This window comes from Lathyrus oleraceus, chromosome 3 (assembly GCF_024323335.1).
Source record: "Lathyrus oleraceus cultivar Zhongwan6 chromosome 3, CAAS_Psat_ZW6_1.0, whole genome shotgun sequence".
NCBI classification, from domain to species: domain Eukaryota; kingdom Viridiplantae; phylum Streptophyta; class Magnoliopsida; order Fabales; family Fabaceae; genus Lathyrus; species Lathyrus oleraceus.
This window is the reverse complement of record NC_066581.1, coordinates 283,154,689-283,226,777: the sequence shown is the minus strand read 5'-3', so window position 1 is coordinate 283,226,777 and position 72,089 is coordinate 283,154,689. Positions and strand designations below refer to the sequence as shown.

At 37.9% G+C, this 72,089-nt stretch overlaps 3 protein-coding genes, 1 long non-coding RNA gene and 1 pseudogene across 4 annotated transcripts; 4 read left to right on the top strand and 1 right to left on the bottom strand.

Moving 5' to 3' along the window:
- The first annotated feature begins 19,990 nt into the window (after positions 1 to 19,990).
- LOC127130866 (uncharacterized) lies at positions 19,991 to 20,734 on the top strand. The gene has a single exon (XM_051059826.1). It carries the CDS (start codon positions 19,991 to 19,993, stop codon positions 20,732 to 20,734), a length of 744 nt encoding a protein of 247 aa, XP_050915783.1.
- A 480-nt stretch (positions 20,735 to 21,214) lies between these two features.
- LOC127130865 (uncharacterized) lies at positions 21,215 to 22,949 on the top strand. Its single transcript, XM_051059825.1, has 2 exons — positions 21,215 to 22,633; positions 22,917 to 22,949. Exons 1-2 carry the CDS (start codon positions 21,215 to 21,217, stop codon positions 22,947 to 22,949), a joined length of 1,452 nt encoding a protein of 483 aa, XP_050915782.1.
- A 7,547-nt stretch (positions 22,950 to 30,496) lies between these two features.
- Positions 30,497 to 31,591, bottom strand: LOC127127045 (uncharacterized). The gene is made up of 2 exons (XR_007805204.1): positions 31,407 to 31,591; positions 30,497 to 31,290 (listed from the first exon to the last, which is right to left on the bottom strand). It is a non-coding gene; the product is annotated as an uncharacterized LOC127127045 (long non-coding RNA).
- Positions 31,592 to 31,618: 27 nt separating this feature from the next.
- Positions 31,619 to 32,249, top strand: LOC127130864 (E3 ubiquitin-protein ligase At3g02290-like; annotated as a pseudogene).
- Positions 32,250 to 40,115: 7,866 nt separating this feature from the next.
- Positions 40,116 to 46,018, top strand: LOC127130863 (beta-glucosidase 13). Its single transcript, XM_051059824.1, has 15 exons — positions 40,116 to 40,188; positions 40,734 to 40,783; positions 40,903 to 41,028; positions 41,148 to 41,217; positions 41,651 to 41,697; positions 42,026 to 42,101; positions 43,051 to 43,128; positions 43,253 to 43,340; positions 43,475 to 43,715; positions 44,044 to 44,159; positions 44,306 to 44,520; positions 44,722 to 44,756; positions 44,856 to 44,958; positions 45,069 to 45,162; positions 45,838 to 46,018. Exons 1-15 carry the CDS (start codon positions 40,119 to 40,121, stop codon positions 46,016 to 46,018), a joined length of 1,590 nt encoding a protein of 529 aa, XP_050915781.1. The 5' UTR covers positions 40,116 to 40,118.
- The last annotated feature ends 26,071 nt before the right edge of the window (positions 46,019 to 72,089 follow it).

The window sequence follows — 72,089 nt, the reverse complement described above, 5'->3', positions numbered from 1 at the left end:
TTGACTTCTGTTGACTTCTATGGGCCTCAGATGATTTGCACATGCACTGATGAGTTCTAAGCCTTCAACACTTGGCCAAATTGCTTCCAAATGATCCTTGGGTCATGTAAGCTCAATGGAACCACGCTAGGGCTTTGGTCTCATGCAAAATGCTCTTGTTGCCTTGCACAGTTGAATCTCCTGACCAGTCTTGTCTGATGAGATGCAATGGACTATGCAATATGAATGCAATGTTAATGACCTAAAAATGAAATGTATACACAAATGGGAGGTGCAAATTTGAGGTGCTACAGCAGGAGACAATAATCAAAAGATATATGGCAAAAGATGCAAAATGAATATCTGAATGATATGATTATGCGTGTATATGCATGGTTTATGTATGATGAATGCTGATAAAACAGACAGTTCTAACACAAACAAGTTCCAGGAATCAACCACCCGGTACTACCCCTCAAAAGGGAAAGCCAGGATCGCCGGAGAACATCCAATCTGCAGGGATCAAAGACAACAAAATCATCTGCGAGGATGGATCATCAGTCTCAACTGGGAAAGAGAGCTCGCTGCACAGGCAAGAACTGCCAAGAAAACCACTCCAAACAACTTCACTGGGGAAGACCCATCTGAGGGAGAAAAGATCACACAAGTAGATCCTGCCATACAAGCAACTCTACTGGGGATCAGAAGTATCAGGAAATCACCAAATCTCTGTAGGGGAGAAAGACCACAAGAGGTTTCCGGAGGGATCGTCAGTCACAACCGGAGAAAAAGAGTTCAATGCACAGGCAGAAACGCCACAACAGCAACTCACGCTAGGGATCTGAGATGCCAGGAAGCAACTAGATCTCTGATGGGGATAGATAGCATAGATGAAGTTCATCATGCGAACAACTTCGCTAGGGATCTATCCGAGGAAATGACGAAGTACTGGGATGTCAACCCACTAAATGCCGAATTTTCCAAAGAAAAGCACCCAATGTCGGGGAGAGAATAATGCTGGAGAGGAAAGTTGAAGTCTTCAACAAACACTCTGCTCGGGACTGACCCACAAAAGTGTTCAAGCAGCACTCTACTGGGGATGAAAACCACAATAGGGCTAATAGAGCCTTGGAGGAAGAATGATGTACTGTCGGGGAAATGAAGCTGAACAACTTCAACCAACACAGCACTGAGCAACCTCGCTGAGGAGAAACCATAAAAGGTTCTACAGGAAAAAGATACAGTTATCTCGAGATATGAACAAATGTCTTACCCTGTTGGGAATCAAACCACCCTTGGGAGAGCACTACAGATCTCCTAAGTATCTTTGATCATCGTGAATGTTCACTTTGTTTAAGAATAATTTGTGAAAGATTTGTTTATTTTGAAAACAATGATATTTTATCAATTAAAACATGCAAAACATTTGTTGAGTAGAAACAAATAAGAGTGCAAATAATTGGCTAAAAGCTCAAATTTATTTGATGGAATGGTAGTCTGCAAATGGCAAGACTCCATAGATCTGTACAAGTTTGAAATTGGTGATATATATTGGAAAGGGCTACATTGAACATAATGACCATTTCTCCACCAATTCCGAATTCGATGTATTCGAAGCTTCAATTGACGACGAATCGAGAATTTCTGGCAGATGACAGATGTAGAACACAGTCTTGTCAGGATGCAGTTACTTGCCAAATCCCTAAATTTTGCCTAGATTTCCCCAGGGTAAGGTACTCAATCTAGCGGGATGCACCTACTTGTTTTTTCATGTCTCTAATTTTTGCCTGGATCGCCCTTTCGGGTTTTCAATCCACCGAGACGCTCATTTTTGCCTAAGCCGCCCTTTCGGGTTTTCAACTTAGCGAGCTATTCTGTTTTTTTTAGGCAAAGTATTTCTTGACTGCATCTGAATTCACAGGACGAGTGAAATCCTCCCCATCCATTGTTGTAAGCATCAAAGTACCGCCTGAAAAGGCTCTCTTGACAACATATGGACCTTCATAGTTTAGAGCCCACTTGCCCCTGGAATCGGGCGCGAAAGACAAGACTTTCTTGAGCACCAGGTCACCTTATCGGAACATACGAGGCTTGACCTTCTTATCGAATGCTTTCTTCATTCTCTGCTGATATAACTGACCATGGCACATGGCAGTCAATCGCTTCTCTTCAATCGGATTCAACTGGTCGTAACGACTCTAGATCCATTCAGCATCAGTCAACTTGGGGTTTGAGGGTGCTATTTTTTCTTTCTTTCTTTTTTCTTTTTCTTTTGATTTTTCCTTTTGATCTTGATTTTGATTTTGATTTTGATTTTGTTTTTCACCCCTCTTTTTTTTACTGCCCCAGTTTGACTGTTTTGCTGATTCTCGAGATATAGTTGAATGATCTTCTTTTCATGCTCAAGAAGTCGGGAAATCTCGTCAGGAATCCCTTCAACATCATCTTCCTCTGCTTCGAATACAGGGAACTCAAAATTGGGAGATGGCGTTGGATCATTATGTTCAATGGGTTTTAGAATCAACCTGCATAATGATTTTGAATATGAAAAGCTTTTTAGAAACCATACAAGGCAACCATTATGAAGATGAAAAGATTGCTTTTATTCTTGTTTTTAAGGTTTTTTGTGATCACCAATTTCATGCAAAAAGCGAAAAGGGAAAACAATTTGGAAAAACAAACGTTTAACATGCATTTATTGAATGAAATATCATTGTATAAATGTTGCCAACAATGTCATCACTTCTCCTTTTGGCATGGGAGAAGGGTTTTCAAACAAAGCAAACATATTACGCTGACTTATGAATGACCGTAGGAACATCCACAGCGACCCAATTGTGGCAGATCCCACCAGGGATGACAAAGTTGTCAGAGTCCTCTGCATCTTCTTCCAAGATAGCAGCAGCTTCCTCATCTTGACCGGTGTGGATGAAACCTCCACTCTTGAACAGCCCTTTGTCGTTGAAGACCCCAGAAGAATAGCCAATGCCATCCCGGGACTTATTGTCTTCAAGCTCGATCATTTTTCCTAAACCAGCAATTGCACCACATTCAATGGCCAATTTCGCATCACGATAGGAAGCAAATGAAGGAGTTCTCTTCTCAACCGGCTCAGCTATAGATAAAGCTTGGAAAGGAGTTCCAACTTCATCATCAGCATCAATGTATGAGAAAGAAGACAAGTGGCTAACCAGGAGAGCCTTTTCTCCCCCTACCACAACCAATTTCTTGTTCTTAACAAATTTCAGCTTCTGGTGTAGGGTGGAAGTCACGGCGCCAGCCTCGTGAATCCATGGTCTGCCTAAGAGACAGCTATAAGATGGGTGGATATCCATAACCTGAAAGGTGACTTGGAAATCACTTGGTCCAATCTTGATTGGGAGATCAACTTCCCCAATCACAGTCTTACGCGACCCATCAAAAGCTTTCACAACGACTCCACTTTGCCTCATGGGAGGCCCTTGATATGACAATTTGGAGAGAGTGGATTTCGGCAATACATTCAAAGATGACCCAGTGTCCACCAGCACGTTGGACATGGCGTCGTTCTTGCAATTCATGGATATATGTAAAGCCATGTTGTGGTCTCTTCCCTCCTCAGGGAGATCAGAGTCACAGAAACTCAAAGTGTTACAAGCAGTAATGTTTGCAACAATGTTGTTGAACTGTTCTATAGTGACATCATGATCAACATAAGCCAAGTCCAAAACTTTCTGCAGAGCCTCCCTATGGGGTTCTAAATTCAGAAGCAAAGATAACACGGAGATTTTGGACGGCGTTTGTAGAAGCTGATCTACAACGTTGTACTCACTCTTCTTGATGAGCTTCAGCATCTCATCACAGTCTTATTTCGCAATGCCATTAGGGCCAACAGAAGAAGTAGGAGTCTTTTGTACAGAGGAGGGTTTAACAACAGGTGCTGGGTTCGGAGAATTAACCGCATTCCCAACCGGACGCTCAACAAAGTCAGCCTTAGCCTGAGGCTTCGGAGGTGCTGAAAACACGCGACCACTACGGGTCAATCCGCTCACATCAGCTATATTCACAACAGATGGAGAAGGCAAGGGCACTTCTTTCCCATCTTCCACAGCAACAACATTATAGCAGAATGGAATTGCTTTGTCAGAAGAATACGGCACAGGGCCGGCAGGTTTGATAACCAGAGCAGGAGAAACCTTCTGCTTGCTACCATCATATCGAATGACAACAGGCTCAGGGATCCTGAACACAGGAGAAATCACATTAACCTCTGGTTCATCTTCATCAACATTTCTGTTTTGAAGGATCTCGATGGTCCCATCGTCCAGCAATTCTTGCAGATCTTTCCGCACTTGGCGACAACCCAAACGATTGATAGAGCAGATACGGCATTTGTCATGGTCGTGCTCCAGATGACTGTAATCACACAGCAGACGGTGCAACTCAACAAGAGACTGTCGAATATGGCTAACATATTTGACCTTGTATTTGCCAGGGCAGCCCTGGACCATGTTAACTGACTTCCCATGCTCGGGCAATGGGTTCTTTTTAACATTGGGACATGCGTCCTCAAAGCTCAGAATACCGTATCTCATAAGGTCTTGAACCTTAGTCTTCAGCTGAAAGCAGTTCTCTACATCGTGGCCCGGAGCACCCGAATGATAGACACAATGCAAATCAGGCTTATACCACCACTACGGGTTAACAGGTATAGCTGGCGGGTCTCTCGGAGTAATCAGTTTCCTCTCTATCAAAGAGGGATACAGCTCTACGTATGACACCGGAATCAGATCGAAAGTGATCTTCTTCCTCTCATAACTCGTACTAGCTGGATTACTGTTGCGAGGCTGGTAAGCCTGCTGTTGAGGACGATGCTGTTGTTGATACTGTTGATGTGGTTGTTGATTATTGTTGTGCTGATGATGATATTGCTGGTTGTCTATGAAGACAGGTGCTATGTGAGCCACCTGGTGCTGGTTGCTGGCTGAACGCACAGACTTCCTCCTCACGGAGGGTCTTCTGGGTTTGATATGGGATTGCACAGCATGTGCCTCTCCATCTTTCTTCTTCGCAAACGCCCCATATCGCTTGCTAGAAGAGCCTTCATCTTTGGTCAGACGTCCTTCACGGACTCCTTCCTCTAGTCGCATCCCCATGTTCACCATTTCAGTGAAGTCCGAAGGAGCACTAGCAATCATCCGCTCGTAATAAAATGAACTCAAGGTCTTCAGAAAGATCTTGGTCATTTCCTTCTCTTCCAGCGGAGGCACAATCTGAGCTGCCAACTCTCGTCACCTCTGGGCGTACTCTTTGAATGTCTCTTTGTCCTTCTGGGACATGGCCCTGAGCTGATCCCGATCGGGAGCCATATCCACGTTGTATTTATATTGTTTGACGAAGGCTTCGCCAAGATCGTTGAAGGAACGGATGTTTGCACTGTCCAAACTCATATACCATCGCAGTGCAACACCGGACAGACTGTCCTGGAAATAATGAATGAGCAGCTGATCATTATCCGTTTGAGTAGACATTTTCCTGGCATACATGACCAGGTGGCTGAGAGGGCAGGTGTTCCCCTTGTATTTCTCAAAGTCTGGGACCTTGAATTTGACAGGAATTTTCACACCGGGAACCAAACACAACTCGGCAGCAGACTTGCCGAACAAATCCTTTCCTTGAAGGGTCTTCAATTCCTTGCGGAGTTCAAGAAATTGGTCATTCATCGCGTCCATCTTCTCATGAACATCTGGGCCCTCTGACGGCTCAGAATGATAGATGGTGTCGTCTACCCTGGGAACGGTATGCACGACAGGTGGAGGCATAGCAAGGACCGGGCTAGATGCCGACGTAGAAGCGAAAGTCGGAGCAGGAATGTCAGGCATAAAGCCGGGAGGCATCCCCAACGGAAACCCGGACGGCATGGCTGTTGGCACAAAGTGGGCGCTGGAAGCGGGCACTGTAGAGGAGACAATCTCAGAAATGACTGTCCTCTGGGGAGGAGTTGCAGGTGTTGGAGACGACTGATTCTGAGCAGCCAGGAAAGACTCCATCAAAGCACTCAGTTTGGAGACTTCCTCTTTGAGCTCGCGGTTCTCTTGCTCTAGGTGATCCATCAATCTAGAAGAGTTGGCTCTGGTGTAGTACCGGTGAGTCAGTTTGTCTTCAAAATAAATGAAGAGCACAGAGTTAGACCACAAGACAGGAGACCGGAATAAAACCTGCTTATGCATATGATGCATGCAATGCTCGTGCACATGATTTGTTTTTATTTTCGAAGGAACTTTTAGGGTATTATTTGCAAATTTTTGAATATTAAGCATTTGATCGCATATGGAAAATATCTCATCAAATATATTTGAGAAAAGGAAGTACAGAATTGTCAATCATGTTACAAGAGAAAAGGAAAATAAACATCCTATGGATCCCTAGAAGCTCGGGATGCCGGAAGATAAGCTGCACGAAGCCTCTTAACCTCTCTCTCATATGCTGCTTCCATATCCTCCTTCTCTTTGGCTAGTCTGTCATACCTCCTTTTCCAGAACTTAGAAGACTGAGGAAGTAGAGAAGTCCATGCATCATCAGGATCGTCAATGACCTGATGCTCGAGGAACTCGATCAGAGCATCCTTCTTCTTAAGCTGTTGAAGCAACTCTTCTCTTTCACGGATCCAGGCACGTGAAAGGTCTTCGTCTCTCAACTCCTCCACGCCCTGGTTAGGGAGGGTTGAAGGCCCAGTCCCAACCAAAGGTGTAGGTCTCGGATAATCATAAGGCATGAGATACTCAGATGCTCTTTTCTTCACCCAAGTAGTATACGGCTCCAAAGCTATGCAGTTCTTCGGACCCAACTCACTTCTACCCTTCTTGTGAATCTTGCGCCACGCGCGGACCATTCTGGCTTTCAGGCCTTGGGGATCTTTACCCTCCTGAAAGAACACACCTTCTAACAGAATGTTATTAGGTTTATCCTTTAGGGGGAACCCAAGCTGACGACGTGCTAACACGGGGTTGTAGCTAATCCCACCACATGTACCAAGAAGAGGCACATTGGAGAATTCACCACAAGAGTCAATGATCTGCACAGTGTCATATACGCGATCATACCAAGAGATATCGTCATTAGTGAGAGACATAAGTCTCGTAGACCACCGTAGACATCCCTTGTTCTCCTTGAAAGAGACCGTCTGCGGTAAGTGAGAAATAAACCACTTATACAACAGAGGAAAACAGCACACAATAGCGCCACCACCCTTTGCATTCCTCAGATGCAAAGAGAAATAAGTATCACCCAACAGAGTCGGAACGGGATTAAGAACAGAGAAGATCCTAATAGCGTTCACATCCACAAATTTGTCGATGTTGGGGAACAATACCAATCCATAGATGAGAAGCACAAATATGGCTTCAAAGGCATCCTCACTCATGGCATTCCCATAAACGGTAGCTTGAGCGATGAGGAACTCAGAAGGGAGACCTTGAATTCCACATTTGGTAGTCATATGAGCTTTAACCAAGGATTCATCTATGTGCAACATGTCAGCTATCTCTTGAGAAGTAGGAATACTCTCCAAGCCACTGAACGGCAACTGGTCCAGAATAGGAATACCCACAAGATGAGCATACTCCTCAAGGGTAGGCAATAGCTGAAAGTCGGGAAAAGAGAAGCAGTGATACAGAGGATCATAGAACTGCACCAAAGTACCCATCAACCCTTCGTCAACCTGAGTAGTCAGAAGAGCAGAAGCTTCCCAAAACGAGCTTTGAAACCCAAGGGATCTAATACATAAGATGTCAGATTCCTTAACTCTTTCAGATAGGGTTGTCTGAAGTTGTACTTCTTTGTATGCCTTTTTTGTCTTTCCATATCTAAAATTTTTGCAAATAAACCCCTTAAGTTCCTTGAAAATTTTCTTTTTATCTGATGATATGGATGCAGATGAATGCATGAATGCATGAATGCAACAATCACACTCAAGGATCAAGTAAAGCACACCAGACAAAGGTCATGGGATGGCTCATATTATCCTTAATATCAATCATCCATTTTGGTGGATTATGGTTTTCACCTTATCGACACCCAAGTTCCATTGATATTAACGATACATGAACGGTTCAAACCTCCTTAATATCAATCATCCGTTTTGGTGGATTATGGTTTACACCTTATCGACACCCAGGTTCCATTGATATTAAGGGTGTCTGAACGGATCAACCATGAATCAAGGGTTTGTTGTGAGTCACGAGCATGGAGTCTCAGTTAAGAACCACCCAAAGGGAGTGTACTAGGGTTTAAACCTGCCAAGCATGTTCTACCAGAGATTCCCATAGTCATCATCCCATCTTTCGAATATTATCGGAGGAACGAATACTCGTATTCCAAAAATATTCTCAAGAGAGACTCTTATGAGTGTAGTATCGCGTAACAATCGCATCAGATATTACATCTGAACGACCTCCGCACTACGTCCTAAAAATAGGCCAAGATGGGCTTGGTAAACTAAGGTCCTTGGCTTCTAAGGCACATATTGAAAGAATAATGCCTAACCACAAATGACTTGTGTGACATTATTAATCCAACATGACCTCCACCAAGTGAATGGACTCGCAAGTCAACTTGCTAAGGAATAACTCCACACAAGTCGACGAGACTATGCCATTCTCCTAACATAAGGTGCACTCGAGTTCGGGTATAGAACTCATCTCACAGAGATCACCAAAGCATGCAAGCAATTGATATATCAAGCAATTCAATCATTACAAACAATACAGTAATCCCAAATTGCACAAAAATATGTCATAAACAATAGACAATATAATACAACAAAGTGTGAAAAGTTGGCAAACCCACTAGGGATGTTCATTTCCCCAGCAGAGTCGCCACTTTTCTGTAGCGGTGTAATCGTCACCATTGGAAATATTAACTAGATCCAAGGTAAATCATACAAGGTTAGAGTCGCCACCGCACTTCTATTTATCCAAAGGAATGGCTAGAAAGCGAACAAAAGCCCAAGAAGTTTTGCAAAGAAAACTAATAAAAGGTCAGAGATCTGGGTAAGGGGGTAATTATGTTGTGGGAAGGTGTTAGGCACCCACAACATCCTAGGTACTCCTAGGGAAGCCTTTTCACAACTTGTTGCAAAAAGTTATTGTTTACGAAATATTTATTGTGCAAACATGAAGGAAGAGGTGAGAAAAGAATGTACAAGTTTATTATTTTTGTGTTTGGATGGATGAACCCATTGCCTACGTACCTTTTCATGAAAGATAAGGATCAAAACGCCGTAGTTCGGCTAAAAGATTTCCAAAAAGTGAGTGGATTGATTTTAAACAAAAGCCTTAAGGTCTTTCATTATCAAAGGGAGAACACTCGACCTATACAACCACAAGTCCACCATGTGAGAACAGCTTCGACATGCTAGTGAGGGATTATGCCCTATAATAAGCATGAAAGTCTTACCATTCAATCACTAAGGACAAAAGGTGAGATTCACATCAACTACTAAGATAATTCAGATCTACGGCTAATGTGTGAAAACTTGATTAAGAAGTGGACAAGGCCACAAAAGCAATTGAGTGAGTGAAATTAACCAATTAGAAGTATTCACAAACAAGTCAAAGTTGATTTAAAGTTCAATTCAGAAGTAGTGTTATGAAAAATGAAGTTTGAAAAAATCAAAGGCCTAAGGCCTAGGTTTCTAGTTTTGAAAACAAGTGAAAATGTTTGCACAAAAGTTTTCTGGTTTTTTGGGTTAAGGATGAAAACATGGGTAAAGGTTAAGCAAAAAGGTGGGAGGATGAGGAACAAAACTTCATTAGGAGTTCCTTTCTTGAGATCATATGTAGATGATCCAAGTGGTTCCTTTGGAATAGGCAACAAAAAGCAGTAAGCAAAAGCAAATAAGCAATGGTCTCATAAGAGAGCAACAAAACTGGAAATGGAGTGCCAATCAATGGTCTTATATCCAACTCCAAAACAAATGGGAAACAGATAGCCAATCAATGGTCTTACATCTAACTCCACAAAACAAATGGGAAACAGATAGCCAATCAATGGTCTTACATCTGACTCCACAAAAGAAACAAAACAGGAAATGGAGTGCCAATCAATGGTCTTATATCTAGCTCCCCAAAAGGAACAGGAAACAGATAGCCACTCAATGGTCTTACATCTGACTCCTCAATTAAAGCAAATAACAAATGCAAAAGCAATATGCAAACAATATGCAAAAGCAACACAAGCAAACACATCAATCAATTAGCACACTCTATACACAATCAAGAGGCTCAAACAAAGTTGGGCTTTAGTCAAGGGGTCATATCAACCTTGACAAACAAGCCAATATTGTTATGGGTGATAAGGCTCTTAACCACTAACATTGACCGTCAGGGTGAGCAGATGAAATGGGAGATGAGGATTAGACCTCATAGCTCTCAACCCTGGCCTGGGTGAGCTTGAATCAAAGAAGGTGTGTGAGTCCAGAATGAGGAACTCTATTCCACATGACTGACTCTATACAAGATCTTGGGTGTTTATTCAAATGCATCAGCACGTAGTGCGAGCATAATGAAAGACTCAACTGAATAGCAGGGGATTGATTGCAAATCCCTTCTATCTGCCAATTGCCTCTTCACTTAGGAGGACTTAAGTCACATGCCTCGACAATGAGGTCTTTAGCACAAAATTAAACAATCAAAGACATTGCCTCTTAAGGAGGACTTCAGCCAAATGCCTGCCAAAAGAAACGACAGGGCTTCCAGACTACATGGAGTTAGAGAGGTTACCTAAGTGGTATACCAACCACAAGCAAAGCAAAGCTCAAGTAATGAGCTTAAAGCGACTAATGTACCTATGTGAAAAACCAAACAATCAGTATAGTGTTCAGACAAACAACCAACAGACAACAACAGTGGTTTCCAATATGCACAACAAAGCAAGTCCTAAAAGGCAATCACTCAAGTGAGTCCACCACCAAAGGACCTATAACACAACAAAGGTTAGTTAAACAAAGTGAATTGCATCTCAAGCAAGGAGATCACGTCATCCATTAGGACTAATTGCTTGAACCTGAAATGCAAAGCTCAAAAGGTGAGTACAAACCACTAGTGCAAAGACTAGGGTCAAAGGCAAAGCAAAAAGTCAAAACAGAAGTGGATATTCAACATGAAGCATATTTAATCACATGAGAACATGTCCTAAAAAGGACCAAGTCTAAAGCATAAAGCAAGGTCATCACAAGAGCAAGATATGACAATGGCAATTACAATGCACACAATTGGACATCAAGCATGAAAATTCCATATTAAAACAGAAATGAATCAAACAATCATGAAAATTTTTATGTGCATACAACATGTTAGACACAAGCATCATGCAAAAAATTGGAATCAGAAAAGCTCAATTGACATGGCAATGAAAATGAACAAGATCAACATCAAAATGTGTGACACACATTGTCACACCCAAAGTTTATGTGTCTAAAACAGAAATGGAAAATGCTAAAAATGCCAAACCAAATCTCACAAATCATGCAACATGTTGGGAATCAGCATATTAAATTTCATGGCAATTGGACAATTATTGAGCATTCCACAAAAGATTGAATGAAGCATGGTACATTTGCATACATGTTCAAACATCAGTTCACAATCAAAAATCCAGAACCATTCAAATCACACAAATGACATCTAAAAATAAAGGACATCAATACCAACAAGTGAAAAAAAATTGGAAGCAATTTGGATTAATTTCCTATTTTTATGATTTTTTTGAATTGGAAGAAAATATATGAATTAAAATGTGAAACACATGTTAAAATGTTAATTGAATTGAAATTGGAAAATGCATGGAGTCTGATTCGAACACAGGACATGAAGTCAAAACAAGCGCTGGAAAATAAATGAAATAATCCAGAATAACCACATCATAAGCAAGGATCGAACAGGCGAGCCTTAGGTCATAGCGCGTCCATCAAAACGCCATCGTTTTGGATTAGTGAAGGAAGCATGTGAAAAATAATTGCTAGCGCATGGACTCGAACAGAGGAAGCGAAAGTGAAAGGCGCTTGCACAGTAAAATTGAAGCGCTGAACCAGAAAAAACCCTAGGCCGGTGGTTAGCGGTGGTTTCCACTGTCTTCTTCGTGGAGACGGTGGCGCTACAGTACCTCATCAAATTTTTTTTCCAGAAACGCGTAAAAACTATACCAATCGAAAGCTTATTCAATGCACAATCCAAATCCAGGCTCAATTCACAATAATTCTTCCTAACCAATGCAAATCAAAGAGAAACATTTTGATCTACAAAACTTCTTGTAACACCTCAACATTTGCCCTCCTCTCTTGGGACTAGTATAACATATTGCATATCATTTTTAGGTCATTAGGCATTGCATATTGCATATCATGTGGTTACATTGTGCAAACCATTCTCCCAAGTCTTGATCAGAAGATGAGGGAGTCAAAGTGTAAGCTAGGGTTTCATTGGACTGGTTATTGATCATCTGAGGATGTGCAAGTTCAAATTAGGGTTTTATGATTCTCAAAAGATATTGGTCTTCATCTTGATTGAAGTGATACATCATCATCATCATGGTTTGATTTCATCAAGTGTTGAAGCTTATTCCTTGAGATTAGGGTTTTGACCATTGGTCAACCCTAATCAGTTGCATTGGGCCAATCAGGGCATGATCAGGAGATGGGGTCTATGATGTATGTGGGGATCATCCCATGGTTTTATTGAGATTATTGAGGCTAGGGTTTCACCCTTGAGCCATTTCATCAGGAGATTGGAGCTCAGATTGATCTATGCATTGCCAAATTCATCTATCAGTTGAAAAGTCAACTGTGGTCAACTGTGCATGATCTAATGGATTTGGAGGTGGAGATGAGTTGGATACACTTCATTCATGTTGGAACAAGTGTTATTTGACATTTCAAAGCTCAAGAATGAAGAAAATAAAGTCAGGACAAAAATTGCCAAAAATAGAAAGTGACTTGTAATGGAAGTTTCCAAAAATGGAAAGTTTTTGACCTCAAAATTACATGTCCAAGGAAGCTTCAAATGAAAATTTGTTCAACATGAAAGTTGTAGATCTTGGTCTCACCTTTCCAAAAAGTCCAAGAACTTGAAAATCCCATGTATGGTTGGCAAGTTATGGTCCATTCAATTTCAAAAATGACCCATAATCAGAGGAGCATAACTTCCACATGGAGTGTCCAAATTGAGTGATCTTTTTATGCACAAACTCCATTTGACATGTACTTTCATGGTGCATAATTGGATTTCATCAAAAAAGGTCAATGCAAAAAGTCAAATTTCAAGTGTACAGTTAAAGATCCAGGGGCAAAATTGTCCAACTTGAGAAATAATGGGAATTTTTGAATGGGGATTTTTGCAACACCTCACAAATGACATTTGAAAATGGTTGGAATCATCATAACATGCCAAGGCCTCATGGTTTGAGATTTCACTTTTGAAATGAACTTGAAAAATGAACAAAGTGCCATCACATAGTGAAATTCTAAAATACACATCCAATCAACATGAGACAAGTTGCAACAGCTCACACATGTCATTTTGAGAGTGTGTGAGCTGTCAATGAGCTGTCATTGGCTGGCATATGAAAGTACTATTTTGCCCTTGGTGTGAAAATGACATTTTTGTTAAACACATTCCATTTGGTTAATTAGAGTGATTAAGTGTGGATTAAGCTGAGATATATATTCCTAATCATAACAAACTCTAACAGAAATCACAATTCCCAAAAAATCACAATCTTTTCCCTCCAATTTCTGAAAATTCTTCAAGAACACATAAGAGGAAAATTTCATCAATCTCTTCCAATTCTTCATCAAACTCGAAAATTCCTTTTGTTGCCATCTCTATTCAACTTCTTCTTGGACTGTTTGTGGAGATCATCATCAAATTCATCACCAAATGCAACTGTCCTATATGATGCATCAATGGTGAATTGAGGAATTCGTGCACTAGAAGCAATTGCAATCGAATCTGAGCACTCCAGGCACCTCACATATCATCATCCTTCATCTGTTTTGGAATTAGAAGCGCAAACATCACACGATTCATCACTGCCATTTCCAGGTACTTGAAAATCGAATCTCACCATTGCCTTAATGATTATATGCGTTGTGAAGAGTGATTAACATAGAATCCAGTGGTGCAATTGGTTTGTAAAATAGTGAAACAAAACTCGAGTTATGTTGATTCAAAGTTAGGATGTGAAACCCTAAGTTGTTCGATTCGTGAAATTTAGGGACAATTAGGATAAATCATGGTGATATTCGTACTCCACGTGATTAGACCGTTCCAATGACTATTCGTTTGTGGATTTTGGTGGAGGTTTGTTGTTCTTCATGTTCTTGAATTTCTAGGAAGGAGACGATGAATTCTGGGCACGCAAGGTCGTTTGATCCGTTTCTTCATTTGTTTTTTCAAACTCGCTGTTTACCGCGCCAGGATAGAGTTATTTACAAAACTGCCATTAAAAAACTTAATTAATTAATAATAATTCAAATAATTATTAAAAATCACACAAACATTAAAAAATTCATAAAAAATATTTTAATGATCAGAAAAATATGAGGTTTTTTTTGGTAGTTTCCAAATTCCCTGTAGAATTTTATGGACATAATTTTAGAAATTGTGCTTGGTGAAAAATTGGTTTGACCTAGGGTTGTTTGACTTGTGGTATATTTGTGCACATTTGGCCATTTTTGATGTGAAATTCTCATGCCTTAAAATAAATTCTTGAAATTTTTTGTGGTGATTCTAGACATGTTGCTGGTGATTTACATATAAAGTTTGTGAATTTTGGATACCTGTGGAGTGAGATATGATTTTTTGAACTTAGGTGTGACAATTTGTGTCACACCTAACTAGGGCAACTTCATGAAATTATTTGCCTAGCCTATGCTTGTTGAAATGAATTGAAATTTTGTATGAATGTTTATGGATATGTTGAGATGCTATGTGAATTTTTCTGGATTTTTATGTGGCATTTTCAATTTGATTGATATTTTTCATCTCTGTTGGCTCATTATGCAAGTTCACATGACACATGTTTGTAAATTTAATGTGGAATCCTCATATGGTATTGGATGAATGTGAAATTTGGTGTGCTGGTTATAGACACATTGTAGGACATCCCTGTTTTGGTCCCATTCATTTCTTAATTGTTTTCATTGACTTATGAATTTTTGAAGTGAATGCATGTGTTGATGCTATGGTTTGGCTTGGATAATTGTGTCTGGATTTCTTGATTTTCATTGACCTAGTTCCTTTTGTCCAATTGAGCTGAAAATTGACATGCTATACCTTGAATATGCCCTGTTTAGGTGTGATTTATTTGAGGATTATTGGAATTGGTTTGGTATGCTTTTGATTGAAATAATTCTGTTTGGTCATTTGGTGTTGTGCTTGACCTAGTTTGACTTGTTTTGATCATGAAATGAATATGATGAATGATATGAGTATGGGATCAATTGCATTGGCTTTCTATTTGTGTGAATTTGATTTTGGTTGTAGATTGCTTTCTGTTTAGGATTTTTTCTCACTTTTGGACCCTAGGCTTGGCCTAGTGGTCTTGTGTCTCACATTTGCTTGATTTTTCAGGATAAAATGCAAAGAGCTTAAGGAGAATGAACCAAGTCAATAAAATTGAGATTGTTGAATGTTTTGAACTAACATAACTTTGTTTTGTAGGTTGTGAAGCTTGAGCTTGAGCTTATAGCTTGCCTTTGTGTGCATTAATCTGTATAGTCTGACTGATTAACATTTGCTGTTTATTGTTGTTTGTCTGAGTACTGATGATACTTGATTGTTTTCAGGTACGTTTAGTTGCTTACAGTTCTTTAAGAACTTGCTTGCTGCTGCTTGGTTTTTAAACCACTTGAGGTAGGACTTCTATTCTTCATGTAGTCTGGAGACCCGGTCTGTTACTTGGCCGGGCAAATAACTGTCTGAAGTCCTCCTTAAGAGGCGATGTTTGTGCTTGTTTACTTTTTGTGCCTAAGCAGGTAAAGACCTTGATTAAGGCAATTGGTGGAAGCCAAGGGATATGCAATCTATCCCCCACTATTCTGTTGAGTCGTCCCTCTGCTCACACGGCTGTGTGTTGATGCATTGGGACACAAACCCAAGATCTTGTACTTTGTACAGTCGAGTCAGAGTCTTTGAGCGTAGAAGGGTCCCTCCATTCTGGACCCACGCTCCTTTGTCAGAAGCTCTCCCTGGTCAGGGATAAGAGCTGTGAGGTCTCATCCTCACCTCTCCTTTTCATCTGCTTCACCTTAGCCTCGTAATGGCAAGGTTAAGAGCGAATAATACCCATGTACAGATGACTTACTTCGGCAGTCAAACCCATTGTTTGAGCCCACTTGATTGGTTATAGTGTGTGCTTTGTGAATATTTGTTTGACATGGTTGTTTGAAATGCTTGATGATTGAATGCTTGTATGCTTGCTTGCTTCCTGGATAGGATTAGCTTGCAGTTGCGCAAGTAGGTAGAAACCTGAACGTAGGGTAATGATGCATGACAACACTAGGCTCGAGTCCCGCTCCCTGGTAGTGTGTCTTCCCTTGGTTTCTGGCTAGATTTTCTTTCCCTTGAGGGGGAACTACATCGCCCTGATCCTTGTTCCAGACGAGGTATGTAGGCAGGTGGTCGTGCGAGACCACTCCGGGCAACCTTTTTCTTTTTTGTGTGTGTTTACTTGTTATCTGATTGTGTGTTTGGTTCGGATGCCGACGTAAGTCCAGTGATTGGCAGTCGGGCTCCACGTTTGCCATTTTGTATTGTTTGGTTCGGATGCTGACGTAATTCCATCGAGTGGTTGTCGGGCTCCATGTTTGCCATCTGTTTGTGCGTTTTGTGTTGTTTGGCGTGCGTAAGCCGAACTACAGTGGCTCTGATTCTCGTTCCCGACGAGATATGTAGGCATAGGATGCGATGTCCTATCGAGCTCCCTTCTCTTAACCCCACCTGCGTTGTCTTCGGTGTGTGTGTGTGTGTGTGATGTTTTAGCAACCTATCCTTTTCTTAGAACGTGGATCTCGTCGAGTACGACGGACGTGAGGGGTGCTAATACCTTCCCCTTGCGTAACCGACTCCCTTACCCTTTCTCTTTGGTCGCGAGACCATTTCCTTTCCAGGTTTCTCTGAGCGTTTCCTTTCCCTATCTTGGGATAAATAACGTGCAGTGGCGGCTCTGTGTTGTGTTTTGTTTTAGCCCGCCGGTTGTTTTTTCGCGGATGCGACACTTCTACTAAGCATAACTCATGCAATACTTCACCAAATCAGAATCTAAAAGCATCAGTGTGATCAGCATGAAAAGCTCTACCTAAACATAGCAATAGAATGAAGAATCATGAGATTCGAAATCAAACCTTCTTGAAGAGCAGTCAATGGAAACTGTAGATTCAAGGCCTTGCAATGTCCAGATCTCCTCTATCACTTGTATATTGAAGCTTTAGGCACGAATTGAAGCTTGAAATGGCTTGGATCTTGATCAGATTTCAACTTCCATCTTCGTGTTCTTGAGCTTGATGTGCTTGATCTTGGCTCGAATTCTTCAAATCAAGGCTTGATCCTTCATCAACCACACTCAATAAACCAGAATATGCAAGAAAATTGCTATGCTATGTGGAGAATTTTGAAGTTTCAATTTGGAGAAAATTTGGAGGGAAAGAAAAATTTGAGATCTAGAATGTGTTATTCTGAAAATTCTGTTATGATTAAGGCTTTATATTATCTCCTGATCACTCTGAAATTGTAATTAGGCCAAGGTTAATGGAAATTAGCAAGATATAAGGTGTAGTGTACAAATGGTAAAATGCACCCTATGCATGGTGGATGAACGTGAACAGTACCATGTGCATGCTCAAAATCACTTAAAATCATCTCATGCACATGTTGGAATTGGAATTTTGTTCATATGATGCACCAAATTTGAATTTCCAACTTTCCCTCCAAAATGTTCATGCATGGACATTTGATCATGTGAGATAATTTCATGCAATGCAATGATGTATTTGAAAAATATGAGTCATAAGGAGCATAATGCAAAAAGAGGCACTCAAATTGGAGCTTTGGATCAAAAGTTATGGCTCTTGGAAGTTCCATGCACACATTGCAATCATTTGATCATAACTCCTCAACCATTCATCAGATGCTCATGATCTTGGACTTTTTGGAAATGGGAGAGAAAGATCTTCAATTTTCATGTTGGACAAAAGTTAATTTGAAGCTTCTTTGATGTTGGAAAGTCAAGTTGAATTTGGTCCAAAAACTTGCCATTTTTGGAAACTTGAAATTATAGGTCACTTTCCATTTTTGGAAACTTTTGCACTGGCTTCAAATTCTTCAATATAGATGTTTGACATGATGAATAAGCCTTGTTTGAACATGAATGGGATGAAGAAGTTCAATTCCCACACTCAAAGCCTTCAGCTGACTTTCAGTTGACTTGCATTGGTCCTTAGATGACCTGAAAATATTCTGATGAACTTGGGCCTTTGCCACTTGATGAATTTGCTTCAAAATGAAACCATAGCTCATATAAGCCCAATATAATGATCAAATGATCCATATCTTAATGAAAATCTCATCTCTTACACAAAGGATTCACTTGATGTGCCTTGACCTGTTGACTGCTTAAGCTGTAAGTAACAAAGGTTAATGACATATTTTTGTACATTTTGGTTAGTGATTAAAAGAAAAGCAATGATATACAAATGCAAGCATGCTTGGTGATCAAGAATCACTCTCAGGAAAGATCCCACCCACAGGGAAGGAAGCAAGGTGTCCAATGATCCTTGAGGCTTATGCAATGCAATGCTATGATGCCATGAGGGATCTTAGGGTCAAAAATTGGGTCTTACACACACAACTAACCTAATGGTTCCCGTTGAATACAACGAACATGAGGGATGCTAATACCTTCCCCTTGCGTAACCGACTCCCGAACCCTGATATTGGTTGCGATGACCGTATCTTATCCTTTCTTTTAGGGGTTTTATCGATATTTTCCCTTTCCCATTTTTGGGAATAAATAAAGTTTGGTGGCGACTCTGTTCAGTCCATCATTGCGAGCGCGCGATCGCGCTTCGCTTTGTAGTCGTATCCCCATTTTTTTGAGGTGCGACAGATGGCGACTCTGCTGGGGACAACACATCCCTAAGTGAGTCAAGCCTAGTTAGGTCGTTTGTGTGCCTTTGTTTGTTTACCTAAGTGGCTTTTCTTTATTGTTTTTACTATCTCTATTGTCTTATTGATATGAATCTGTTGTATTGGTTCGATTATGGTTTGGTACTTGGATACTCTGATTGCAAACCTTGTGGGAAAGACTTTTTACCCGAGTCTCGAGTAAAAACGTAAGATAGGACGAGGTTGAGTAGTGCGGGTCCGCGGGATGTATTTCTCGTTGGGTCGGTACGAGAACCTCACTTAGAGTAGATTCTTGAGAGGATGTTGTCGCTCGGCAAGTAAGTTGCCGTAAGCTTCAATATTTTCTTTAGGATCCATGACTCTGAGAACCATTTGTAGAACCTTAGTTCTTTGTCCAACTAGGAAAGATGGTTGCGTAGTGTGGGTCTGCGAGATGTATTTCTCGTTGGATCGATGCGAGAACCTCACTTAGAGTAGATTCTTTAGATGGAGTTGATGCCCGGCAAGTAAGTTGCCGTAGGTAGCAAACAGTCTAATGGATCCATGACTCTAGGAACTCTTTTAAAAAACTTAGACCATACCCGGTGAGAACCCCTGTTTTGGAAAGCAATCAAATTTATCCATACCTCGGACCTTTGAACCTATCCAAAAAAAACATTGCATCCATCCATTCATTGCATACGCATAAAAAGTAAAACTCTTAGTTTGAACCAAGAGTTTTGCAAACAAATGCATCCATACATGCATTCATACATTTTCAAAAAAAAAAGTCTCACTCCGCCCTTTCTTCCACCAGTTTCACGCTGAATTTTCAACACCAGTATAATACTCGCGCCAGAGCAAGACAGAGAATGGCTGAACAAGAACAAGAGAGCGCCCGAGTTAGAGCTGAACTAGACGAAATCAAAGGAGGCATGTCCCAGATGCGAGAGATGTTGCAAGCTTTAACCTTCAGGTTTGAGATTCCGCAAGCGACTGTGATTTCAGAGACCACGGGCCCAACAGTGGAAGTCCCACCTCAAAGGACATTACCCTCAACCCTTCCTCCGTATGGGCTACCTTATGACTTCGTCCCCCGAGCAGAGGTGGTGCACGAAATGGGGCAATCTGTCCAACAAGCTGTGCCATTACCAGTTTACACTGACGCACGTCCAGTCATCCACACTGTGGTTCCACCAGTTGCCTATGCTAGGCATATTCCTCATTATGAAGATCAAAACCACATGTATCAGACTGTTGACTCAACAGTTGTTGGTGACGAAGTAAGGTTTGAGGATTTCAGAGAGGTAAAGGAGAACATGCAGCTCCTTGAGAAGAAATTCCGAGATCTAGAAGGAGACCACGTCTTTGGATCTGCTGCCAAAGAAATGTGCCTTGTATCCGGGTTGGTGATTCCAGCAAAATTCAAAACTCCGGACTTCGACAAATACAAGGGGCATACTTGTCCAAAAAGCCATCTCATCATGTATTACCGCAAAATGGCAGCACACGTGGAGGACGACAAGCTAATGATCCACTATTTTCAGGACAGCTTAAGTGGGGCTCCTTCCAAATGGTATCTAAGTCTGGATCAAAACAGGATCAGGTGTTTCTAAGACCTGTCAGACGCGTTCATAAAACACTACAAATACAATATGGACATGGCGCCTGACAGAAGACAGTTGCAGAGCATGTTCCAGCATGATAAGGAATCCTTCAAGGAGTATGCTCAAAGATGGAGGGAATCGGCTTCTCAGGTTGACCCACCTCTTGCTGAGAAAGAATTGGCCGAACTGTTCATCGACACGGTCCAACCCCAATTCTATGAGAAGATGGTTGAGAGCGCTTCCCTGGGATTCTCGGAGCTAGTGGCTATAGGAGCTCGTGTTGAATATGGTGTAAGGAATGGCAAACTGGCGGCTGTAGCTGGAACTTCAAATGCCAATCAAAAGAAGTTCTCTGGAGGGTTTCCTAGAAAGAAGGAAGGGGAAACAAATGATGTGATTGCTGGTCAAGGAAGAGTTCCTCCAAGAAGGAGGCCACAATAATACTCACCTCAGCAATATGTTCAACAACCAATTCCCTATCAACCACCCATGTATCCCGTCCAGTATGCTCCACAACCGTACGTGGCTGCTGTGATGCCTGCGTTCAATCAACAGCCTGCTCAGGCTTATCAAGCGCCTCCAGTCTATCGACCAGCTCCAATTCAACAATGTGCTACGGCTCCGCCAGCTTATCAACAAGCACCAACAGCTCCTGTTTATCAACAACCGAGAGCTCAAGTTCCAAGGCAAAATGCTCAGAACCAGAATAGGAGGCAAGGGGAGAGGGCGACCTTCAATCCAATCCCAATGTCATACACTGAGCTTTATCCCTCCTTGTTGCAAAAGGGTTTGATGGTTCCCAGACCTATGGGACCTCCACCTGATCGTCTGCCTCCGTCGTACAACCCTAATGCACACTGCCCTTTTCATGAAGGTGCCCCCGGGCATGACTTAGAGGGTTGTTACGCTCTGAAGCATAGGGTTCGGGAATTGATTGAGAGCAAGATCTTGTCTTTTAAAGACATGGGACCGAATGTGAAGAACAATCCCCTTCCTCCCCATGAAAATCCTGGAGTCAATGCCATTGAAGACGCTTCTGTTGGTGTTACGGTTGATAAGGTGGAGGATGTTAAGACTCCTTTGGCAGCATTCCATGCCCGATTGGTGGAAGCTGGCCTGGTTAATGTTGATCATGACAACTGTGAAGAGTGTGCCACACACCCAAGAGGATGTCAGGTGGTACGAGACAATATCCAAAACTTGATGGATGAAGGAGTGCTTCAAATATCAAGTGTTGTGAAGAACGAGGATGTGTTGGTGATTGAACCTTGTTTCAATTTACCTGAACCAGTTGAAATCCCATATTATAGTGGCGGAGTGGTCCCGGTGAACAGTAAGCCGTCGCCTGTCGAGATATGTATGCCCACGCCATTTCCATACGAGAGCACCAAGGCTGTACCTTGGAAATATGAGATTACCATTGTAGACAAGGTAGTTGATGGAAGTTCAGACGCTGAAGTGACAGAAGCTGTAAGTGAAGACGTCACCAATATTGCAGGAATGAGCAAAATGACCCGTAGTGGTCGAATCTATACGCCCGAATTCAACGTGACTCCTCAAGGGCCGACCAAGGAATCAACAGTTGTAGCTCCCACTAAAGAACCCGAAGTGGTTCAATCCGAAGATGCTGTTGAATTCTTGAAGTTGATCAAGAAAAGTGACTACAAGGTTGTGGACCAGTTGCATCAAACACCATCTAAGATCTCTATTCTGTCTTTGCTACTGAACTCCCAAGCCCATAGGGAGGCTTTGTTGAAGGTGCTTGCTCAAGCTCATGTAACACAAAGCATAACAGTTGACCAATTTGATGGAGTTGTGGCAAATATCACAGCTTGCAATACTTTGAGCTTCAGTGGAGAGGAATTACCTGAGGATGGACAAAATCATAATCGTGCCCTCCATATCTCGGTAAAATGCAAAGATGATGCTTTGGCAAGAGTGTTGGTTGATACTGGATCTTCTCTGAATGTTATGCCAAAGAGAACACTCGCCAAATTATCTTATCAAGGACCAGCTATGAAGCCTAGTGCCTTGGTAGTGAAAGCTTTTGATGGTTCCAGGAGAACCGTGATTGGAGAGGTGGAACTGCCCATATTGATTGGCCCTCATGTATTCCCGATTAATTTCCAAGTCATGGATATTAATCCAGCGTATAGCTGTTTGCTGGGACGTCCTTGGATTCATGCTGCAGGGGCAGTTACCTCCACCTTACATCAAAAAATGAAGTTTGTAGTGGACAATCAATTAATCATCATTTCTGGAGAGGAAGACTTTGTGGTCAGTCACCTTTCATCCTTCAGATATATCGAGGCTGATGAGGACGCTTTGGAAACTTCTTTCCAAGCTCTTGAAATAGCCAATGCCACTTTTGTGGAGATGAAGGACCTTGTTGGGAAACCTTGTTCATCTTTCGCTTCTCTGAAGAGCGCAAAGTCTAGCCTCGAAGGAGGAAACCTTGAAGGTTAGGGTCAACTTATTGATATTCGTGAGAAGCATGATCGCTTTGGTCTGGGATATGTGCCTTCCGCTGCGAAAGGAGCCCGAGTCCCTATAAAGGACAACACCCAAAGCATCCAGGAAGTATTCCTTAGCACAGGATTCATCCATGGAGATCAGGTCAATGCAATTGAAGATGGCACCGAAAGTGAAGATGAGCCATGTTTGGTTTACCGGTGTGAGACAACTTTGAACAACTGGAAGGCGGTTGAGATCCCCGAAATTTTTCCTTTGTCAAAGTAATAATTGTTGTTTTTTCCTTTCAAATCCTTAGCTCTGCCCAAGGCTAATGGATCATGTTGTAGGGCCCTTTTTCATTTTCAAATAATCATTATCAGTGAATAAAAGACATTTTGTTAAATTCTAATTCATTTACTCAGCTTTCTCTTAAGAAAATGGCAATCTTTTCAAAAACAAAATTTTTCATTTATGCATCTTTTATTTTTACTTTGTCTAAAAGAAATCAATCATTCAAACATGCAGAATAAATGATAACCCCGTTGAATCCAATGACTTTACTACCTCTCATAACTTTGACTCCCCTATCTACCAAGCGGAAGAAGAGGGTGAAGAAGATTGTTACATCCCCGACGAATTGGCAAGGCTGCTCGAGCACGAGTCCAAAGCCCTTCAGCCACATGAAGAACCGGTGAAAACAATCAACCTTGGCACAGAGGAAGAGAAGAAAGAAGTCAAAATCGGCACCACGCTTGAAGCAAGCATCAGAGAGAGATTGGTCAAGCTGCTACAAGAATATGTGGATGTATTTGCATGGTCATACCAGGATATGCCAGGTCTAGACACCGACATCGTTGAGCACAAGCTCCCACTTCAGCCAAAATGCCCGCCAATAAAACAAAAACTTCGAAGAACAAGACCGGATATGGCTCTGAAGATTCGTGAAGAAGTCAAACGACAATTTGACGTTGGGTTTCTCGCAGTGGCGAAGTACCCACAATGGGTAGCTAATATTGTACCGGTGCCCAAAAAGGATGGAAAGGTGAGGATGTGTGTTGACTATAGGGATCTGAACAGAGCTAGCCCAAAGGACGATTTCCCTCTACCACACATTGATACTTTAGTAGACAACACTGCAAGTTTTGTTGTATTCTCCTTTATGGATGTTTTTCTGGATACAATCAAATCAAGATGGCCCCAAATGACCTGGAGAAGACCACTTTTATCACCCCTTGGGGCACTTTTTGCTATAAGGTAATGCCTTTCGGTCTCAAAAATGCTGGGGCAACTTACCAAAGAGCTATGGTCACTCTCTTCCATGATATGATGCACAAGGAGATAGAGGTCTATGTTGACGACATGATTGCTAAATCTCAGAATGAAGAAGATCATATGAGCCATCTGAAGAAGCTGTTTGAACGCCTCAGAAAGTTTAGATTACGATTAAACCCTGCAAAATGCACATTTGGTGTCCGTTCAGGGAAGTTGCTTGGTTTCATTGTTAGTCAACGAGGTAGACCCTGACAAGGTCCGAGCTATACAAGAAATTCCTGCTCCACGCACCGAGCGAGAAGTCAGAGGTTTCCTTGGACGTTTGAATTACATCTCAAGGTTTATCTCACACATGACGGCCACGTGTGAGCCTATCTTCAAATTGCTTCGAAAAGACCAAGCTGTTGAATGGAATTCTGATTGTCAAAATGCTTTTGAGAAGATCCGTCAATACTTGCAAGAGCCTCCTATTTTGATTCCACCTGTCCCGGGAAAGCCATTAATCATGTATATGACTGTGCTTGAAGGATCAATGGGATGCGTGCTGGGGCAACATGACGAAACTGGTCGGAAAGAACATGCTATTTACTATCTGAGTAAAAAGTTTACCGATTGTGAAAGTCGATATTCACTTTTGGAGAAAACTTGTTGTGCGCTAGCATGGGCCGCTCGTTGTTTGAGGCAGTACATGATTTGCCATACTACTTTGTTGATCTCGAAGATGGATCCAATAAAGTATATCTTTGAGAAACCTGCCTTAACGGGAAGACTTGCCCGTTGGCAGATGCTTTTGTCAGAGTATGACATCTAGTACGTAACCCAGAAGGCAATTAAGGGAAGTGTGTTAGCAGAGTATCTTGCTCATCAACCAATAGAAGACTATCAGCCATTAAAGTTTGATTTCCCCGATGAGGATATAATGGTGATAAAGGATTGTGAGACCCCAGGCCCAGATGAACGACCAGAACCAGGATCTCGATGGAAGCTCGCGTTCGATGGTTCCTCCAATTACAGTGGTCATGGTGTGGGAGTTGTTTTGATGAATCCAAATGGTGGCTTTACCCCTTTCACAGCAAGGTTGTGCTTTGATTGTACGAATAATGTCGCTGAATATGAAGCTTGTATCCTTGGTCTTGAAGCCGCAATTTATCTCTGAATCAAGATCTTTGAGGTGTATGGAGATTCAGCCTTGGTGATCTATCAGGTCAAAGGTGAATGGGAAACTCGGGATGCGAAGCTGATCCCGTATCGTGCTCATGTTGTGAAGATGATAGAATACTTTGATGATATCACTTTCCATCACATCCCAAGAGTAGAAAATCAAGTGGCGGACGCTTTGGCAACATTAGCATCAATGTACCAAGTCAGATTCCATAATGAAGCTCCACTTATTCGAATCGAGCGAAGAGATGAGCCTGCCTACTGTCACCTGATTGAAGAAGAAACTAATGGTAAACCATGGTTTCATGACATCAAGCGATATCTTCTAAGTCAAGAGTATCCAGAAGATGCTACATTGTTGGATAAGAAAACTCTGAGGAGGTTATCATCCAAATTCTTTTTTAGCAATGATGTGCTTTACAAGAGAAACCATGACATGGTTCTGCTCAGATGCGTGGATAGACACGAAGCAGACATGTTAATCAAGGAGATTCATGAAGGATCTTTTGGAACCCATGCTAATGGACATGCCATGGCCAAGAAGATTTTGAGAGCTGGCTATTATTGGTTGACCATGGAGTCCGATTGTTTCAGCTATGCAAGAAAATGTCATAAATGCCAAATTTATGCTGATAAGGTGCATGTACCGCCAACACTGTTGAATGTTTTGACATCACCTTGGCCTTTTTCAATATGGGGCATTGACATGATTGGTGCTATAGAACCTAAGGCTTCCAACGGTCACCACTTCATCCTGGTTGCCATTGATTACTTTACTAAATGGGTAGAGGCTGCTTCCTACACCAATGTGACGAGACATGTGGTTGCTCGCTTTATCAAGAAGGAGATTATCTGCCGCTATGGAATCCCAAGCAAGATCATCACCGACAACGATTCAAACTTGAACAACAAGACAATGACAGAATTATGTGAGAGTTTCAAGATTGACCACCATAATTCTTCTCCATACCGTCCAAAGATGAACGGTGATGTTGAAGCTGCCAACAAAATATCAAGATCCTGCAAAAGATGGTGAAAACTTATAAGGATTGGCACGAGATGTTACCCTTTGCTTTGCATGGATACCGGACCTCAGTCCGCACTTCAACAGGGGCAACCCCATTCTCCTTAGTGTATGGGATGGACGCAGTTCTCCCAATCGAAGTAGAGATACCTTCCACGAGAATATTGATGGAAGCCAAGCTAGATGAAGCTGAATGGATCCAGAATAACTATGATCAACTTAATCTCATTGATGAGAAGCGGATGACCGCTCTGTGCCATGGACAATTGTACCAGCAATGAATCAAGAAGGCATTTGACAAGAAGGTCCGTCCTCGAGAGTTCAAGGAAGGAGATCTCGTGCTCAAGAAGATCTTGCCAGTACACAAAGATTCACGTGGGAAATGGACTCCCAACTATGAAGTCCCATACGTTGTAAAGAGAGCATACTCCGGAGGTGCTCTATTTCTCACAACTATGGATGGCGAAGAGCTCATTCACCCTGTGAACTCTGATGCAATCAAAAGATACTATGCCTGACAAATCTCGGTGGACTGAAAACCCGAAAGGGCGGTCCAGGCAAAAGTTAGGGATAAAAAAAATGGTAGCTCGCTAAGTTGAAAACCTGAAAGGGCGACTTAGGCAAAAAGGAGCGTCCCGGTGGATTGAAAACCCGAAAGGGCGATCCAGGAAAAAATTAGGGACCAAAAGGCATAGACTGCATCGGTTCGTCATTGATCAATATAGAAGAGCTAAAAATGGAAGATCAATCTAGTTACTCCCTTCAGAAGTGAGGTCTCGTGGAGTCATTGTTATTAGGGATAGTAGTAGTCATTGTGATTCAATGTAAACCTTTCCCTATTGCCATTTTCAAATTTGTAACATTCCATGGAGCTACGCCATTTGTGTGCTACCATTCTTGAATAAATACAAGTTTACCTATCAAATTCTATCATTTGCTATTTTTCTCTAGTTTTCTTTGTTATGCAAAATGTCATTTATTAGTTAATAATGAATTTTGAACTCAAAAAGAATTTTTCAACGTATGGAAAAACACAATTTTGCTTTGACATATGGAAATATTAAAAGGAAATCTTTCGTCTTTCCCCGCAAGTCTCAAGTTGCAAGACTCCCCTTGGATGATCAATATCTATCTCCAGAGAGCACGAATTTATCATTCTCTGGAAGGATTATTGGGCCAGTTGTAACTGTTCAGCTTGATAGATCCTCCTTTGATGCATTTACTCACTCCTTCGGTTGAGTTATTGGTGTTGAGGATTCAGTACCTCTATAAAGCTTTCCCTAATTTCCAGTCTGTATATTGTCAGCATTTGCATTTCATAATCATTCATACATCATGCATCGCCCGAAGTGCTTCGCGCTCATTTGCATAATCTCAGGTCTCGTTGTTGATTGTATCCCTTGACCTCTGAGACCAGTTGTTACTGGCATCGTCTGTTAAGTCTGGTTGTAACCAATGTCTTTGACCAAATCCAGTTGTAACTGGTATCCTTTACGGTCTGGTTGTAACCAGCATTTATTTTAAACCCAATTGTCGTTGGCATCACTGTCAGTCTGTTTGTAAATACATTTGTGATTGATATCTGAAGTTTGGTTGTCGCCAACATCATTTCAAGTCCAATTGTTGTTGGCAAAATCCGTTAAAGAATCTGGTTGTAATCCATTGCTTACGGTCAAAGTCCAATTGTTGTTGGCACATACAGAGATTTTGAATACCTTGTCTTTCCTGATAGTTCCGTGAAAGTCATGTATGACTCACCATCTTGAGGAGTTCCCAAAAGCTCAGAGGTTTTGTTTGATTTTCTCTGTAAAGAATCATCGTATCCTTTTGCGTGGATGATCTACTTATAAGAAGACTTCCGTTTATCTTTGTTTTGCATAAATCCTCTATTAGGAATCTCCAAAATCTGTGATTTGATGAATTTCTTGTGAGAAATCTCTAGAACTATCAGATGTATTCTAAAGTGTCAGATCATGTATGAACCTATTGTTGAAACTTGCTTTGTATGTTTTCCAATATTCTCAGGTCATGTATGAACCTATTGATAAAATTCCCTTTGATTTTTTTCCAAGTGTTGTCAGGTCATGTATGAACATGCTGTTGAAAATTCTTTGAATAGTCATGTGTTGTCAGGTCATGTATGAACCTGTTGTTGAAAATTCTCTGAATGTTGCTGTTTTGTTAGGTCATGTATGAACCTGTTGTTGAAAATTCTTGGTATGTTCCAGCATTGTCAGGTCATGTATGAACCCGTTGTTGTTGAGCCTTTATTTCAGTATTGTCAGGTCATGTTTGAATCTGTTTATGGAACCTCTTGATATTCCCCAGCATTATCAGGTCATGTATGAACCTGTTAATATACTCTTTTGGAATTTTTCTGAGTTTGTTAGGTCATGTCTGAACCTGCTGTCAAAACTTCTTGATATTCTCCAGCATTGTCAGGTCATGTATGAACCCGTTGCTGTTGAGCTTTTATTCCAATATTCCCAGGTCATGTGTGAATCTGTTTTTGAAGAATCTTTCCAATGTTGTCAAGTCATGTATGAACTTGTTCTAGAAATTTTCTCAAAATGTTCAAGTTTGTTATCAGGTCATGTATGAACCTGTTGATATACTCTTTTGGATTTTTTCTGAGTTTGTTAGGTCATGTCTGAACCTGCTGTCAGAACTTCTTGATGTTCTCTAGCATTGTCAGGTCATGTAGGAACCTGCTGTTGAGCTTTCATTCCAGTATTACCAGGTCATGTATGAACCTATTTTGAAGAATCTTTCTCTATGATTGTTTCAGTGTTATCAGGTCATGTATGAACCTGTTGTAGAAATTTTTCTTATTCGGGTTTAGTAAGTCATGTGTGAACTTACTGCCGAAATCCCTTGTATTCTAAGTGTCGTTCATCGAATTTCACTTTGAGTACTCTCTAGTGTGTGTCTGATTCTCCAGCAAGATTGTTTTCCCCAGCGAGTTGGTTTTTACCATTTGTGTGTCTCCCTGTGGACCATCAACATTCCCCATAGATTGGTCTATCCAGTAGCATCTCCTGTTAAGGATTCACTGTGTCCCTAACAAATAAATTCAAAAAAAAATAAAAGTCTTTCACCCATGCATATCATATCATAGCATTTGCATTTTTTTCAGGATCAAAATTTGGGTCTCCATGGTATTTAACCATCCCCCACTGCGATCCGATGAAAAGTGTCGTTTCATTTTCCTCTGGCGGAGGATGTTTAAATAGGGGCAGCTGTCATACCCCGATTTTGGCCCTGAAAATTTTCCCAATCAATCATTCATTTGCATTCCTCCTCATGACCATTTTATCTGTTCATGAGGCCATCACTTATCGTTCCATAACTTTCGGATTTTCACCTTTTCATTTGACCTTGGATGTTTGATCTCCATAGTCGAGTAAGACTTAGAATCTCTTTCTCATTTGATAGGATCTAGTGGAATATCATGACTTTCATTCTTATGTCTAAATCCAATCCACGTTTTGTCTCCCTCATAAAGCATTATCTTTTTTGTTCCAATATATCATCCATGTGACGTTTGCTTTTACGTTGTCATATTCTTAGTACTCACTCCTTTTTCAATGAATTTAGGTGTCGAGTGCAAAACGTTTTTGTTTTTGGTCATCATACGTTTCAATATCCATATCTTAAGTCCATTTTTTAAATCCAAGTTTCATTCCAAATCCATTATCTACTTTTCTTCTTTGTATCCATTCAAATAACCAATCATCCAATTCCACATTACAATTAATCCATAAACCTTTTAATGGACGTTTTCATTTACAATATTATTTATCCATAAAGAAATAAAACAAGCAGGATTTTGGCCGGTATACCTTGTGAGCAAGGTCGACTGGACATGGCAATTTTACACTACAAACAAGTTGTTACATGTGACCCCAGATTTTGGAAGCTTACAATAATTTGGGTTTTGCTTTGAGAGATGTAGACAGAGTGGAAGTGTTCCATCCAGCGTTTGGCAGGACAAGATTTCAAATGCTAATAAAAGATTGCTACTAGAGTTACAAAATAATCAATTTGCAAACATATCAGGCGCTACTAATCTTCCTCCAAATGTCACACTCTTGCTTGATGGGAATCCTCTGTGCTCAGATAACACATTCAATCAGTTCTGTAAACTTGAAAGAGCTCCACATTTCAATGCATTTGAGGAATATTTGACTTCTAATCTTAAGCTATATGCCAATCAACTGAGTTATGCTTTTGAGTGGCAAGTAGGACCACGATTGCTAATGATCTTGAAGTTTTTTTTCCTGAATATGTTGATAACAATAGCTCGCGCACTTTCAGTTCAAGTGAAATCCAACGGATCAGAAACATGTTCACTAGATGGGTCATTCCTAATCGTGATTTGTTCGGGACTGAGACCTCGTCCAATTCAGGCCTAAGCACAGGTGCTTTGTTTGGTATGATCTTAATCCAACTGTCAGCAAGCATCCGCTGTTGTCATTCTCTCCCTGAAGTTGCCGCTTCCATCACTTGAATCTCCGACGATATTATTGTTATTTGTGTGGCCTTCATGCTGTGTAGTTAGGCTGCTGGAAGAGAATCCACAAACAGTCCTACTCAGTCACATACATTGCAATATGAATTAGGGACATCAAAGAGCTTCCTCCACACCGACTGGCTGAAATAAGAAGATTATGTGAAGACTACAAAAAGAAAGAGAACAACAACAAAATACAGTATCGCTTCAATTTCATAGTTTCATAGCAATTCTCGCCGAAAAAACCAAACTTTCACCTCAAAACTTCTGTATACTCTTCTCAATTTCACACTTCCAGGTGAGCAAGATAAACGGTGTTCTTATCCATGTTGCAAGTGTATCTGAACTTATGAAGGATGGAAAACATAGTTGGTGTGATGTTGTCGGACACTATTTTTCTCCACACAAAAAAACATGCATGTAACACCATCTAGTTTCTATTGATTGGTTGAAGAGTAGGAAAGATTAGAAGCTGGTTGAAATAGTGGGCTCTGTTTGCTGTTGTTTGAGCTGCGATGATGTAGAAGATTATGTGAACCCAAATAATCCTGCGTGTAGGAACGGTATGTGTCTCAGTTGCTTGGTACAGAATCTTTTGAATGCGTGTGCATCAATATTCCGAAGAGGCGAAGCACTTTCAATTTCTTCATCTCTTTACGGAACAACATCCATGACATCTGCAGCATCACTTGATAATTCTCCATCGGACATGTACCGTTCTCCTCCAAGGCCCTTACCATATGATGCAGAGCCTCTGAACTCAGCAGACAAATGGAATGAATGTGCCCGAGAAGATGAATTGAAGATATACCGTTCTAAGCCTGCATCAAGAACTTTCATCAGCAAAATACACACTTGGAGTTGGGCTTGTTTACACGTCATCATCAGAAGAAGAGGATATCTGTCCAACTTGCCTTGAAGAATACACTAAAGAGAATTCCAAGATAATGACAAAATGCTCTCATCATTTTCACCTTAGCTGCATCTATGAGTGGATGGAGAGAAGTGACAACTGTCCAGTTTGTGGAAAGGAGTTGGAATTCGATGAGACAATATACTCTTGATAATCTGGAGGTGGATAAAGGCAACATCTAAAGATAGTAGTCAGGCTGCAGTGAAAAGAAAAATCACTAAGAATCAGAGAGAATTTGAATTTGAAGTCAATATTCTAGGAATAATTCAACACAAAAAATACTGTGTATCCCGTGCTTGGGATGGATCTACTGATCTGGAAACTATTAACACGCAGCAAGTTCATTCAAGCACTTCTGAAAATGCCATGAATTTGTCTTCGGATGTTCATGGTTTGCCCAAAGCTTCGGTATCGGATGCTGAGATCAAGCCAAATGATCTACCTTATCATAATGGTGTTGAACATGTCCATGCTTCATACCTCAAACCTGCGGGTTTTGTCTCCAAACAAGAAAAATAAAGTGCGCATCAGTTCAATAATAATAATTAGACCATGCTACGAAACCGTTACTATCATGTCAAGTTTGGAACATAAGAAAGCAAGCTACTGATAGAAAGTTCTTTGAATAAAACAAAGACAGAAGGAAAGGTTCTAAAACTTACAATCTCCTACACACACTTCAGTGTGTCTACTGTTGGGAGGATCGTGACCAATTGTTCAAGGAAGTAGAAGGGATTATCAGAAGGCATATTAATATGTCGGTTCTCCCTAGTGTCCAGTCATTCCATGAAATAGCATATCCACTGTGGTTGACATCAGCTATCTGTGAGATTTGGTTCGCGTTATCCGGGATTTTGGATCAGTTTCCAAAGTGGTCACCCATTAACCGTGAGATTTATCTTGACAGGCTTGCTATAAGATATGATCGTGACGGAGAACCATCACAGTTGGCCTTTATTGACGTTTTCGTCAGTACAGAGAACCCTCTCAAGGAGCCGCCTCTTATCACTGCAAATACTGTTTTGTCTATACTCTCCGTTGATTACCCTGCCGACAAGGTTTTCTGCTATGTATCAGATGATGGTTCAGCTATGCTGACTTTTGAAGCCTTATCAGAAACAGTTGAGTTTGCAAAGAAGTGGTTGCCTTTTTGCAACAAACACAATATTGAGCCTAGTTCCCCTGAGGCTGATGAAAGAAAATTGCCATTACAGTTAACAATTGTAGGACGCCTCGATGTTGCGTCATCTGCTCAGGACCTTCCCATGCCGTATGGTTATAAATCTGGCATATCATTTGTTTGCTGCATGTTTGAAATTGTTGCATATCAACCAGCATTTCACGCTCCGGACAACGCTGAAGTTATCAATAAAATAAGTAGATCCGCTATTTCTCCATTGCCAATTGCTCACTCTCCCACACTGAAGCAATTTATCAAGAGCATGTTGAGGAAAAATCCTGAACACAGACCAACAGCGGCTGATTTGTTGAGACATGCACTCAACATCTCAAATGCCGGCACACTATGCTGATAAGAAGCACTTGCCGCATCAAACGGTGGACTGTACCAATAATGAGCGTTTGCCATGAGTAAAACCGACTCTACATTCTCAAGTTCAAAAGCAAAAAGCTTCCAGATGTCCTTGCTCTCAACGAAGCCACACCAGAACCGTGTCAAAATAGTTATGTGATATCGCGCCGACACCAATTTAACCCACGAATAAATCATGTCGCTTGCAAACCTCAGCTGAAATTCAACCCGGTGACATATGTCCTGCAAGTATCAGCAACAGATGAAATTAACACGACCATGTACCATTAATTCAAGAAAACGTATGCTCAAGTGGTTTCGCAATAGTGATTTACCTGTGGTAAAAAGTTAGGATGAGAGTTGAGGGGGGACCACTAAGCTTGAGCAGACAATTTTTAGAATTCCCGCTCTACTACATGGACAGTTGCCTTAGCTCCTGGTCACTACCAATGGTACGGAAAAGCAGACGAGAGGGACCACCAGCTTGAGCGAAGACAAAAACCTCCAGCATCCTCCGTACGGACAACCTCCACTACACAACAGGAAACACAACAGAGAGGTCAGCAGAGAAGAAGATTTGAGGCGGAAGTGATGATTCTCACCGTCTGTTGGTGTTTTTTATTTGGATCTCATCGAGGCTTTAAGGCCATTAATTACATTGCCTTTCCGAATCCCAAAGTCGGCTGCTTTGTTCGGCGCTCCCTTACGTTCGTCCAAGTTTCCATGTGACCGTTGTACTTCCCTGCCATTTTCGCGCTTGGACTTTGCTGAAGTGGGCCTCAACTACCCAAGTTGAGATTTAGGTTCATGGGCCTTAAACAAACTTAGCCCATGTTTGGCCTTTCTCGTTTTCTCCCTTGGGGAGTTTTCAGTTAGAACATAGTTTTTGTGGGTCTTAATCTAGCAGTAAGCAGGTCTTGGCCTGGTGGAGATGGAGATAATCCCCCTTCTCTTTGGTCCTGGGTTCGATACTCAGTTGTGTCGTGTTGGTTCTCCAATATTTTTGACTGTCTCATATTTTCCTTTAATTCTCACATTTAATTATCTAGTCTTACTACTTAAATAACATGTTTCTATTGTTTATTCATTTTTTTATTATTTTATTTTTAATATGACTTAGGCGATTATTCTTTCTTTGGGATTTATGTAAATTATTTATCTTTTATGTGTGAGGATCATGATAAATCATCTCATTTTCCTTGATAAAAAGAAAAACCATTCAAAAAAATAATAATGATAAATATCACCTGATTCTCGATTCGACGTCGAGCCCATTTCCATACCCTTGTAAGTCGATTGCTCTTAAGCATCGCCATCAACCTCACATGGCTTACTCTTGGGCCTTCTTACAATGAGCTCTTAAGCAACATCAACTTAACTTTCAATAATTTCAAACCTCCGTACTTTGATTATTTCAATCCAATATTCAAAATCGTTTTCTAAATAAAAGCGTGAAGAAAAAGATTATCCTGGAGGGAATATCCAGTTATAATCCCGAATATTAGGCTCAAGTTGTAAGAGCTTGCAAGCCATAAATATTCGTCTTCCCTTCCACACTCTAATATTCAAATCTTTTTCTAAATAAAGCGTGAAGAAAAAGATTATCCTGGAGGGAATATCCAGTTATAATCCCGAATATTAGGCTCAAGCTGTAAGAGCTTGCAAACCATAAATATTCGTCTTCCCTTCCACACTCTAATATTCAAATCGTTTTCTTAATAAAACGTGAAGAAAAAGATTATCCTAGATGGAATATCCAGTTATAATCTCGAATATTAGGCTCAAGCTGTAAGAGCTTGTAAGCCATAAATATTCGTCTTCTCTCCAAAATAGTTATGAATATCGAAACCATTTTCTTAATAAAGTTGGAAGAAAAAGATTACCTGGACGGAATGTCCAGTCGTAATCCCGAATATTAGGCTCAAGCTGTAAGAGCTTGCAAGCCGTAAATATTCGTCTTCTCTTTAACACTCCAAATATTCAAATCTTTTTCTTAATAAAGTTGGAAGAAAAAGATTACCTGGATGGAATATCCAATCGTAATCCCGAATATTAGGCTCAAGCTGTAAGAGCTTGCAAGCCGTAAATATTCGTCTTCTCTTTAACACTCCAAATATTCAAATCTTTTTCTTAATAAAGTTGGAAGAAAAAGATTACCTGGATGGAATATCCAATCATAATCCCGAATATTAGGCTCAAGCTGTAAGAGCTTGTAAGCCATAAATATCCGTCTTCCCTCCAAAACATTCGTAAATATTCGAATCATTTTCTTAACAATATTGGAAAGAAACACACTGCCTGGGTGGAATGTCCAGACGTAGTCCCGAGTATTAGACCCAAGCTGTAAGAGCTTGTAGGTCACAAGTACTCGTCTTTCAAACTTCAAAATACCTAATTCCTACCGTAATACTTTTTCAATAAAGATGGAAAAGGAACATGGTGTATACCGTGCACTCCTGAGACTAGGATTCGAGATGTATATCTCGCTCATCCAAGTTCTCGCCATTATTCAAAACACATCAAACCAATCAATTTTTTTCTTTGTCGTCGTGCGATTGATCTCTTAAACCTTTTCACAAACGAAAGGTACTTTGTTTCAAAACAATGCAAGGCAATGTTTCTCCACTTGTTTTGGGTAGTCCAACAATGTTTTCGTCGATTTGACACAAAGTAGCTTTCGCTAAAATCGACCAACAAACAAATATTTTTCTACCCAGAACTACATAAGCCTTGATTTCTCTTTTGAGATACGTAGGAGCAGGATTCGTAAATCTTATCAGGCCCACTAATAAAAAACTTAGGTTTAGTCCTTCGTCAAAAATCCAAAAACATTCTCTTCTCATCCTTTCTTTCTTTCCCACCTAATAATTCGAAAAGCCTAATATTTCAACTGACACTAACGCACACAACTAACCTAATGGTTCCCGTTGAATACAACGGACGTGAGGGGTGCTAATACCTTCCCCTTGCGTAACCGACTCCCGAACCCTGATATTGGTTGCGATGACCGTATCTTATCCTTTCTTTTAGGGGTTTTATCGATATTTTCCCTTTCCCATTTTTGGGAATAAATAAAGTTCGGTGGCGACTCTGTTCAGTCCATCATTGCGAGCGTGCGATCGCGCTTCGCTTTGTAGTCGTATCCCCATTTTTTCGAGGTGCGACAATTACACAACCCCACCACCTAACAACTTTAAACCACAATCTATCTCCCACATCATAAGTAACAAAAGGATAGAAAAAACTCCAAAAATCTCTGGCAAAGAGATTACGTTTAAGATGTTATTCTCTTAAAGAAATTAAAATTTTCCTCTTTGAATGAAGATGAAAATAGAGTATGATACACAATTTCAAAGACAAATATAAATAGTTTTAATGTTTGGATGATTTGATATTTTCAAAATTCTAGAATGATATAAAACCCATTAGAAATATTTTTATTGATGAAAAAAAGGTCAGAATCTTAAAGATTTCAAGGAGTTACATGCTTATATATAATGAGAATTACGAATAATAATGAAATGTTTGTGATCACTTTAGATCTTTACTTGAAGGGAAATCACAATTAAAATGCGGAGAAGAAAATAAAAATGACCCTTAACTTAATCCTTACGAATGTACATGATCAACGATATAATGGTTACCTCTTGTGGAAATTAACCATTGATACAGAACCAGAGAATGGCTGCGATTTTTGAACAAAATAAAACACCTATACTCAATCCACACGAACATAGTGCCTCCAATCTCAATAATATTTGTTATTAATGAATAATTAGAGAGAGATAAGTACGAATAGGGTTTCCCAAACCAATTTTGGTTAAGAAACTAATACTTTAGGACAAGGGTTCGATTTATATAACTGCTTGTATGGGCTACAAGTTGAACAAGCCCAATAAGAATATTATACCTTATAGTGTATTGTATTTCACTTAAGTACATCATACATTACGGTGTTATGAATTCCACTATCGTACCTTACAATTTTCCGTATTTTACTTAAGTACATTATACCTTACGCTGATCCTTAGTGGTTTCAGATCGAAGGGCAGTATACACCACTATCACCATGAGAATAACTTATGAAACTTGCATAATAATTTATGTAGTATTCTCATGAAGGAAGAATCTAATATCAATATTACTCATAGTATTTATACCTATATAAAGACTTGGTAACTCTCTATCCAGGATTCGTTAGATGTAATCATTAGCTTATCCATATAATAGTCTCAATGCTTTAATGTTATCTGTAACACCCATGATGTCTTTATACCTTACCTTGACTTAAGAAAATGTGTCTTTATCATTTAGACTCAAGATTTATCAACTTATATGAATAAATGATAAACATAAAGGAAATTAGGTCTTTAGGTGATGATTGGGATAGTTCAACCTAAGGTTTCATGTGGGAAAATGGGTATCTTAGGTTATGAAATTGCTTGTTTGCATGTTTGAAAAATTGATTTGATTGTGTTTTGATAGTTTGATTATGAGTTCATATTTGTTTCCTACCCCTGAAAGTTTGGATTATGCCTTAAAATAATGTATGTAGCAAAGAGGAACCTTAGGGATTGTTTGGATACAAGTTTATGTAGTAAAAAATTGTCTTTTTAGTTCTTGTACGAGTGGTAGTCGAGTATCACTAATTAGTATTTGATTACTAGTGTTAAATTTGAAAATCTGACATCTGGATGAGTGGTAGTCGATTACCACTATTTTATATTCGACTAACAATGTTACAAATTTTGAAGTAGAATTGAGAATAACATAATTTGAGTTTGGTAACTCCAATTGAGCACAGTCAGATGCCTTAGAAAGTTAAATCAAGGATCTATCTTACGATAAAGAGTTATAATTATTTTATATATATGTTTTCTGTTTGTGATTAATAAATGATTTTGAGATTTTTTTGGGGATTTTAGGTAACCTAGGACATGAATCAAGGTAAACTAATAGTGAATCTTGGAAACTTAGAAGTATCGTGGGATAGTGAGTATACAATGATAGGTCGCACCATAAGACCAACCTTAGTGGAACGGACTAGTAGAAACTCCCCGATTCTATCAAACTAGGATTGATATGAGAAATGATAGTAGGAAGTGGATGTTCCACGATGCTAACGGTCTCATGAAGTATACATGGATGTTAGAGCGAGTGTATCGACATTCTTACATTGTATGAGGATGAGTATACCTCGATCCATTTTGTGGTATTTTATGATACATGAGTGTTAAAACATGTAGAATCTCTTGTAGTTCTAGATGACCCCAACCTTGAGTGGACTTGTGGCATTGGTAGAACTCCACTGAGATGGTATTATCCCACCCCATGTTGTTGATTATCTTTTCAGATAGACAGGTTGCTAATAAAGGGAAAGGCAAGATGATTTGATGGATGCAATAAGACTTTCCTTATCTTTTGATTTGTGCAGGGTGTTATTAGTATTTTTATATTTTAGAAATGGTTTATGTGTATGCACATTTGGTGTAACATATGTAATTCCATATACTTATGTCAATTCTATGCTCTTTGATGTATCGGTGCCACCTATTATAGTATCTCAGTTATGATATTTTAGATCTTTTCTGGTCGGGGTATTACATTATTTCACTTCACAGTAAAACCTGACTATGTATATTTTAGAATAACTTCTTTATGTGTTAACAAGGTTTCATGATTAGATCACATTCAATGCTTCATCAAACAGACTAGTTATTCTATGGACTTTATTACTTTGAAAAAATAAACATGGTAAAAAAACCTTAATATTATTAATAGATAATTTAATATAAGTATCGAGTTCTAATAAAAATATTGACCTCTAGAGTTTGACAAAACACATGAGAAGTTTTAAGTGATGGGATGAAGTAGAATTAAATAACATGAAAAAATATTTCTCATTCGAATATATATACCTCAGTTACGAAGGTGAATACTTGTAATGTTATATAACTTCTATAATATACTAATAACGTAAGTATTATTAATCTTTATGTAACCAAGTAATATAATTTAAAAATAATAAGTGAAGTTAACTATAAATAATTAAAGAAATGATGATGATGTTGATGATGATGGGAAAGTGGAGATCATAGTTATTTATGACATACTTTAAATAAATTTATCATTTACTCACTTTTTTTATATATTTATTTTAGAAATAAAGTAATATATGCAAATGTATTTTTAACGTGATGTTGTACAATTGTAACACACAAACTATAGTTTATATAAAAGAACAAACTAAAAATGTTATTTTGTTGGAAAGTTTAAATATAGTAATATTGGTATTCATCATGATCAAATAAATGTGTGGTCAAAAAAAATAAAGTAATTTCAGACAGCGCAATAATATATTTTTGTAAAAATATTTTAAAAGACTAGTCTGATCTTTTTTATCTAGAAAGTGGTCTAACAGTTTGTCATAGGGTAGAAAGCTATATTTATTTATTTTCTCAAACTATAAATAAAGTAAAATTTTAAATTTTATATCAAATTTTGGCATTCTCTTCATTGCACAAAATGAAGATTTTGTCAGCTTTGAGAATTTCTAAAACTATTATTACAATCTTGTCTCTTGTTTCTTGTTTTGGTTTTCAACATTCCTTCTCAAGCATATGGGTGTATATATTTTTATTTTTATGATAATAATTCTCTTAATTTAAACCATTAAAACTTTAGGAAAATTAAAATTACACATATGTAAAACAAAATTCAATTCAATCTTTTATCTTCATCAAACCATGTTAATATTTGTTCCTTCTATATCTACTTATTCATCTCTCAGAATTTTAAATATTTATTTGTTCCTAAATATAAGATGCTTTTCAAATTGTTAGATAAATTTATTTGTTTATTTTGAAATATCACTTATTAATATTATAATTTCATCATAAAAAATTTAAATTAAGGTCAACATAATATACACAAATGATAATTTAGTAATAGTCATATACATGTTATACATAATAATTATTCAAAATGTTATATAATTATACATATATAGAGAAAATACTACTTTTTGAGATACAAATAATTTCTTTAAAATTTCAATGATATTTGTGCTCTTCATTTTCTAATATGAATTATTTAACTATTTACATTGTCATAATTGGTTATATTATTTTACGATTGCAGATCTATTTCACAGGCATATGACAACCAAATATGACTTATCTATTTCACAGGTGCTTCTGATTAAATTAATTAGTTTATCCATATATACAATAATATTGATTGAGTCATAATTACTTAATTTTAGTTTTTTTGTGTTAACATATTTTGTTGTTGTTGTTGAGATTTGTAGATTGGAGAAGGAAATACATATAATCCATATGCCTCTATATTAAAATTTCTAAATTCTTCAAAATTTCCAAATCGAGAATCATTTCCGCATGGATTTTTGTTTGGTACGGGATCTTCTGCCGTTCAGGTGCATTCTAAAAAGTCATATACACATAGACATATAGTACCAACTATGATTAAAAAGATATTTAATAGCTTGAAATTACAAAAGCTACCGTATTACTAAAAAAACTTTGGTAACATCAGATTGAAGGAGGGTCTCATGAAGGAGGAAGAGGACTTGGAATCTGGGATGATATAGTTGAACAAAACAAAGGTTTGAAACATATACTTATAGTAAGAATACAAATGTAAATACTTTGGTACTTTAATATATTACTAGGTATGTTATCTGATGTTCAATAATTTAATGCTATTTTATCTTTTTCATAGTACTAGTATTCAACAAAACTTCAATTGACCAAAAGTTTTTCAAAATTAAATTATCAAATAAAATTGATAGATGTAATGGAAAACAAATTTTAACAAATTATAGAAATTACTATAATGAAAGGTGACACTGTCATTTTACATCAATCTCTTATAAAATTTGAACTTCATTTGGTGGTTAACTTTTATTTTTCTATTTTTCTTGAAATATGTAGTATTGTCATTTGGTTATTTCTATTCATCTTGGAATATAATACTTTGTTATAATGATTAACAATAACAATTTTTTCTTTCTTCTTAACAAATAGGTCGATATTTAGATGCTGATAATTTTTCATCAAAAATTGAACATTATAAACGATATAAGGTGAGTTCACTAAATCTGAATTGAATTTTTTTTCTCTTTGGATAGAAATTAGATTTTTATTTTCAAATATTATACGTTAATTATTATTTTGATGAAAGTAAGCATACATCCATCTTTTGTTGGAATTCTTGACTCCAAGTCTCCAAACACCGACTTTACATTATTGCTCTATTTACTACATAGTATTAAGTAGAAACAACATCAGTTTTATTGTTAATTAAACATAATAGATTGACAATGTAGAAATAAATTTTTTAAAAATTGTACACCTTAGAATAATTATTTTTTTGAACTTATTTTCATTATTTTAATTTTTATGATCTTGTAGGAGGACGTGCAACATTTAAAGAAGCTTGGAGTAAATTCTTATCGAATGTCCATCTCTTGGAGTAGAATATTGCCAAGTAATTTTTAAAACTAAAATAATATATTTTAACATCTAAAATAAAATAAAAAATATCAAATACACTCTCATATTTCTCAGAAGAAGAATAATAAGTAACGAAACATTTGAGTTATGTTTTGTGCTTTGGTTCTTCCTTTTATTTATATCTTTTAGTCTAAAATAAGTTGTGTTTGAGTATAAATTATATTCTCCTAACATATTTTTGTAATTTTCTTTACTTTATTTCGATCTTTATATTTATTTTGCATCACATCATTAATTAATATCTGAAGCAGAGAATATTAAACAAAGTTTGAATTTGGAAATTAAGCAAGGAATCTCATTTTTTTATGATTTTTTAAAATTATAAATTATAATTTTGCTCATTAAAATTGTTTTTAGGTTTTACTTTTGTCTTTTAAGCTTGTGTTATATTTTTTTCCTCTTAAGATACAAAATTTAGATACTTTAATCTATAAATACAAAGAGAATTTCATATATTTAAGTTGGCTAGATTATACTTTTATTCCACCGACTTATTTATAGATTTTAAATTTATTCTTTAATTTTTTTTTTCATTTTAAATGTTAGATATTTTAGCTCTTTTTCTTCTATACTCGATTTAAATGAATATAATATGTTATACTACCTTTGTTCCTGTATATAAGAGACAACTCATTTTTTAGATTCATTGAATAATCAATGTATCTAGTCTATAAACCGACCAAATACATTGGTTATTCTATAATATGTTACCTTTATGCTAATTTTGTAAATGATTCTCCATAGTGTTGTCTTTCTTCCCGAAATTAAAGTTTGATGTTTGTTGTTATTGGTACTAAAGATATGAGAAAAATAATAATTTTCAAATGCCCAACAATTAGGGATATAATATATTATTTTCCTGAAATACTTAATAATACTAATACATTTATCTTTTTGTTTATTTTTAATGATCGATTATGTAGATGGAACTTTGGAAGGAGGTATAAACCAAGAAGGTGTCAACTTCTACAACAACTTGATTAATGAATTACTCAAAAATGGTATGGTTCGAAGTATCTAAAATTCATTGTAATAATCAGATTTAACGAGTATTTTATTAAAAATAAAATACATACACTTTTTTTGCGCTTTTTACATTATCCATTTTTTTTACTATATGTGTAGGTATTGAACCTTTTGTGGGTATCATGCACTTTGACTACCCGTTAGCTCTTAAAGAAAAACATGGTGGCTTCTTAAATCGTTCCATTGTGTAAATTTTCTTAATATCATATCCTCTTGATATTTTATTTTCGATTAATTTATTTAACCTTAAAGTTAGTGTACACCAGATAATGGAATTTAAACATTTATGCTAATATTATTTATGTAAAAAATAAATTTCAGAAAATATTACAAGGATTATAGTAAGCTCTTATTCAAAACATATGGAGATCGAGTAAAACATTGGACTACAATCAATGAGGCAGAATTCACTGCTATAGTTCAATACATGTTCAATATTGATAATTTATCTACTGATCAAGCGTGCACAAGTACTAAAATATGTACACAAGTATATACTCTACTTCATAACTTTCTTCTTGCCCATGCTACAACATCAAAGTTATACACAATAAAATTTCAAGTAAGACATATTTTAGGTATTCTATTTTACATATATATATATATATATATATATATATATATATATATATATATATATATATATATATATATATATAGTATGAATGTTAGCTTAAAATATATGTAGATTAACAATTGAGATTCACAACATAGTGAATGAAATACAACTCATTGATAAAAATAATAATAATAATAATAGTTACATTTGATTTAGTTAAATTTAAAAAAATACATTGGCAATTAGTAACATTAATTAAAGGTCTATAAAATAAGGAGAATGATATATAAGAAATAAATTATTGTTAATTTTTATTGAATATTTGATATAGGCAATACAAGGGGGAGAAATTGGACTTGCTCTTTCATCAGGAAGGTATGTTCCCTACAGTTCTAACCCAGAAGATGTGGTTGCTGCTCAAAGACTAATGGATTTCTATTGGGGATGGTTAGTCTGTTTTGCTTACCTTACTAACAGCATTATCACAAGTTCAATGTTATGTTTATATTTAAATTTTATATATCTTCTTTAAATTGGTAATTACATATACATATAAAAAAAAATATTTAGCTACATTATATTTCAATGTGTAGGGTTTTAGATCCCGTGTTCCATGGAGATTATCCAAAAATAATGAAAGAGTTGGTGGGGAATAGGCTACCAGAATTTACTAAAAAGGAGAAACGTATGTTAAAAGGAAGCACAAATTTTATAGGGATAAATTATTATACTTCTCACTTTGCTAGACACGAACCAAATATAACCAAGATTATGGCGGACAATTATGATGCTTTAGCAGTTTCAGAAGGTAAGTTTTTTCTTAAATTAAATTCTACTTTTAAGCAAGAAAAAATGGTACACAAAATATATCGTTGTAAAAAAAAGTCAATTAAGGTGACATCACAAATTCTGCACCAATCAAATTATTCTTATCTTACATGTAAGTTTACAATAAATTGTACTGATTAATTATGAACTATTTTTTTTTGTCATTACTTCATAATTGCAGCTTCTGATGCAGAAGGAAAAATCCTTGGTTTCAAGGTGAGAAAATAATGATAAGAACTTAAAATAATGACATATGTTAGGAGAATAGCATAATTATGATATTTTTAATTTTTGTTCAATGTTAATAACTTGTAGGATCAATATGGTTGGAACAATGTTTATCCCGAAGGATTATATAATTTCTTAATCTATATTAAGGAAAAGTACAAAAATCCTAAAGTCTACGTCACTGAAAATGGTTGGTGGTACTTTTTTTTTAATCATATTTATAATATTATGACTAATATCTATAATTTATGGTACTAAAAGATTAATCAGTAAAATTTTTATGAAATCATATTTATGTAGGTATTGCTTCTTCAAAAATCTCAAATCCATTAAAGGACGAACACCGAATTGCTTATGTTGCCGTACATTTAAATGTTACTAAGACGGCAATAAAGTAAGTCACTTTTACTTATCCATAAAATTATATGGATAGTAAATAAATGTATCACGATACATTTGATTATTCTTAAAATTGAATGTATTCCTCTTAGTTATTAATCATGCACATATATTTTATTTATGTATGATCTGATTTTGCTTTTGTGAGGACCTTTTATTTATTATATAATGTTTATATATCACATACATTATTAACATTCTTACTTGTGTAAAGAGAGTAATAAAAAATTCAAAAATATTTCTTAACTATATTGTATTGTTTTTACTATGAATTGATTTAAGAATATTTTGAAATAAAATTCTAACATGTTTAATTATAATAAAGGTCAATGATTTTGAATTGATAGAAAAAAGTGGTTTTACATAGTTACTCAGTTATGTTCATATTTGGATATTGTGTTGAGATAGTTTAAAATATGATCAAATAAATTGACATTGTATTAAAATATAATTGAATGACTATGTAATCATTTAAATTGTGTGACAATAAATTTTATGCAATTTCTTAATGTTTTTTAATTTTTTCAAAAGTATATTGTTGAGTGTAAGTACTTATTGTTTTTGGTTCTAAATATATCTAATATAAAAACTCAATTAAATTTAAAGTAATAAAACTTGAAAAATATCGGTATGACCCATCTTAAATATTTTTCTATGTTTAAATTGATAGTGATGGCGTAAACGTTCAAGGTTATTTTTTATGGGCGGCATTTGATACATTTGAATTTCAAGCGGGTTATTTTGGAAATTGGGGTCTTTATCATATTGACTTTAATGATAGTCTCAAGCGTATACCAACTAATGCAGCAAAATGGTACAAAGAATATCTTACACATGATTTGAGACACTAAAGTATACATTTGATTGAAATCATCATAGAAGGAAAGTAGAACATTATAAATGGAGAAGTGAGACACGAATCTCACTTCAAATGTGATTGTATGTAATATTATTTATTTCTTTTATTGTGATTTAGAGTTTTCTAATATATATATATATATATATATATATATATATATGGTTGAAATTTATACTAGTGCATATACTCATGTGATGCATGTGACACGCTATACCCCGAAATCATTTAGTTGTTGATATTTACCTAAAAAAAATTATTTTAAATAAATGAAAATTGAAAGGATAAAATCTTTTAATTAATCAACTTCAAATAAAGAGTAATAAACGACTAAAGGATGGTCAATGTCACTTAATTAAATTATTGACAATTATCCACTTTGAGCTTGTTATCGTAGTATTTGCAATAAAAGTATAAGTATTTGTTTTTATTGTTTTCACATGGACTGATGCGATATTCAAAATTCGTTCAATCATTTTTACAATTTTAAGCAAAGTATTTGAATATTTTGTTTAATAACTAGGTTAAAGTATCAATGAATGAAAATAAGTTTTAATAGATGAAATTGAGATTTTGGGGTTACATTTCATCATTCTATCTGAAGGTGTGAAAAACATAAGAAATGGGGGGTTTGAATTGGGTTTTACGAAAACAAAAGCCTTTTACCAACTTAAGAACACCACTTAAATGTTAATAACAAAGTTATCTATCCTAGTTCGCTTGAAACTCAAAGTTACTCAAGTCCACCCGCCAATGTGATTTTGCCTTATACACAAGGACTTAATCCACTATAATCAACTGATTATAATATTCACAAAGAATAATCTTCTTTATCTTCTCAAGAATCTGACTATATCCTAGTCTCCTTAATGACTCACAAAGAGTAACCTTCTTTGTCTTCTCAAGGATCCGACTATACCCTAGTCTCCTTAAGGAATCAAACAAACAGTTTGAATAATATTTTGTGTGTTCCAAAATCTGGTTTGTCTTCAGAAGTTGCTTGATGTTTTCCAGAGCACTGGTCTGTTAACATCAACATTCTGATAAGATTTACTTCAGAAGTTTGGTTGAATTCTTTTGAAGAAGCTTTAGAGTCTGGTTATCTTTAGAAGCTTGAATTATTAGGAGATTCGCCGATTTCCTATGCTTGGGAATAAGTGTAGGATTAATGATGAGGATAGAAGGGCTTGTTCTGCTCACTATAAGAGTCATAGTGAGAGGAAGGGGAAGAATCAGTTTTGTGGGAAGCCATATAGTGCTCTAGCCGATAGAGGGAAGCATAGAGCTTTAGGTGAGAGAAAGCCAAGTAGAGGAGAGTCTCCCACTTATGTCAAGTGTGGAGAATTAGGCCACCGTGCTAATAAGTGCATGAATAATGTTCTGAGGTGCTTCAAGTGTGGGAAGACAGGTCACCGTGTGGAAGATTGCAAGAGTGTTGGACCGACTTGTTATACCTACGACAAACAGGGTTACATTACTACTAATTGTCAAAAGCCCAAGAAGGTATAGTCTTGAGGGAAGATCTTTTCTTTGACTGGGATAGAGACTACTAGCTTAAACAGGTTCATTCGAGGTACATGTTTTATTAATAGTATTTTATTGATTGCTATTATTGACACGAGTGAAACACATTCATTTGTTTCGCTTGATTTTGCTGAGAGGTTAGGTTTAAAATTTTCTTCTTATTTCCTCTTGTTCCTATTCACTTCCTCTTTATCTTACCACCACACACACACACACACACACACACACACACACACACACACACACACACACACACACACACACACACACACACACACACACGCACACGCACATATATATATATATATATATATATATATATATATATATATATATATATATATATATATATATATATATATATATATATATATATATATATATATATATATATATATATATATATATATATATATATATATATATATATATATATATATAGAAAGGAGAGAAAAAATCTCAAATGATATTTTTCTTCAAGTACCAATTTACCAATAATTAATGTTACCAAAATCTTCCTTCTTGTACTTATGAATAAAGGCAAGTTGAATTGAGTAAGAATTAAGCTCAACTAAGTTAACTAATTACAATATTTATTGTAACTGACAACAAATAGAGCACATATGAGTTCAATATGTCTCACTTTACAACAAATAGAGAAAATATGAGCTCAATATGTTCCAACTGACAAAGAATAGAGCACTTAAGAGGATATGTGATATCACATAACCGTAGTGTGTAATAAATTTAATTCCAAGGAGGAGAAATTGTTCCAAATAATTTTTGAACAAAGTCTACTTATATTATATATTTTTTAATTATCATAATAGCGTTGTTTTGTCTGAGGAAAAAAGGAAAGCATTTAACCCGCTGATTTTCCAAAACCGTTGATTTGCCAATTTTTACTGGTTTTTACCAGTTCTAGCCGGTAATAGATCACATGATACCAGGCACATTTATCAATGACATTACTCTTTTTATAGATTAATACTCACGTAATAACAATTAGATGCACAAATTCCATGGAAGCCTAAACCTCTGGTTGATCTACTGTTTCAAAGTTCTATAAACTTTGAGGTTATATATTTTTCAATTCAATTTCTTTTCCTTTCAATTCTGTTATGTGATTTTCGTTTGCTTAACTCGTAATTAATATAGAACAGTTTAGTAATTTAGATTGATGCATGTTCCCAACTTTAATCGCGATTAAACTTACTTTTTTCATTTATTCGCTCTTTCGGTAACTATCTTCTTAATTCGGAAAATAGGAACGTAATTCATATAGTATTGATTGCGCTTGTTTGATCGATACTGAAATAAAAAAGGAATCGAATCCGCTTAGGGAATTGGTAATAGTAATCGATGATAAGTAGGAAACTGAACCGGTAGATTAATTCGTTACTCATATTCATTTCTTTTAATCATAAACTTAATCGAAAACCTAAACCCCCTTCTTTTCATTCAGTTGGTTAATTTAACAAAGAGTCCTTGCAATACTTGCAACTTAGTTTTCACGGTACAATGAGGTTTTCGAAATCAATCATGGTAAGAGTAATTATAACATAATTATGATTCGATACGGATACGGTTTATGCTAAATTAAAGCAAGCAACACAAATCACGACAAAGTCGGAAGGAACTTGTTGAAGCGCCGAGGAGAAGAAAATGTGGACTCCGTTCTTGCTCACAAGGTGCTCAGTGAAATGCCTCAATCAATCTTCTCATAAATGGTTATGTGGAGGATGAAATTGATCAAACTTGGCTCTCCTATATCCGTATCAACATATATACCATAAAGACTCATATTAAGGGTATTATTTCAAGAAGTCACTTATCAAGTTGAGCTAAGTGAACTATGTATGAGGTTGGTGCATAATTTTTTAGGTATATAATATCAAACATTCTTTTAAATATGTATTCACTAATCAAATATGAAATTAAAATTAGAAGAAAAAATCGTAGAGAGCTTAATTGAGACCTAGGGAAACCCTAATATATAGGCCAAACTCTTATATACACACTAAGAAACATATTCTTGTATTCCAGCTATGTTCTAGCCCTTTAACATAATTTGATACCATATAATATCCCTTAATTGAGTGTTAGATGTGAGTTGGTTTTTCATCCAAAGCTTAAGGCACTGCCGCGCGACTGCGTTCCTGCTTTTGTCGACTGCCGCCTATCTGGCGCAACCCATTTTTCAGATGCGGTGTTAAATTGACATACCATACTATCACCTCATAAGTAATACCTTCTCTAAACTTGTATTAAAATAATAACATATAATATCACCTTGCACATGCTCATCACTAAGGATGGTGTAAGATTCTAATTTTGACCCTAAGATCCCTCATGTTATCTCATCATTTGCATTGGTTTTGGGATCACACCTTGGCATCCTCCTTACCCCTAATTCATTTGGTTCGCATTGGGAGAGATCACCAAGCACATTTGATTGTATCATACTTTATTTTACTTTGTTTACTAACCAAAATACCAAAATATGTCTATGTATAGCCTTGTTTCTTTTATAGGTAGTGTGTGCATCCACCAATGCCCTATCAAGCTTATAGCTAGGGTTTGAGACCCTCAGTGCAAGTAAATCAATCAAGATATGGTTCATAATAGTTCTAGACATCATATATGGATCCCCATGTTTTTCATTTATCATTTGGATCAAGAATTCATCAAGAATTTGAAGCTAGTTTGCATTGGAAATCCTAATTTATTTGGGTATCTTGTGTGACTTCCTCAACAAGTTTCTTCAAAAATTGTTCCAATATATCAAGGTATACTTTATTTCATGTCATCTTATGCATATATGATCCCCCACGAGTCCCAAAGATCGAGATAACTTCCAGTTTGAAAGTTGGTTCAAAGAGTTGGACCAGAGAAAGTCAACTAGTCAAAACTGGGGTTCACTAGACCCTATCTCCTACACGTTTAGTCATATGAAAATGATTCCAAGAGAAACGTTACTCCTATGACATTCCAAAAAATTTCATGTTGACATGAAGAGCTAGTTTTTCTTGTAAAGTCATTTTTTATGGTGAAAGATTATAGGTCATTTTGTCTATGCCCTAGTTAGGAGGTCAACTTCGAAGGACCATAACTTGCTCAATTTTTATGCGATGAAGTCCATCCAAGTTTTATGATCAATTTCAAGATGTCCTCTCCAACTTGTATTCTTTAAGAAATGTCAAATTCAACTTGCAAGGGCATGTGCCAAGAGGAAACATTAAAGGTCATTTTGGGCAATTACCATTGAACATGCAATTTTCCTCAACTTCTAAAATGCATAAATACCTCATGCCAAATCTAAATGATGTCAAAAATGTGACCAAATTGAATAATATTGAAAGATCTACAACTTTGATGAATAAACCATTTTCATTTGGAGCTCATAGCAAAAGTTATTCAAGGTAGAAGAAGTGGTCATTTGACTTGGTACTTAGAAAATTTTCAATTATGTTTGATTTCTCCAACTTCCACCTCAAAATTCATCATGATCCAAGCTTCAAACGGAAAAGTGTTCAATATCACATTTGTTCCCCTTTAAAGGATAAACTTGAATATTTCACTTGAATGGGATCTCAACGTGGAGTTTCTCAATCACTTTTATAAACTTTTTGTGTTGGTTATCTAATTTGGTTTGTTTTAATCTTTGTGGATAAGGAATTGGTGGTTTATAAGGAGGGGATGATACATATACTTCGTTATCCTTCCCTCTTTCCTTATCTTTCGCTTCTTCTTCTTTTTGTTTCTCAGGCTCTACTGGTTCCTCTACTTATTTCTCAGGTGTAGTCACAACATTTTTCTTTGGGGGTTCTGGGTTATTCAACCTAGGGTTTATAGGTTCATCGTAAGTGGTTCCACTCCATAGGGCAATAGCGTTAGCGTGCCCCTTGGGGTTGGGTTGAGGTTGTCCAAGAAATTGTCCTTATGGTGTAGCTTGAGCATCTTATTATTGTAACACTTGAGAGATTTTGGTTTCAAGCATATTATTGTTGGTAATCACATAATTGACGTTGGTGCCTAATTGTTTAATCAGTCCATTTATATGAATGTTCTGGTTCATGAATTCTTTGTTTTGCTGAGTTTGGGCTGTAATGAAACTCTCCATGATTTTATCAAGATTTGATTTCTAAGGAGTAGCTTGCATACGCTGGTTCAGTCTTTGGGCTTGGAATCCTGGTGGTCTTTGAGGTGTAACGTTCTGAGTAGGTTTGCTATTCTTATAGGAAAAGTTTAGGTGATTCCTCCATCCAGGGTTATAAGTGTTTGAATAAGGGTTTCCTTGGGCATAACTGACCTGATATGGACTTGATTCAGCTAAAAGATTGCATTCGGCTACGATGTGTCCTTGGTTTCCACAGATTTCGCATCCGAATTAAACTGCAGCTACGGTAGTTATAGGGTTAATAGATAAACTTTCGACTTTTTGGGCTATGGCGTCCATTTTGACATTTAGATGGTCTAGGCAACTAACTTCATAAATACCTCCTTGGTCTCTTTCTTTTCTACCAATGCTCGTTCTGTTCCCCATTGGTAATGGTTTTGTTCCATATCTTCAATGAGAGCGCAAGCTTCCGGGTATGGTTTGTTCATCAGCGTACCACCGGCGGCAGCGTCGGTGGTCATCTTTGTGTTATAGATAAGCCCGTTATAAAAGGTATGAAATATAAGCCATTGTTCTAAACCATGGTTGGACAAGCCCTTAATAGTTCTTTATATCTCTCCCAAGCATCGAAAAGTGATTTATCATCTTGTTGAGTGAATCTAGTTATTTGGTTTTGTAGGACAACGGTCTTACTCGGTGGAAAGTATCTATCAATGAATACTTTCTTTATGTCATTCCAATTGGTTATTGAATTTGATAGAAGGGAATCTAACCATGATCATGCTCTACCTCTGAGGGAAAAGGGAAATAGTCTTAGACGTATCATGGATGAAAACTTTTAAATGTTGGTTCGGGTTCTTAGTAGGGAGTCCTGCGAATAGGTTTTGTTGCACTATTTGCAACAAAGAGGGTGTTAATTCAAAATTATTAGTTGGAATAGCGGGGTTTACAATACTAGAATGGGGTTCTTCATTAGAAGGAAGTGCAAAGTCTTTAAGAGGTTTTTGGTTTTATTCTTCGGCCATTGCTCTTCTAATCTTTTGGAGTAAAAGACGAGCGCGAGTGTATCTTTTGGGTTCTTCTATTGGAAATACTAAACTTCTGGTACTGCGAGTTCTTCGCATTGACCGACAAAAAGGGGTGCCTTAATCTAGACGGTGTAACAACAATGTACAAATTTTGACGTAATTGGTCCCCGGAAACGGCGCCAAAAACTTGATGCGTGCTTTCCGCAAGTATATGGAATACGTCAGAGTAATATAAAAGATTATCGATCCCAGAGAGACCAATGTCAATCTATCGATTTCTATTGTTAAGGTGTTTATCTATGGCTAATTAAATAGGTGGATAGAGTGCACATGAATTGAAAATAGTGAAGAATAAATTCAGAAAAAATGATACTGGAATGTAATTCACATCGATTAAACAATACTCTTATTTGTTTCTAAATATAATTACTTATGGGGAAATATTTTCTTCCTTGAAAAAGAGTTAATTAAAAAGGAATCGTCGCGTTAGCGTAATCGGAACCGGACTTAACCTCTAATCTATACCAGCCGCTCACGCTGCACTGGTCGCGTATTGCGTTAAAGCAAAAAATATTTTTTAATATAATTACCTCTAAGAGTCATTTGAAAAGTGCTTTTGATTGGAAACTTTTAACATAAAAGGGTTTTCGGCATATGCTCGGCCAACCAGATCCTAAACCTATAAATGTGTCTGAAAATAGCTTTAAAATCACTTTCTAATAATATTAAAATCTCCTAATTAATTTAACAAAGCACTTTTGCTATTTTTATAAATTAAAAACTAACCAAGTTTTGTCTTAAATGTCGGATGACTTTCAATCTTACCCGACTTAATCACGGATCTACTTTCATAGTAACCGATCAATTTAAACATAGAAAACATGTATTAAAATCAAAACGTCCCCTAAACTATTCCTACAGATACAACATGTGGAGTACCCATCGAAACGACGGTCCTCACATTCCAGCACTAAGGATTTAGCTGGACATGGTTACGTTAAACAACATAGCATATAATTGATTCATGGAATACGTCATTTAGGGAAATAAAGTGTTAAGTGTACGAATGGTTTTAAAAGTGAACCACGAGAATGATACGTTGAAAGTATGGTTTAAAAATTAATAATTTGCGATAATAAAATAAATCTGACAAGTAAACGTGCAAGGAAAATAAACAAATTAAAGGCAGTGCGAGAAATAAACAATTTAAAGGTGAAGTGAGAAATACACAAATTAAAGGCGAAGCGAGAAATAAATAAATTAAAGGTGAAGTGAGAAATAAAATAATAGTAATGCAAACTGAATTAAAAACCTTCTTCAAATCGGAGACTTGAATCTAGTACAAACTTGAAATAAATTTGACTTGAAAGTAAAATGATGGCAAGATTAACTTCTACTTTATGGTGCTCCATACCTGATTACAACAATGGTACAATAATCCTCCGATGTGAAGAATTATTTCTTCAACGGTGTGATTCTATGGTCTATGCTGCAACTAGACTTGGATGCCTACAACTAAAGACCTAAGTCCTATTTGTAGCGGGGTATTCGTTACCTTTAGATTTATTGACTAAATCAAAAGTAAATCATACAATTCGAGTCGCCACCGCATTTCTATTTATCCAAAGGAAAGGTTAGAAAGCGAACAAAAACCGAGAAATTTTATCAAATAAAAAACTAATAAAAATGTCAGGGATCTGGGTAAGGGGGTTGGTTATGCAATGGGAAGGTTTTAAGCACCCAAAACATCCTTAGTACTCTAAGGGAGCCCTTTTCATTATTGTTGTAAGGTAGGTTGGTATTTGTGAAAAAAATATTTGTGCAAACATGATTGGGGAGATGAGAGAAGAATGTACAAATTATTTACAATTTTGTGTTTGAATGGATAAACCCATTGCCTACGTACCATCTTAAAAAAGATTAGGATCAAAACCTCGTAGTTCGGGGTAAAAATCTCAAAAAGAGTTGGTGAAGTGATTGGTTGTCATACGGTGAACTGACTTTTGTGTTTTTGCTTTGGAAAGCAAATGTCGCGGCTAGCAAGAGTCGCCACCGACTTTTCTTTTATCCAATAAGGAAAGGTGGAAAAGAACAGGAAAGACCTTAGTTAGATTTTGGGTTCGGGAGGTACATTATACAAAGGGAAGGTGTTAGCACCCTTTGTATCCATGGTTATCCATGGGCTCTTAATTGCTTGATCACTTATGCTTGTCTGAAAAAGTGTTTGTGAATTGCTTAAAAAATGTTTTGAAAAGGGAGCTTAACTTTGTAATGATTCTTGTATGAGTGTATACAAAGTGGTTCTCTCGTCTAGTTTTGAAAGTTGTTTAGAAAAATATAACTCGGCAATGATTCTAGTACGAATGTATACCAAGTGGTGATTTTCTAAAAGATGTTTTGAAAGGTGTGAGGTATGAAAAAAATGTTTTAGATTGTGAGCTAGCAATTAAGAGTTATACCTATCCAAGACCTTTATGGGCATTTCCTATCCTTATGAGGGTAAAATTGTCCTTACTATTGAGAAGTAAGTAGTTTTATCCTTTGGATGTAAAAGGGTCATCGATTGGTCATTGAAGGCAACATTTGTAAGGATACCTTAGCATTCGAAGGGACGGTCATCATTTAACCGTAGGCTACAACGACGGGTCACCGAGGGACAAAAATCATATATTCGTAGGCAACATCCGAGAGACGATGATTTATTTTATAGGGACATGATGATTTAATCGAAGGGTCTTTGCTAAGTGTATCCCCACATTCGCGGGACATGACCGTAATACCGTAATACCGTAAGGCAACAAAGAGAGGTCCAAGATCACATATTCAAAGGCAGTATTTTATAGTCAATTAGGTAGTTGTAATCAATTAGGTAATTAGGTCCACATTATAATCAATTAGGTAATTAAGGTGAATCTCCCCAAGGGTATCCCACAAATAAAGTGGAATACCTAGCAAGCTACCTTTTCGGGAATACTTGAGCCCTTACAAAATTCAGCAAACAAGTCAGAATACCAAAGCAGGGTGCCATCGAGAATTGCACCAAACACAAGGAACATAGCAGTATGAATGTTAGACAAAATAACACATGGTTAGAATAAAACAGATCCGATAAGCATAAAACAGAACAGAAAAATCGGCGACTGTCACGTTCGCTCCTGCCTCGCCTAGCGAAGGCTTAGCGAATGCTCGCTACATGCTCGCTTAGCGATGTGCTAGCGAGCGACTGCGGGTTTTGAATTCCAGAACAGTACGATTTCAGCAAGCTTCACACCCTATGGCATCCATTACATGGTTAAACATTCAAGATATTCAGACATATTTAAATCCACATGCAGAACCTCAAACATATTTATGAATTCAATTATGATATCACATGTGAATTAAGAACATAAAGCGGTAATAGTAATGCAAACCTATTGGCAATTGAATTGCAACCTTGAATTGGCAAGTCGGATTGAGTTGGGCGGAGGTAACCTTGGTGCAGATGAGTTTCCTTCAGGGTTTCCTTTAGGGTTGCTCTGAATTCTCTGGGTTAGCCTCCAGGGTTTGCTGTGTTGCTTCTGTTAGGGTTTCTGTCCGTCTGTCTCTCCCTTTTTCTGAATGAAGCTCTGCTATTTATAAAAAAAATTTGTAACCTAATGGGCTCAGAATGAAGCCCAGAATTTTCTGGCATTCGCAAGCTTCGCTAGGCGAGTGGCGTAGTGAAGGGTTCGCTAGGCGAAGGAATTGCTCGCCTAGCGAGCAAGCCAGTTTAGGCCATTTTCTGGATTTGGCCATCTGTGAGTTGGGTCTTTGTTCCTTTAAGATTAATGCCTTGAAAAATAAGTTGGAGTGCCTTTAAAAAATGCCTTGTAATATTAACGGGCAAATTTTGGGGTATGACAGCTGCCCCTGTTCAATATTCTTGAACCGAGAGAGTTAGAATGGTATGTACGCCATTCGTGGTCTGGAGGTGGAAGATTATTGAACACTTAGAATGCCCCAAAATTTTGCACTTGTTAATTAAAAGTTAGTCTTGATGGAGATGGGCTTAAAGATGTCATCCAGGAAGGTCGATGATGAGGGCTTCAGAGTGCGTCGTACATCAGGCCAATTTGAAGACATGGGTGCCACGCCGGGTCATACGCTGCTGGGGATAAAGGATCAGAACGGACCATACACTAGCTCGTATCTGAATCGCAGAATGAGTTATCCATTAGGCGGGTGACTTCGCTGGGGATGAAAGATCATAATGGATCGTACGCTAGATCGTATCTGAGTTGCAGAATGAGCCGTATGTTAGGCTGTATCTGACGAAGGTAGAATCAGAATGGATCGTACGCTAGATCGTATCTGAGTTGAAGATCAAAATGGGTCGTACGTTAGACCGTATTGGAGTTGCAGAATGAGCCGTACGTTAGGCTGTATCTGAAGAAGAAAGTAGTCGTACGCTAGACTACACCCCGGAATGTACCATAAGCTAGGCAGTATCTGAGGATTTGAAGGTCAGAATGGATCGTACGCTAGATCGTCTCTGAGTTGCAGAATGAGCCGTACGTTAGGCTGTATCTGAAGAAGAAAGTAGTCGTACGCTAGACTACACCCTGGAATGTACCGTACGCTAGGCAGTATCTGAGGATTTGAAGGTCAGAATGGATCGTACGCTAGATCGTATCTAAGTTGCAGAATGAGCCATACGTTAGGCTGTATCTGAAGAAGAAAGTCTCGTACGCTAGACTACACCCCGTAATGTACCGTACGCTAGGCAGCATCTGAGGATTTAAAGGTCAGAATGGATCGTACGTTAGATCGCATCTGAATTGAAGATCCAAATGGTCGTACTGTAAGAACAAAAATTGTTCTACAACAGATTCCTTGATTTTGATGATAACAAAGGATGAAACCAAAAATGGCACCCTAACGAAAAGTTTCTAAGTGTGCAGGGTTCTAAAGAAAGAAGGAAGAAATCTGATGACGTCATCAGATACAGAACCAGATCAGATACAAATTATCAAATGATCAGAAGCATCTGAAGTTGAAACACGTTCAAGAAAGTCTAACTCTGAGCAAAACAGCAAAGTATCAGAAGCATCTGAACAAGAAGTAAGCTCTAGAAGTTCTGACTCTGAACAACGGTATGTCTAACTCCAGAAACTCTCAGCGCTATCTGAAGAATCCATCAGAACTCAAAAGAGATCAACATCAGAAGCAAGACTCCAAGATTCTCAGATACACGAAGACTCTAATTATGGATTTGCTAATTATGAAAGAGTAACGTTAAAGTCAAGTAAAGGTTTGCAAATGGATTTCCTAATACAGAAAGAGACGTTAATCTCCAATTTCAATGAAGAAGGTATTATATGTGGTAAGTAGTCATTTCAAGGAGAGAAAGTTATCCTGGCAGAAGCTATTTATGTTATGGCGTAAATTCATTTTATTACTCATCAGTTTCAACGGACCCTACTCTTCTATATAAAAAGGACTGCAAATCAACATTCAGTACACACAACAACAAACACAAGCAAAAATTATACTGAAACATCAACGCTCAAGAAAACTCTCTTACTCTCTAAATCTTCACGAAGCTTTTGCTTATAACGTGAATCACTTTGTTCTTACTATTGTAATATTTGCTTTCTTAGAAGCACTCTAGATTACATAAATCTTTTATCGATTGTTTGTTTATTTCCTCAAGTGACTCTGTGTAGTCTGTATACTTGAGAGGACTAAGAGATCTTTCTCTTAGACGTTGTTTGTAATCAATCTTTCAAGATTAGTGGATTAAGTCCTTGTTGAAGGCGAAATCACCTCGGCCGGGTGGACTGGAGTAGCTTTGTGTTATAAGCGAACCAGTATAAAATCCTTGTGTGATTTTCATTTTGAAAAAGCGCTTATTTTTCCAAACAATTCAAACCCCCCTTTCTTGTTTTTCTCACCTTCAATTGGTATCAGAGCTCCGGCTCTGTTATTGATTTTCTAATCAAACACTTAACAGTGTAGAGAGATCCAGTACGAGAAAAACTATGGCCTACTCAAATGAAAGAGATAGTTACAATGCTAAGCCTCCTGTTTTTGATGGAGAGAAGTTTGACTACTGGAAAGATAGAATCGAAAGTTTCTTTCTGGGTTATGATGCTGACCTCTGGGACATTGTCACAGATGGATACACACCTCCAGTCTTAGAAAATGGAGCTGAAGTTCCCAGAAATAAGATGTCAGAAGATCAGAAACGTGTCTTCAAAAATCACCACAAGGCCAGAACCATACTTCTCAATGCCATATCGTACAACGAATATGAAAAGATCACCAACAGAGAAACAGCCAAAGATATACTTGACTCTCTGAAGATGACTCATGAAGGAAACTCCCAAGTCAAAGAGACAAAGGCTCTGGCGCTTATCCAGAAATATGAAGCCTTCAAAATGGAAGATGACGAAGCTATAGAGGCAATGTTTTCTAGATTCCAAACTCTTATTGCAGGTCTCATGGTTCTAGACAAAGGGTATACAACTGCAGACCACGTCAAAAAGATAGTCAGAAGTCTGCCAAAGAAATGGAGACCTATGGTTACTGCTCTGAAGCTGTCAAAGGATCTGAACAATATCAGCCTTGAAGAACTTGTCAGTTCTCTCAGAAGCCATGAGATAGAACTAGAGGAAGATGAGCCTCTGAAAAAGAACAGGTCTGTAGCATTAAAGTCCAGACCTGAAAGACCCAAACCTGACAGAACCAAAGCTCTCCAGGCAGAAACTGAAGATGCTGACGACTCTGAACCAGAAGACTCTGATGATGAAGAAGAATTGTCCCTACTAACCAGAAGAGTTAAGCAACTCTGGAAAAAGAGGAACAACAACTTCAGAAGACCAAGACCCAGAGGGGATCGATCAAAATCAACTTCAAAAGGTAAATCTAACAAAGATATTACCTGTTATGAATGTAAAGAAACAGGTCATTACAGGAATGAATGCCCCAAGCTAAAGAAAGACAACTCTAGAAAAGAAAGCTTCAAGAAAAATACCTTCAGGACAAAGAAAGGACTGATGGCTACCTGGGATGATAGTGAATCTGGATCATCAAAATCTGACTCTGATGAACAGGCCAACGTGGCACTTATGGCTACCACATCCAGGAGTAGCTCAGATGAAGAATCTGAAGAGGTATTTTCTGAACTTTCTCGATCTGATCTAGAATCTTGTTTGTCAGAAACTCTTAGCTCATATCAGAAATTAAAAAAAAAGTTTAAAAACATTAAAGGCTGTCTTAAAGCAAAATTTGAAGAATGTAGTGAACTTGAGATGACAATTCTAGCACGAGAAGATACAATCAGATCTTTAACATTAGAAAGAGATGGAGCAAAGAGAAAAAGCTTAGAATTAGAAGAAGCGTTGTCTCAAGCACCACAAACTTCAAATAAAATAATTTATGAATACGAAGAAGCCTTTCAAGAATTTCTGAAGAATGGGATAGATAGGAGTATTATGGCATCCATGATTTATGGAGTAAGTCGGAACAATAAAAAGGGAATTGGGTATGATCCTAAGGAAGATAAAACTTCTACCAGTGACCAACTTAAATCTCCCTTTTCATATCATTACACACACACAAGAACAAAAATTTAAAAATACTAGAAAACCCAAAGTTATAAGAAACTATGGGAAAACTAATCTGAAAGGACCCAAGAGATTCTGGGTACCGAAAGATAAGATTATCTATGTTGCAGATATCCTATGCAGCAAAGTTCAGACACCAGTCATGGTACCTGGACTCTGGATGCTCGCGACACATGACGGGAAGAAAGTCTATGTTCCAAAGTCTGGAACTTAAAGACGCTGGATTTGTAGGCTTCGGAGGAGATCAGAAAGGAAGGATCAGAGGCTCCGGAACTATTGGTAATTGTACTCTTCCCTCTATATCTGATGTCCTTTATGTAGAAGGATTAATGCATAACTTGTTATCCATAAGTCAATTAAGTGATAACGGTTATGATGTAATCTTTAATCAAAAAACATGTAAAGCCATTAATCAGAACGATGGCTCTGTCCTTTTCACAGGCAAGAGGAAAAACAACATTTATAAAATTAATCTTTCTGATTTAAAAGAACAAAATGTTAAATGTCTGATGTCGGTTCACGAAGAGCAATGGGTATGGCATAGACGCTTGGGCCACATTAGCATGAGGAAACTTTCTCAGCTAAATAAACTCGAGTTAGTCAGAGGCCTACCTAAACTGAAGTTTTCTTCAGATGCTCTGTGTGAGGCATGTCAGAAAGGAAAATTTTCAAAAACGTCTTTCAAAAAGAAAAATGTTGTTTCTACCTCTAAGCCTCTGGAACTTCTTCACATTGACTTATTTGGTCCTGTGAAAACAGCATCAGTCAATGGAAAGAAGTATGGACTAGTCATTGTTGATGATTACAGTCGCTGGACATGGGTGAAATTCCTAAAGCACAAGAGTGAGTCTCACTTTGTATTCACCAGTTTCTGTTCCAAAGTGCAAAAAGAACTTGACTCTAAAATTATTAGAGTCAGAAGTGATCATGGTGGGGAATTTGAAAACAAAGATTTTGAGGAATTATTTGACTCTAATGGAATATCCCATGATTTCTCCTGCCCTAGAACTCCACAACAAAATGGAGTTGTAGAGAGGAAGAATAGGACACTCCAAGAGATGGCCAGAACCATGATCAATGAAACTAATGTGGCAAAGCACTTTTGGGCAGAAGCTGTAAATACAGCGTGTTACATTCAGAATAGAATCTCTATAAGACCTATTCTGGAAAAGACTCCCTATGAACTGTGTAAAGGAAGAAAACCAAACATTTCATATTTTCATCCTTTTGGATGTTCTTGCTTTATCTTAAACACTAAAGAACATCTGAACAAGTTCGATTCCAAAGCACAGAAAGGTATTATGTTAGGATACTCAGAACGCTCTAAAGGCTACAGAGTATACAACACAGAAACCAAAATTGTGGAAGAATCTATTCATGTCAGATTTGATGATAAGCTTGACCCTGAAAAGTCAAAACTAGTTCAAAGTTTTGCAGATTTAGAAATCACTCTTGCAGGATCTGATAAAACTCCAGAAGCAACTGTCACTCAGAACTCTGAAGAAATTAAATCCCTAGAAATCCCAAAGAAAGTTAAAAGTCGTATCAATGTATCTGAAGATTTGATTCTGGGAAACAAGGACGAACCTGTCAGAACTAGATCTACCTTCAGGACTTCTGAAGATACTCCTCTGAGACTAGTCTCTCTGATTGAGCCTACGTCTTGTGATGAAGCACTTCAAGATAACGACTGGGTTTCAGCCATGCAAGAAGAATTAGATCAATTCTCAAAGAATGATGTCTGGGATCTCGTTCCTAAACCCAGAGGCACTCACGTCATTGGAACTAGATGGGTTTTCAGAAACAAGCTGAACGAGAAAGGAGAAGTCGTCAGAAACAAAGCTCGACTGGTAGCTCAAGGTTATAGTCAACAAGAAGGTATTGATTATAATGAAACCTTTGCTCCAGTCGCAAGGTTAGAATCTATTCGTCTTCTTGTATCTTTTGCTATTAACCATTCTATTAAATTATATCAAATGGATGTCAAGAGTGCATTCCTTAATGGTTATATATCAGAAGAAGTGTATGTCAACCAACCTCCAGGTTTTGAAAATCCAAACTTTCCAGAACATGTTTTTAAACTCAAAAAATCTTTATATGGACTTAAACAAGCTCCCAGAGCTTGGTATGAACGTTTAAGCAATTTTCTTCTGGAACAAAATTTTATCAGAGGGAAAGTTGATTCCACACTCTTCTGTAAGAACCTTAATAATGATCTCATGATATGCCAGATTTACGTTGATGACATTATTTTTGGTTCTGCTAATATCTCTGTTTGTCAAGAATTTTCTGAGTTAATGCAGGCAGAATTTGAAATGAGTTTAATGCAAGAACTAAAGTTCTTTCTGGGAATTCAAATTAATCAAACTTCAGAAGTCACATATGTGCATCAAAGCAAATATATTAAAGATATTCTGAAGAAATTTGATATGGCTGAATGTAACTCTGCAAAAACTCCAATGCATCCAACATGCATTCTTGAAAAAGAAGAAGTAAGCGCAAAGGTTTGTCAGAAGCTCTATCGAGGTATGATACGCTCTCTTCTCTATCTGACTGCTACTCGTCCTGATATTCTCTTTAGTGTCTGTCTCTGTGCCAGATTCCAATCAGATCCTAGAGAATCTCATTTAACAGCAGTTAAGAGAATTCTTAAGTATCTGAAAGGAACTCCTAACCTGGGCCTGATGTATAAGAAAACATCAGAGTATAGACTTTCTGGTTACTGTGATGCAGATTATGCAGGAGATAGATTAGAACGAAAAAGCACATCTGGAAATTGCCAGCTTCTGGGAAACAATCTAATCTCCTGGGCTAGCAAAAGACAGTCAACAATCGCTCTATCAACTGCAGAAGCAGAATACATCTCAGCGTCACTGTGCACAACTCAGATGCTCTGGATGAAGCATCAGTTAGAAGATCTGCAAATCTTTGAGAGTAACATTCCTATCTTTTGTGATAATACTGCTGCTATTTGTCTAAGTAAGAATCCCATTCTACATTCCAGAGCCAAACACATTGAAATAAAACATCATTTTATCAGAGACTATGTTCAGAAAGGTATAGTAACATTGAAGTTCATTGATACAGATCATCAATGGGCAGATATCTTTACTAAGCCTCTAGCTGAAGATAGATTTCTTTTTATCTTAAAAAATCTGAACATTCAAAATTGTCCTGAATGAATTGTGCCTCTGAGAATGTAAAATAAGACTCTGATGTAAACAAATGTACTTCTGCCTCTGACTCTGATACTTCTACCAGTTAAAAAGATATCTGAGTTAGAAATCTCCAGGAACCAATCCTTTGGTATTCCTGAAGATCAGATATATCAACACGTGGAGCACTTAGCGTCTAACCCTAGAACTTCTAGACAGCTGTCCAGAAGAAGATCAAAGGTGAAACGTTTGAGATCTCCTCGAGCAGTGTGCGTACTGTTGGGATTAGACATTCATTAATTAGCCTTAATCATTTCTCCCCCAAGCGTGCTTACTTGATTCTTGTGCTAACGCTGAACTGTGTGTCGTTTTGCATGTGTTTTAACTTAGGGTATTTAAACACTTTTCTCACTTTTCACACACTTATCACTCTCACTCACTCTCAAACCCTCTCTAAAACCCTAAACCTCTCTGAAGCATTTCTGCAAACTCTTCATCTTCTTCTTCAACCATGGACGCTCAACAACAACAAGTTTTCAACTTTTCTCAACAAATGGAATCAAGCTCAACTCCTCAAACTTCAAGCATTCCAACTCCAACTGTTACAGGAGTCTCCATCACCCCAGTTTACAAAGAACCCCATGTTCTTGACCGTGCACCCCACATTAACCTAGCAACTCCCTTTGAGGGCCTGGATGTGTTATGTGAAACACTGGTGGATTTCGACAACATGAGGAGAAATGGCGTTGATCTTACTGAAGAACTTCGTCAACAAGGTTGGGGAAACTACTTCCAAAGGCTCTATGGCCCTGTTTACCCACTTCTCATCAAGGAGTTCTGGAGATTTGCAGATGCTGATGATCATTTCATCGTCTCCTATGTTTTGGGGGTAAAGATAGTAATTACTGAAGAGTCAATTGCTTCTTTGTTGAACATGGAGAAAGATGGAGGAAAAAGGATTTACAACATCAACCCTAGATCAAGGCGCGTTGCTGAAGTAATCAATCCAACCATCTTCAAACCCAACACTGAAGGAAATCCTTCAAAGAACAAAGAGCTGCATCAGAACCTCAGAGTGTGGCTTAAGATCATTCTGGGAACTATTCACCACCGCCCATCATCTAACTCTTCTGATTACATCAATGCAGATCAGAAGTGCATTCTGTATTGCATTCACAAGGGTGTGAAGATCTGCCTTCCTGCACTACTCTTCAGATACCTAAGAGACTCTGTCAGGGAGACCAGAAACAACATGAAGCCCAGATCCTACATCCCTCTGGGAAGATTGTTATCTGATGTTTTCATCGAGAATGGGCTGGTAGATCATCTGGAGAAGGCCAAGCTGATGCAAGATCTGGCAATAGATACTGGGAAGCCTCTGAACGCCAGAAATCTCAAGAGTATGGGAATAATAAAGAAGATTCAAGTCAGACCCACGCTGGACACATCCTGGGATTCCTTGAAAGATCAGAGGAAGCTGCCTCATGGTCTTGCTAGGTTCTACAAGAATGAACCCAGAGATGTGGTTGCTATCTATCTTAATCGTCTGCTGGATGAAGGTGTTGACATCTCTGACTTTAGCCTCGATGATTGTCTAGATTCAGAAGAAGACTTCGTCAGGTACAAGAGAGGTCTCTCTGAGAAGAAGATAGCATCACAGGCAAAGAAGGCAAGACTTGGAGAATCCTCTGGAAGCAGATCTCCAGCTCCTCTGAAAATTTCTACTGGTACGTCTGTTCCTCCTATTCCCTCTGAACACATTTTGGCTTCTTCATCTAATCCTCTCCCAACACCACCCATATACACAACTTCTGAAACTCCACCTTCTATAACCAGAACTTCACAACCTCCACCAAATGTTAATCTTTCTCACACTACCACTTCCTCTTCATCATCTTCAGCCCCAGAATCACCTCCATATCTTAACCTCTCCTCTGACCAAGAATATTCTGACCCTGACTCTCCAACCTTAGCCCAAATTCAGGCTCAAAACCTTGCTTCACAACAACCAACACAAACACAATCTGAAGCAACTTCATCTCCACCAGAACAAACAACCAACATTACTTCTGAAGACCAACCCTCTGAAACTCAACCCTCTGACCTCCACACCTCTGATATCACCCCTCCAAACACCTCCGCTGAATCTGAACCTTTAGACTTAAACCCTCTTTACGCTTCACCCCAAAGATCTGAACCTCAACCTGAAGCAGAATTTGAACCTCTCACATTAAATCTCAGCCCTCCAATTTCTTCACCTCAAACCTCTGAACCAAACCTTTCTGTACCTACCCTTGAGGAAGCCATAATGCTGGTCGCAGGGGCTTCAGTACAAAAGGTCAAGTCTCTGACCACTAACTCTGAAGTCAGTGATGATCCTGCTTCTGTAAGGACACACTGGAACAGAGTCATTGGCTGGATGACCTCTGAGGCTTTTAGACTGAAGAACATCTCTGAACAAGTCAGAAATGGCTACATCAGAGATGCTGAGGCAAGACTTCAGGAAAGACTTGCAAGAGAAGCTGAAGCCAGAAGGCTGGAAGAAGAGAGATTAGCAAGAGAAGCTGAAGAAGAGGCTAGAAGGCTGGAGGAAGAAAGAGCAAGAGAAGCTGAAATTCTAAGGATAAAGGAAGCTGAAGCACAGGCTGCTGCTGAAGCTGAAGCGCTGGCTGCTGCTGAAGCACAGCAGACTCTGACTCAGGGGGAGTCTTCTTCTTCTGTTATCCCTATGGTTCTCCAGACGCTGAAAGAACTTAAGCAAGATCAGAATGAACTCCGTGCCATAATGGACAAACAAGACACTGTCAACGACAACATTCAGAACATGCTGGCTATGTTGCTTCAGAGATTGCCTCCGCCTCCGAACCCCTAGGCACTTAGGACTTATTGCTTGTTGCTCTGATTTCTTTGTTTCTGATGTTTTGTTTCTTGTTGCCTCTGTTGCTTTGCTTTTTCTATGAATACAATGTTTTTCTCTTAACTTTTATCTTTGCTATGTCTTTTTGATTCTGACAAAAAGGGGGAGAAGTCATTAATTGCTCTGATAAAAATAATGTCTAAATACCTTAAGCACTCTGCAACATATTTTTCTTAAAAATTAATTTATCTAACTCTAGACTTAAGAAATTGCAGAAGGTATCAAGAAACCTCATTGCTTGGAAGCTCTGGTAAGAACTTCTGAACTCCCTAGCCTATCTCAGGGGGAGCTTCTGTCTATCTGATCTAATATTATTCATGTTTCATCTGCTAATTAAGTTTGTTTTGTCATCATCAAAAAGGGGGAGATTGTAAGAACAAAAATTGTTCTACAACAGATTCCTTGATTTTGATGATAACAAAGGATGAAACCAAAAATGGCACCCTAACGAAAAGTTTCTAAGTGTGCAGGGTTCTAAAGAAAGAAGGAAGAAATCTGATGACATCATCAGATACAGAACCAGATCAGATACAAATTATCAAATGATCAGAAGCATCTGAAGTTGAAACACGTTCAAGAAAGTCTAACTCTGAGCAAAACAGCAAAGTATCAGAAGCATCTGAACAAGAAGTAAGCTCTAGAAGTTCTGACTCTGAACAACGGTATGTCTAACTCCAGAAACTCTCAGCGCTATCTGAAGAATCCATCAGAACTCAAAAGAGATCAACATCAGAAGCAAGACTCCAAGATTCTCAGATACACGAAGACTCTAATTATGGATTTGCTAATTATGAAAGAGTAACGTTAAAGTCAAGTAAAGGTTTGCAAATGGATTTCCTAATACATAAAGAGACGTTAATCTCCAATTTCAATGAAGAAGGTACTATATGTGGTAAGTAGTCATTTCAAGGAGAGAAAGTTATCCTGGCAGAAGCTATTTATGTTATGGCGTAAATTCATTTTATTACTCATCAGTTTCAACGGACCCTACTCTTCTATATAAAATGGACTGCAAATAAACATTCAGTACACACAACAACAAACACAAGCAAAAATTATACTGAAACATCAACGCTCAAGAAAACTCTCTTACTCTCTAAATCTTCACGAAGCTTTTGCTTATAACGTGAATCACTTTGTTCTTACTATTGTAATATTTGCTTTCTTAGAAGCACTCTAGATTACATAAATCTTTTATCTATTGTTTGTTTATTTCCTCAAGTGACTCTGTGTAGTCTGTATACTTGAGAGGACTAAGAGATCTTTCTCTTAGACGTTGTTTGTAATCAATCTTTCAAGATTAGTGGATTAAGTCCTTGTTGAAGGCGAAATCACCTCGGCCGGGTGGACTGGAGTAGCTTTGTGTTATAAGCGAACCAGTATAAAATCCTTGTGTGATTTTCATTTTGAAAAAGCGCTTATTTTTCCAAACAATTCAAACCCCCCCTTTCTTGTTTTTCTCACCTTCACGTACGTTAGACCGTATTGGAGTAGTTGAAGAAGTCATATGTTGAGCTGAATTAGAATGAACCGTACGTTAGGCTGTATCTGATAATATTTGTTGTGTTTGCAGTAAATGTCTGGGATGGGCTTAAAGATGCCACCATTGGGAGGATATCAGAATGCTTGTCAGAATGGATGTTCATATAGACTATATGTGAGGGATGTATTTGAATCTTGAATGTAATTGATAAGGATATCCGTCTGAATGGACCTTTGTTTTGACTGTATCAGGAGGATAATTAACCTGAAAAATAAAGTTAGCTTCATACTATGTCATGATGCATGAGATGTTTTATGCTTGTGAAAATAAATGCGAACGTTGCACGCATGTATATGATGTGAAATGATGCATGAATGAATTATGCGTCTGAGAATTTTGCCAGGGAAAATAAATCCCCATATCCCGGTTGGAGATATTTGTATTGATGACCCTTTCTCAGCTGGGGGTATTTGATTTCTGCATGATGGTAGAAATATTCAACCGGACCTGGCTGGGGATAAAAGAGATGACCAGTCTGTCTGGTAATGCCAATTTCTTCTGGGAAATAACTGGTTTTTGTTGGGGAATAGAATTAGCAACCAGATTCCTTGGAACGCATGGTTAGACCTTCTCCTCGATCCTGAAGTCTTTTAGTAATTGCTATTGCTATTTTATGCATGTATTTTTGATAAACATCGATCATATTCAAATGCATATATTAATTCAAACTAAATCAATGGACGTTTACGCAAACAAAACAGAGGAAGTAAAACAACAACATTTTTTTCAAAATAAAATTGTATTGATTTTGAAAGAGGGCCTATAAATAGGCAATTTGTGTACAAGGAGACAGAAATCCTAGTAAGAGGAAATTGTCAAGAAAACAAAGAGAAAGCTATGCAGAAAAAGTCCTATTGATTTTAATTCCACTACTGTCATTATGTCTTCAAGCCTCTCATCTCCTGCGGTCGGATAAAAGTGATTAGCTTGTTCAGTCCTTTGAACTTGGGTGAAGCTGACTGAGAACGGGACATAGTCATACGCTTTAATCCCTAATTTTTGCCTGGACCGCCTTTTCAGGTTTTCAGTCCACCAGGATACCCTTTTTTGCCCAAGCCGCCTTTTCAGGTTTTCGACTTGCCGGGTGTACATTTTTATATGTTTATCCCTAATTTTTGCCCGAACCCTTTTGGTTCGCCGGGATGCCCTTACTTTTGCCTAGATACGTCGACCTAGCGGGTCTCTTTTATGCGTAGTATTTTTTAACTATGTCCGCGTTCACGGGATGCGGGAAGTCTTCGCCGTCCATTGTAGCAAGTATCATGGCTCCACCAGAGAATACCTTCTTAACTACAAATGGCCCTTCGTATGTGGGAGTCCATTTGCCTCTGGGATCACCTTGTGGTAGAATGATACGCTTGATCACCAAGTCACCAATTTGATATACCTGTCTCTTGACTCTTTTGTTAAATGCCTGGGTCATGCGCTTCTGATATATCTGCCCATGACAAACAGCCGCAAGTCTCTTCTCATCAATCAAATTTATTTGATCGAGTCGAGTCTGAATCCATTCATCTTCATCTAAGCCCGCCTCTTTCATGATTCTTAGAGAGGGAATCTGAACTTCCACTGGTAAAACGGCTTCCATTCCGTAGACTAAAGAGAACGGAGTTGCCCCTGTCGAAGTGCGCACTGAGGTGCGATAACCATGAAGAGCGAAGGGTAACATCTCATGCCAGTCTTTGTATGTTACTGTCATCTTTTGTATGATCTTCTTAATATTCTCATTAGCAGCTTCTACGGCGCCGTTCATCTTTGGCCGGTACGGAGAAGAGTTATGGTGTTTTATTTTGAATTGCGTGCAGAGTTCAGTAATCATCTTGTTGTTCAAATTAGTACCATTGTCAGTGATAATTCTTTCAGGAATGCCATACCGACAAATGAGACTATTCTTGATGAATCGTGCCACCACATTCTTGGTGACAGAAGCAAATGAGGTCGCCTCTACCCACTTTGTAAAGTAATCAATAGCAACGAGGATGAAACGATGTCCATTAGAAGCCGTAGGTCTAATCTCTCCAATCATATCAATGCCCCACATTGCAAAGGGCCAAGGTGCTGTCAACACGTTTAATGGAGCAGGAGGCACATGTACTTTATCCGCATAGATCTGGCACTTGTGACAAGTTCTGGAGTGATGGTGGCAATCAGCTTCCATGGTAGACCAATAATACCCTGATCTCAGAATCTTCTTGGCCATCGTATGTCCATTAGAATGAGTCCCAAAAATACCGTCATGCATGTCTTCCATAATCTTTTCTGCTTCCTTTTTATCCACACAGCGAAGCAAAGTCGAATCATGATTGCGTTCGTATAATACCCCATGACTCAAAAAGAATTTAGCGGAGAACTTCCTCAGAAATTTCCTATCATTGATGGATGCCCCTTCAGGGTATTCCTGAGTTTCTAAATATCTTTTCACTTCGTGGAACCAAGGCTTCTCCTCTACTCCCTCAGTATTAAGTTCATAACAATATGCTGGTTCATCTAATCGTTCAATGGTGATCATGGGAGCTTCACTGTCCCATCTGACTCTGAACATAGATGACATGGTAGCCAATGCGTCTGCCAACTGATTCTCTTCTCGTGGAATATGCTCGAATGTAATCTCTTCAAAGTATGGGATTAATGTCAACACCCGCTCACGATAAGGGATGAGATTTGGATGTTTAGTATCCCATTCTCCTTTGATCTGGCTGATTACTAATGTTGAGTCTCCGTACACACTCAAAAACTTGATTCTTAAGTCTATAGCAGCCTTGACATCCTCATCTGGGCAGTGAAAGGCGTATTATTTGTACAATCAAAACATAGTCCAGCAGTGAAAGGCGTATGGCAACCCCTGGGAGAAATAATTACAACACCAACACCATTGCCCAATGCATTAGAAGATCCATCAAAAACCATAATCCATCGGGGTCCCAGTTCGGGTCCTTCATCCGGTCCAGGTTCTTCATAATCAGTAACAAGCATGACATCCTCATCTGGGAACTCAAAATTCATAGATTGGTAATCATCAACTGCTTGATGAGCCAAATGATCAGCTAACACACTTCCTTTGATTGCTTTCTGAGTAGTATATTGGATATCATATTCTGTTAAAATCATCTGCCATCTTGCTATTCTTCCGGAGAGGGCAGGTTTCTCAAATATATATTTGATAGGATCCATCTTAGAAATCAATAAAGTGGTATGATTCAACATATACTGTCTTAGTCGGCGAGCAGCCCAGGCCAAAGCACAGCAAGTTTTCTCGAGCAGTGAGTATCTTGTTTCACAGTCGGTAAACTTTTTGCTAAGGTAGTATATGGCATGCCCTTTTCGACCAGACTCGTCATGTTGCCCCAACACACACCCCATTGAATTTTCTAACACGGTCAAATACATGATTAGAGGTCTCCCTTCAACTGGTGGTATCAGAATTGGAGGTTCTTGGAGGTACTTCTTGATTTTGTCAAAAGCTTCTTGACATTCATCCTTCCATATCATCTCTTGATTTTTCCTCAGTAACTTGAAGATGGGTTCGCAGGTGGTAGTCAAATGGGAGATAAATCGGGCAATGTAATTCAAACGTCCCAAGAAACCTCTGACTTCTTTATCTGTACGGGGAACTGGCATTTCTTGAATAGCTCTCACCTTAGCCGGGTCAACCTCAATTCCTTTACCACTGACAATAAAGCCCAAGAGTTTACCGGATCTTACTCCAAAGGTGCATTTGTTCGGGTTCAATCTCAACTTGTATTTCTTCAACCTCTCAAACAGTTTGTATAAATGATCGAGATGTTCTTCTTCAGTATGAGATCTGGCTATCATGTCATCCACATATACCTCTATTTCATGATGGATCATATCATGGAACAAAACCACCATAGCACGTTGGTATGTTGCCCCTGCGTTCTTTAAACCGAATGGCATTACTTTATAACAGAAAGTGCCCCATTGCGTCACAAACGTAGTTTTCTCCATGTCCTCAGGCGCCATCTTAATCTGGTTATAACCTGAGAATCCATCCATGAATGAGAATACCTTGTGTTGAGCGGTGTTGTCTACCAGAACATCAATGTGCGGGAGAGGAAAGTCATCTTTGGGACTTGCTTTATTCAGATCTCTGTAATCGACGCACATTCGCACTTTACCATCCTTCTTCGGTACCGGTACCACATTAGCAACCCATTGAGGATAAGAAGTAA

Coding starts and splice junctions, on each gene's coding strand:
- LOC127130866 (XM_051059826.1), top strand. CDS start 19,991: ATGGCTGAACAAGAACAAGAGAGCGCCCGAGTTAGAGCTGAACTAGAC.
- LOC127130865 (XM_051059825.1), top strand. CDS start 21,215: ATGTATCCCGTCCAGTATGCTCCACAACCGTACGTGGCTGCTGTGATG. Junction 22,634..22,916: donor ATCGTGCCCTCCATATCTCG/GTAAAATGCAAA, acceptor TTCATGCTGCAG/GGGCAGTTACCTCCACCTTA.
- LOC127130863 (XM_051059824.1), top strand. CDS start 40,119: ATGAAGATTTTGTCAGCTTTGAGAATTTCTAAAACTATTATTACAATC. Junction 44,959..45,068: donor AGTCTACGTCACTGAAAATG/GTTGGTGGTACT, acceptor ATATTTATGTAG/GTATTGCTTCTTCAAAAATC. Junction 45,163..45,837: donor GTTACTAAGACGGCAATAAA/GTAAGTCACTTT, acceptor TTAAATTGATAG/TGATGGCGTAAACGTTCAAG.